This window comes from Astyanax mexicanus, chromosome 2, assembly GCF_023375975.1.
Source record: "Astyanax mexicanus isolate ESR-SI-001 chromosome 2, AstMex3_surface, whole genome shotgun sequence".
Classification (NCBI taxonomy): domain Eukaryota; kingdom Metazoa; phylum Chordata; class Actinopteri; order Characiformes; family Acestrorhamphidae; genus Astyanax; species Astyanax mexicanus.
This window is the reverse complement of record NC_064409.1, coordinates 35,847,895-35,903,813: the sequence shown is the minus strand read 5'-3', so window position 1 is coordinate 35,903,813 and position 55,919 is coordinate 35,847,895. Positions and strand designations below refer to the sequence as shown.

Here is a 55,919-nt window from a genome sequence, read left to right as displayed (position 1 = left end):
GTACTTTCCCACATGTTCAGTGCAATTTTATATTCTCATCAGAGAGGTCTCTAAATCCTCAAAACTTACAGACTGTCACTTTACTGAAATGACTATTTGTAGCCCCATTCCAAGTGTTTCTAAGTACCAGACTTGAAAAGGAAGTCATATCAGACTGTTACAAGGCCATTCTCTGTAAAGCTGTTTACAATCAAAGGCTGCGGAAACAGCTTAATTAGGGGGAGGAAGGAGATATGGCTCCACTCTTTACATTCTGACTGATGAGTCATGGGTGTGTGAGGAGCTGTTTAGTGCAGGAGAAAGAGGCCAGGCTTTATGGATGGAGAGCCAGGATAGAGTGTGAAAGAGAGAGAGAGGGGGAATGTGAAACAGTACAGTAGATGTTGGACTCCTCTCTGCTTCTACTGTCTGTGTTTTCACAGCTGATAGGAATGGTTCAATTATGGGAGAAGCAAAGGAAGTGGCTGCCGGCCAAGAGGCAAAACATTGTGACCAGCGGTAGTGTGAATCCTTCTATTGAGAATTTGACTGAGATAAAGTTTGTCTAAGACCCTATCCTTCTTCTTCACAATTTGATTTGACCAAATAACTCTAAAAAATATAGATATTGGAAAAGAATCTGGAAGTGTTTGCCAGAATTAAGATTCTAAGAATTCAGCTTGGGTTACTATGATCCAATAATGAAATAAAGGGTTTTTGGTTGAGTAACCATGCCTCGTTAAATATAATAATGTAAGATGACAATGATAAGACAAGCTACACTCATTCCTATCTTACACCCCGGTAACAGTCTATTTTCACGCCTTGCACCCGCGCCGGTAAAATAGTGTTTAGGAATAAATCTACACTGATTGGGTGTGGTGGTCTAAAAATGAGGAGTGTTTAGGTAAATTTCTGGCGTGTTTCTATCTTAGTGGCGGGATACATATGTGCGCCACTAACTGATTAAAACCCTGACAACAGTCAACAGTCAGCAGCACAATCCTATCTTGTGCATACTGTGCGCACTCAGCGTGTGTACACTACTGTTTGTTAAACACACAAATAAACACACTTCAGTGTGTAAATACACCTTTTACATCAACAATAAACAGAATAAAGAATAAAATAACATTGCTGTTCCCTTAATTGAGCTGCTGGCGCACCTTCACAGCATAGACACGCAGGTCAGTTTCCTCTGCTGAGAAGCACAAAAGAACTGCCCAGTTAAGGCATTGTTGCGCCAAAGTCAGAGCACACCTGGCTCCTAAAGGGAATGACGACTGGCAAACTGATTGGTTTATTTCATGTTACGCCCAAAACAAACTCATGATTAATTATGAGAATTAGTTCATGTTTTTTGCACGTTTCGTGCTACGTAAGGCATATTTTTGTGCCCTCACGATACCAAAGACACACTGACCTGTCCAAATTAAATGTCATGCGCAATTGACCGGTGTGCAATAGATCGCTTAAATAGGGCCCAAGCAGTTCTCTATGAAGAGATCCAGTGTACATAACAATAGCTTTGAAGATCCTGTTTATAACCACCTTTCTAATTGGATCCCTATTGAGAGCAGACAAACAAAAAGAGTATAGAGATGTTTTCTTTGATTGTGAACAAAGTTTCTGTCTCTCTCAAGTTTGTTAGGACTAAAGGCTCAAGGCATCACAAAGTCACAGGAAATTTGAAAAATTGCATAAAGCCAGCCTTGTTGTGGGAAGACTCCCTGTGCTTTCCCGAGGGTTGCCCTGTGAACAACTCTTGTAAGGGCGATCAAAAACAGATTTAAATTCAACTTTAATCTGATCATATGTGTTTCACTGTACTTAAGATGATAGAGCAGTAGGGATCTGCCAGTAAGGCTTTGAATTGCAAAAGATCTTCAAGCTTTATCTGAGCTGGGATTGCTGAAAAATGGACATAAACTGGAAAGCCATCCAATTTTTCAGGCTTACTAATGGCGAAAGTAACTGATAATACTCACAGGTTCTACAATAACTGCTGTAGCAGCGTACCAATCACCTTAACAATGTAAGCTAGCTATTTCTGTTGTTCATTTCCCAATGGACTGAGCCAGGGAAAACAAAAAATTTGTGGAAGTTCACTTAACAGCTGAGATAATCTCCTTGAAATCTATTGTCTGCATAGTGGCAAAGTATTCTGTGGCAATATGTCAAGACCTAGACACTCACAGAATTAAAATAAACTAGCAGCTTTATTAAAAAATTAGGTAGTAAAAATCAGGTTTTTATCCCTTTTTCTCCCCAATTTGGATCACTAGTTTCCCCACTCACTCCTTAGTCCTCCCATCACTAGCAAAGCTCTCAACACAAGGAGGATAAAGACTAGCGCATGCCTCCTCTGATACTTGTAAATTCAGTCACCACTTCTAAACAGGCACTAATGCAGCATCAATGGGAATGGCACTTGGAGGAAAGCGCAGTGACCCAGCTCTGATGCATCAGCTAACAGATGCTTGTGCTAACTGAAATTACATTAGGATTGATGTGGGGAAAGAGTGCCATCTACCCACCCTTGAGAGAGTAGGGCCAACTAGGCTCTCTCGGACTCCGGCTGCTGATGGCAAACAGCATCGCCTAGGATTTAAAACAGTGATCCTCTGATAATAGTGGCCGAACCAGTCTGCTGTACCAGTGGAGACCCTTCAGTAATGTTTCAATATTGTTGTTTATGCTTTAAAATACTAATTGTCTCATCATTTACAGTTAAATGATTTACATTAATAGGATACATGATGAACTGTAAAGGTCTTTTCTATTACAAGCTGTTACTCCCTTATGTCTAGTACACTTGTGGGGGCTAATGTCAAAACAAAACTTCATTATTAATGAACGCCTTTCCCCCACTCCTCTCCCTACTGTCTCTAATTTACAGGCCCTTGTCAAAAAGTGACTAATATTTAAAACCTTGTGGGTGTGTTTAGTTCATGGATGTCAGCGTTGCTGTCTGTGCTCTGAGTGAGTTGGTCAATCATATTTCAAACGTCTGACAGGGTTAAACCATAGCTCTGGCACCACATCAAAAATGTGATGTTCCACAGGCTGATACCACATAAACATCAACTATGCAAACTGCAAAACATTCAACAAAGTGCCTTTATTCTGTACCGAATAAAATTGTACGGACGGCAAACAAAAATCAATGCTTGAAGTCTTTCCAATACAACGCAGCTTTAATTTGAAAAAGGTTTTTAACTTTGACCAATTTTTATGGAAACCCCATTGAAACAATAGTGAAAGGAGATGGTGTTTTTGCTTGACTTTGATAAGAGGAGGAAGTTATTGTGTGTGTGTGTGTTCATGTTTGCACACATATTATGGACACAAAAGAAACAGATGTTTATCTAAAACATTGTATAATGTAATAGGGTTCAGCTTCTGTTCAAAGATGTAGCGTCTACTCATGTCTTTAATTGCCCCAGCATACACCAATCAAGCATAATTAAATGAAGACCTCCTTGTTTTTACACCCGTTATTCATTCATCACCTCCACTGAGCATCGGGAGAACTTTATAGTTCTCTAATTACAGTATTATTTGGGTGGTGTGTCATTCTCAGCATTGCAGCGACACTGACATGATAGTGATGTTTTAGTGTGTGTTATGCTGGTATGTGTGGATTAGGCACAGTAGTGCTGCTGGTGGTTTTAAACACTGTGTTATCATTCACTGTCCATTTTATTACCCACTCCTACTAAGCTGATCCACCTTGTGGACGTAAACTAAGTCAGAGACAGAAGCTCTAAATCTGTTGCTGCACAGTTAGTCATCCTCTAGTCCTTCATCAGTTTTAAAACAATAGGGCTCACGGGATGGTTCCCATGAGATGCTGTCTAAAGAACGCTGCCTAAAGTTGGTAGACTATAAACACCAGCAACACTGCTATGTCTGGTCCACTTGTACCAGCACACAGTACACATCATGTCAGTGTCACTAAGCTTGACAAATTTCCACAGTTCAATAGAGACCAAAATTGTAAGTCTTTGGTGTAAACCCTACTGTCGGCCCATGTCTTGTAACATCTGGACCATTGCCAAAGTTAGTCCGTGTTATAATTCTCTTAGTGTCCATCAGATCTTGTTTAGTAATTAGGAAGAACTACTGGTCTATTTGTGCTCTCTGTCTCTGTCTCTCTCTCTCTCTCTCTGTGTCTCTCTGTTCTAATAAACTTGTTCAATGGGACTATGGCCTGGCCTCTATGTCATGGTGAGCACAGAATTGCAGACACGTGCAGATACTGATAAAACAATACGTTTATTATAAAAATAAACAGATGTAAGACGTGGTTGATACAGAAAATGGGTAATCACCAGAAACCAGAGCAATGTAGACAAAACCATACCATAAACGAGAGACAGTCCAGAGTTCATACACGAGATATCCAATGTCAGAGGTAATCCAAGAGGCAGTAGTGAAAACACAGTCCAGGTAATACACAAGCAATCCAGTATCAGAGGCAAAGGTAATAATCGGCGTCGAGAAAACAAAAGCAAGGTCATACACAAGATAAACTGAGACAAGAGATAAAGTAACGCTTTGTAAAGAGGAGAACCTACAATACGCGGTGTGGGTGTTTGTGTGGAGTGCTCTTATATAGTGCCAGTAATCAGTATTCGGGACTTCCTGGAGGAAGCAGGTGAGGTGTCACGTGACCAGGTGAGTGCGTGATGTCAGCGGGTGGTGCATTCTGGGTAGTGTAGTTGTTGACCTGAGAACCTCCGTTAGAGCTGAGTGTGGAAGGGACAGAGGAGCTAACAGCACCAGACGTGACACTCTATACTAATACTATATGATATTTGACGATTATGTGACAGAAAATGGATTCCAAAGGACAAGATGTGACTGTTAGACTGAAAGAACAATTTCAGATTATGAATGGGTCTTTATAGAGTAAGATAAAGTAAGATTACACCAGGGTGTGTTTTCGTTTCAAGCTGATGAGCAAAGTAATTTCATCTTGACTCATTCCCATTTGGTGGATCGTGTCTGGAATGGCAGTTAATCATCTTTTGAAAAAAAATACAAGCAGACAGAGAGGTCACATGTGGTGATTTAATTAATAAATAGCATACATGGCCACATAAATCACAATGTTCAAATAAATCACAGACAATTTTATGGAACAGAGGAGTGTTTATTTCCATGAGGGAAGTTTTTTTCGCACATGCTAGAGTAACTAATGTATTCCACCTCCAGCTGGGTCGCTTCGGTCTGTGTTGGTTCAGGGGTGGCTTAGTTTGGGAGAAGAATCATATTTCACTTATTCATGCAGATACAGTATTTACAGTTGTTATGATAGTGCATTGTTCATGAAAAGATCATTAATTCTTTTCCTTGTGTGAACATTATGTGTGTATGGGGGGGGGCTTGCTTTATTATTTTAAACTCTCAAGAAGTAATTTCTTCCAGGAGATCACATAAAGGTAGAGTCATGACATTGCAGGATTTAAGACCTTATTTCTTGGCAAGCAGAACATGTGGCCAGTTGCTGTTGAGAGTCAGACTCTACAGTGAAATAGAGACCAGACCCTGCTGTGAAATTCATGATGGCTGATTTGTGGAGCCTAACTTTGATTTCCACTGAGTCACATGATGTAACCACCTATGCATGTCTCCCACTGACTTTACATAAAGAAGTGTGAGGACAAAAATGAACAGGGTTACAATGGAACTGGAGTGAAAACAACTCAGAGTTGAGTGTTGGAAAGGCTGCCCATCTGTTATCACACACACACACACACACACACACACACACACACACACACACACACACACACACACACACACACACACACACACACACACACACATGTATACATTGACATGCCTGTCCTACCCTTTCTGTGGGCCCCTGTCTCACACATTCTGACCTTATGGCCGTGTATGTCTGCAGTGGCAGCAGAATGAAATTAGTTGATGACAAGCATGAAAACATACAGTGACAGTGAAACAGTGGAGAATCAACTTGCTCTCCTTTTCCCAGGACTACATTAGCAAACTACCCAAGTATTTCCTGCTCAAGTATGAATCAGATTCGAATTACACACATTCTTATGTTTGCCTTGTTTGCCTTGTCCTAGAAACAATCAGCAATGCTTTCTATGAATATCCTGCCTAGACAAATCAATGTACACGATCCTAACACATTATAAAGTCATTATAAAGCAATCATTATCATGAATAATCTATTCCCATGAAGAACATCATGAGAAAGTGGGAATTTAATAAAGGCATGTTATAATACATTTCTAATGACTAAAAGGTGTTATTATATTCAAATATAATTAATGAGTGGTTAAAAGTATTTCTAACATGGCTCAGTGGCCTTTATTAGTAGGCAGCTTTGTTAGTGGTGTAGTGCACATAATACAAGGTGAGCTGTGTTTCTTGCTATTGAAATATAACATATTACAAACATACCATAGCTTATGATGCATTAAGATCACAAATCATAAAGCATATTAAACAAAGCTAAAAGGTATCATGAATTTTGATTTATATTTATAGCCATGTTTATAATTCCCTGCAACAACAAATTGATTAAAATCTTTTTTTTTTAATAGTTGGTAACTAATTTAATAATAATCGATTTGTTGGGTAAACATTATTATACACATACGTACAGTTGATACCCCCTAGTGTATGGCAGTAAGACAATCAAAGTTGTGAATCTAAAGCAAGCTGCATGCATGTTGAAGCCACGGGTGACGGAGATTCAAGGTAAGTTTGTGTTAATTAGATTTTTTCTCTCACTCAATGTTTCAAAAACATGCCAGAGTAGTTAAACAAGATGTGTCTCATTTTTACTAAATTTATATCTCACTTACTGTCACGTTCTTATCCTGCTTTTGCGTGTCTCTGGTCTGTCCCTATGATTATCTACCCTCCTCTGCACAGGCCCTGTGTTTATCCCATGTCTCCGCCCCTGTTGCTCAACTGTTTGTTTGTAGCTCCGCCCGCTTGTTACTCTGACCCAGGTGTTTCCTATTTCCTGTCACCTTCTGTGTGTATAAATAGTCCTCCTTGTTCCTCTGTTATTCGTCCATGGTTGTTTGTGTTTTAGATGTGCTATACTTGGGTTGGACTTAGACAGGAAAGTAAATCCAAACAGAAGTTTATAACAACTGTTTTAGAGCACTGTATTATATGTAGGTTATTTAAACATATTTGGACTGAAAATTGGAACTAAATTATTTTTTATATAAATATATATTTTAAAGACGTATACTATTTTTACTACTACTACTGCTGCTGCTACTACTACTACTACTATACTACTAAAATAATAACTAATGTAATAAGAATATTAAAATTATTATATAATTTCTAATTTTATTAATAAAAAGGAAATAAAAAGGAAATGATTATTATTGAGAATAATAATAGCAATATAAATAATAAAAAAAACCACAAAAATAACAAATAACAAAATAACAATAATAATACATTGTATTTGTACGGTGCGTTTCAGTAACCCACAAAAACAATACAGTACTCAAACATAAAGTAACATTCAACACGAATCAAAGAACTATAGTCGCAAAAACACCAACAATACTATATCAAGGGAAAAATATATAAAGAAATAAAAGCCAGAACATTCATAAAAGAGTTAATTAGTTCTCCTGTCCTAAAGGTCTGTGTGTGTCGTGTTTATAGGCCCGGGTTAGTGGTTTGGTTAAGTGAAGGGAGTTGCCTGCTTTCTGTTGTAAACTGTGGGTGACATTAATGAGCCACCAGTGCAACGTGGCACTCTGTTACAGCACTGACCCTCGCCACTTACCAGCACTGCGGTTACACAGAGAGCACACAAAAGATCTATAAAAGAACGTCCCCATAGAAACGACACATTCATAGCTTTATAACAGTGCTTAATGCCAATTAATACCAATTGAGGTATCAAGTCTGGAATATCTTAACCAGGCAGGCTAGATGTACTGTACACATTACATCACTGCTTAACCTCATTTCACCTAATTATCATATCTCACACTCAGGATCAGATTTGTTCCCGCTGAAGTACAAAGTAATTTCTAACAGCAATAAGTACAGATTTGTACCATTTAAAAAGACAAAAGTTACTGCACTAATAAACAATATATATTTTAATTGCACATTTTTTATTTAAAAGTTTTAGTTTAGTCATGTTTATTTCGGTTGAAAACACATATACATACACATAAACAGAAATGTTTTCTGTTAATAAGCATATCAACAACACAAATATGAACCGAAAAGGTATAGGCTGAAGCTTTGGCTTATTTTTGCCTATCCTTTTTACATTATCTCACATTCTATATTCCATTATTTTGCAAATCAAAAACATAAAATGAGTCAAAAAAAAAAAAAAAAAAAAAAAAGCCACACATTCCATATTTAATCACTGTTCATGTTTATAGGAGTTTACTACTTTTCTCTTGTAAGTTTTTTTAAATTTGCTGAGTGAACTACACATTTTCAATTCATTGTTAAAACCATTCCACAAAGTGACCCCCCTGACTGATACACATCTATTTTTTATATTTGTTCTTGCTCTTATTTTTTTAAACATACTTGTTGCTCTCAGCTCATACTTATTCTCTCTCAATTCAAATAGCTTCTGAATACAGTCAGGAAGCGAATTGTTTTGCACTCTATACATTATCTGTGCAATGTGTAAGTCAACTAGATCAGTGAATTTTAGAGCCGATAAATTAATAAATAATTTGTTTGTTGATTCATAGAAGTCTGCTTGGTTAATAATTCGTATTGCTTTTTTCTGTAGCATGAAAATTTGATGCGTGTTAGTTTTATATACATTTCCCCATACTTCCACACAATAGGTCATGTATGGAACTATGAAAGAACAGTACAGTATAAATAATGATTTTTGATTCAAAATATGTTTGGTTTTATACAGTATTGCAATGGTTTTAGAGATTTTAGTTTTTACATTATTAATATGTGGTTTCCAACATAATTTATGATCAATTATCACACCCAGAAATTTATTTTCATATACTCTTTCAATTTCAACATCATCTATCCTAAGTTTAGCTTCATTTCTGATTTTTCTGTTACCAAATATTATAAACTTTGTTTTACCTAAATTCAACGATAGCTTATTGATATCAAACCATCTCTTTAAAGTACTCAATTCTCTTTATAGCCATACAATATTGGATCATCAAATTCTTTACACATATTCAGTTGATGATAATGTTTTAAAATCGTTACAATCTTTACTGGCACAAAAAACATGGGTACAAAAAAAGGACTTTCACTGAAAGGTACTTTTTTGTACCTTAATATAAGGTACAGCCCCAGCGACAAGCTTTGTACTCTTTTAAGTACAAATCTGTACTTATATTTCTTAGTGTGCATGCATGGTACAGACAGAGAGACTTTCTCCTTTAGCTCCTCAATATCTACTCCTAGTTTTACTAGTGTGTGCATGTCCACTTTAGGCAGAATAAAGGATCAGCATCAGGAGTTTTTGTGTTCTACTATCTTTTCTATCATTTTTCTTTCATTCTATAAAAGACATTTGTAGCCTTTGTTGTTGGATGCACTATGATAGGCAATTTGGTTGCTTGTTTAATATGATTTTAACAAAATAGAAATGTACTGATTTTTAGCCTTGGTAGGCCAGGCTTCTTCTTCTTTGCATGTTACAGCTTTAACTGGATTGCACCACAAACTGTGTTCACAGACAATGATTTATAGAAGTGTTCCTGAGGCCATGCAGTGATTTCCAGTATAGGCAATTTTTAATGCAGTGCCACCTGAAGGCCCAAAGATCACCAACATCCAATGCTGACCATCAGCCATGTACATTTATATACAGTACATTTCCAAAGTTTTCCCAGTTTTAGATGGAGGAACATTTTTCTTACAATTTTAAGATTGGTGAACATCTGTCCATCTTCTCTTCTGAGAGACTCTGAATATGTAATAAACCCAAAAATGTGAATTAGTTGCCAATTGCTGTTTTCTATTAGTACCACTTACTTTTCCAGGCTTTTCAAGTTTTTTTTAGATGTTTTGCTGCCATCAAGTCCAAGTTCGATACATGTTTAAAATGTCTTACTTTCAACAAGTGATTTAAGTTTGATGTTCAAATTTTACATCTTGAGTGCTGGAATTATGAGGCTACCGTTGTTAACATACCAGTCAACACTAAAATATTTTTTTCCTAATATATGCCTAAAAGTCACACCAATGTCCTCCTTAAGCCCTATACAGACGGGATTAGTTTCTCAGCCGGTCCTGGGGTAATTTTCTCTTTTATGGGGGGTCCTCTGTGATTTTATTCCTGTCTGGAACGACCATGTGTTTTTCTCAGATGTTCTCTGAGACCTACTGTTTTTCACTAAACTCCGTGGTCATAAGGTACTTTTAGTCCCGTCCAGACACACGTCTGAGTTTCGTCACCTCGCGTTTAATAAAATAGTTCTGTATTCCCTGCCATGCACCATAATTGCACTTTGCGTGCACATTTCCACGTACCCAACGTGAGTGGAAATGGAGGAGCTACTGAATACAATATCATGTGACTAATATATATATATATATATATATATATATATATATATATATATATATATATATATATATATATATACAGTGTGCAGCAGGGACTTGACACTCAACTCCTTTCTTTAAGTTACACCTGCTGTTTTCAACTGGTTACAGGCCTCTGATTTTGTTCCAATTCAATGTCTTTCTTCTTTGAGAAAGACATACAATTATATGCAATAACCGTAAAAGCCTGGTGTATAAAATACAGCATCAAAGAGGAACTTTGTCAGTGTATCAATTTTATCCTTCAGTAACACATAAAGCTTTCAATCTGTGTACTAAAGGAGCCTGTCTTTCGCATGTGCTGCCTTGATTAAAACACTCTAATGAGAAACAGATTTGATTATGATTGCTACATCACAGGAAGTCTAGTTAACACAATACGGTTTCCAATTAGCTTCCTGTGAATGTTAGCATGTTGGTACCAGAAACTGGGCTCATCATCAGGAATGGAAAGATTAAAAATATGCATGTTAAAGAGATGGACATTTCTCATTTTTGTTAAAAAAAAAAGGTTTTGTAAGTATCATTGTATATTCCTTGTAACACTTTAAAAGAAAACTCCATGCCCCTAGGTTCTGCCTGTAATACCACGGACAGTAATTTAGAAGCACTTCCCTGTACCCAGTAAAAAGAACGGAAAAAGACACTTTAAAAGATAAAAGTCAATGACTACATTTAGGGCCGTTTCAAGGCATTTGGTTAGCATATTGGAAGAAGTAACTATTAACAGCTTAGTGAGAGAAATTCACTCTACCTTCATCAGTGCAGGCATCCATAGTAAGTGGGCTTAGAAATTTAAGCACAGCACCTTAAGGGAGAAAAAAATAGATATTGTGAGAGTTAACATTAGCACATTTTCTCTGATGTTTAGAAGGAATCCAGCTGCTTTCACAACTATCAATGATAAAAAATACCCCAAGCTAATGTTTATGTTTAGTAAACAGACTTACTACTTGTAGCTTAACATAGCAGATTTAAGCATTTTCCTGTTAAAGAATTAAATAGACACACCTGATGCTTTAAAGACAGTGAATAGCTGGACGTGCATGTACACTACTAGACATGAATGTTACAGTCTGATTATATAATACACAGAATTATTGTGGTTAATTCATACGTCCATTTGGTAGATTTGATTATTACGGTAGAATAGTAAGCATAGCAGAGAATCTATTCTACCTGTCATGTCATTAAATACGAAAAACAGTGAATCTGGATCAGATCTGTTTTTGGTTTTCGTGCTATAACGTCTTATATTGGCACTGCTGTGCTGCGGCCGTAGATAACACGTTATAGCACGAACCTTGGATGTATTATTGTGATTATACCACAGTTCCATCATCGCTGTTTATTAAAAGATTTTGAGTTAAAGAAGACAAGAAATTTGTTTGGTTATAAACACTAAAATAGTTCCATTACTTCTCTATTTGTGGCTGCGCTGTTTGAATTGTAAGCGCTGCATCGTTGCTAGGTTACCTGTATGTAGCGGAGTAATACATGGAGAGCATAGGTTACAGTGCATTACCGGCTGATAATGTCACTCTGTATAATGTCACTATTATAACTGCTGTATAATATAACATATTAAAGTGCGTAGCCATAATATCAGCCTGTTCAACTAACCGTTACTAGCACTGACTGCCAGGCAGGTATCTAATATTAACATTACCAATATATTTTGTACAAGACACGTAGCCTAATTTATCCAATGTAAATGATCATTTACCTCCTTTCTCTTCTTTCTTGTCTGGATTCCTGGATGATAACTCTGCTTATGAATTTCATATTTTTCTCGTTGCAGGTATTACAAACCTGACTGGCTACTAGTGGGAGGAGTGACATGCATTTGAGTCTCCTGGTATAACTTGTGTCAAAGCTTCCACATACAGCATATGGAGCCAAATCTGAAAACAAGATTTTCTTTAATACTGAACTAATGCATGCTGTGACTAAACAATGTAAGCCTGATGGTTGGTTATTTCTTCATTACTGTATTAATTCTGAGTTCCCTATGATCCTTTTCAGAATTCTTTTGGCTATTCTGGTCTTTCTAACTATGCTTCCAATCTTGGTGTAAACGTTTGGTTCTGTGTACTGAGTGCAGGTTCCAAGTATGGAGCTCTATTCTGGGAGAAAGATACACAAACACCATGCACTACTATTCCAGTCAGTTAGAGACTATGCAGTGAAAAAACAACAATGTCTGAAACATGTGGAGCTTTTGGATAGGCATACAATAGCTAAACAGGCTTGCTGTTAAGTACTCCTTTAGCACGGTCTAAAAACTAAAATTGCTATTAAAGATAATTAGGTCATTATCGGCTCCAGCTGTGTAAACTTACTGAGGTAAAAAAGTAATCTTACAAAAACTATAGAGTTTAGCATGACCAAAAAGAACATATTTTTCCACTTTACTTTTACAGTGCGACCTGAAATAACAGGGCTGATACTAAGATTGGTATTTAGAAACCACTGAAACGGAATATATGTAGAGGTTCCTAGTAGTGATAGTCAGATCTGATATCCAGTCCTTATATTAGATCAGTGCATTATGGAGTCCAAACAACGGATGTATTTTCAAAAGCCTCAAAATGTTTTTTTTTCTTCTAAAAGTAGCTAAACTTCAAAGATAATTTAATGACATGTTATTTCCCCTCATTATGTCTGACTGTGAACTCAAAATAATTGCTCCAAAGTTGTTGGAGATTATTGCCATCTATTGGTATGTCCTACCACCTGTTGTTGACATTTGGTTTGTCTTCTCGGTGAGCTAGCTTGGTATGCTAGGAGCTAACATTAGCTGAGTTAACTATGGATATAAGATTGTCTTTTAAGAGGAGTCAATCACAGCTTTCAGCCACAGAAAGAGATTTGACTGATAAACTACAGAAAGATTATTCAGGTGAGTCAACAGTGAGTGGGTGATGTGGTTAGCATTATTAAATGTTAGCTAAAATCAAAATTCTTGCAACAGAGCTCGGGGCTGGGTTGCAGCAATTTTGCATTTTGCAATCCCTTCTGGTTTAGGTTTGTGTGTAAAGTCTCTACTAAGTCATTAGTTAACATTAGTTAGTTGCAAACTATCATTTTACTAACTCCGGTTGCACCAGAAGCACATGTGTAAAATACATTGTTCAATGCTCCTATGAAGATATATTTTTGTTGGTTTATTATACACCTGCTCCAGGTTAGGTGTAAATTTTTACAAGCTATTTGCTTGTACGTATATACTAGTTTGTATGGTGCAACCTGTTTTAATGCATAAATTTAAATTTAGTAAACACTTACATTACAACTAGACTATGTTTGAACTTAAACACAACTGGCTACATATTCATTTACATTTTCTGGTTTGTTTGCAAAATAATTCCACGTGTTCCTGTGTAGCCTTTTAGTCTTCAGTATTAAATGTACAATGTAAAAAAAAAAACATAAAAAGAAAGAAAACACATTAAATGAGAAGGGGTGTGTCCAAACTATTGACTGGTACTGTTTAACTGTTGTGGAAATCATGCCCCTGGCTAAACCTAGGATTAATTAAATGCCTTATATGCAGTGTATTACACCACATAGTACTCTGAGCTGTTTACCAGTAGTTCCTTGGACCAGAGGGCAGTGCCACCTACAGCATTTTTGATTACTGGCCTGTTTTTAGTTTTTTTTTTTCTTCTGTGGCATGGTTTAGTTGAGTTCTCTTTGGTGGTTTGGTCTTAGTTCTTTTTATGGTACTGTCGTAGGTTTGATTCTTCTGTGGTACAAGCTAATAAAAATAGACAACAAAGAAATCAACTAAACCGATTTATTCTGATCGTGGTGTATTCCCTAGCCCAGTTCCTATCTACACAGAAATGTCCCTCAGATGTTTGGATGTGGACTCCCTTGTTCACATTAAGTGTAATACAGTACTGTGCAATATGAGTGAGTGCACATCTGCACACTACAGGCAAGGCAAGATCACAGCCTGCCCCACAATCCACTCTGTTCCAGCCTGCCCTCCAGAGCAGCTGCCTGCTTTTAATCAGCAGTGAGACAGGCATCACACTGAGACAGGCTCATTGGCGGGTCACCTTTGAGGAAGAAAATGGAAACACTCCAGTCTGAGTAATACACCCTGCCCCCCACCTCTCCAAAATCTTTTGTTAGGAGGAGAAAAATAGCCATGTCCTAATTTCTGAGTAATTATATTACTTCTTAATAAAGGCAAATTTGATTTGTTTCTTATATTAGCTATTACATAAAGAGACAGTTGGCTGGCTTAATATGACTTAGAAAAAAGCCCACCTCATTAAACTGTAAAAAAAACAACAACCTATAGAATCTACTCAGTAAATATGAGGTAACAATTTGCATTCAGTTTGTTTGAGTAGATTTCACCCCATGTACTGACTAAAGATTACCTAGATGTCACACACTAAGAGAAGTAAGGTAAAACCTACCTAACAATCCTCAATACTATTTACTTAAAAAAAAGTGGAGTAACATTAACATGATGGTTACTTCTTTATCTACTTCATATTTATTAGTTACGTATTATATATTATATTTTAATATAACTAGCTCACCACTACTTACTCAGAGAAGTTTAAATTTACTTTGTCCAGTTATTTAATTTAGCTAATGCTATTTTAGCAACATCTACCCTGTTATACTCACTAAAACATGCACCAGCCTTCCTCTAGACACTGTGTTTTATAATCGACAAGTAGAACTCACCTCAAACACAAACATTGAGTCAAGAGCCTGATATGTTCAACACTGAAAGCGCTAGGTTAGCTAGTTAGCTAATTAGTGTTAGTTATATGCAAACCATGCACATGTCAAAGACAACATGTAATGAACTAACTAGCTTGTTTGAAGTAACCAAAGTTTTTACCATGAACCTGTACACATGCTAGCTAGCACTACATTTTATGATTAAGGCTGATTAGCACTTACCAGGTAATGCTAGCTATCGAACCAAGGTAGGGTTAGCTAAATTTGCTAACACAGAGGGATTAGCACTGGCTACATGTGTTAATAATTGGCCTGCTACCAGAGTCTGCTTGTGCCAGAAGGGTAAAGTCCTCATTATACGGGAGCACACCGACTACAAAAATTAATATAGAACTTATATACTTACATACATCAACTTTTGTGCTCATACACAGCAACATGTTAACTAACTTCAAAACAGCAGCTCAACGGGAGACATGTAGCAGCTCGGCTCCACTATAAGTGCGCAGGGGACCAATAGTTTTTGAGTACCATTTTTTTTTAGCAGTATTAACATTAACAAGTTACCCGCTAACTACGCTAGCTTTTTTGCTGTTCAGAGGTATTATCGGACTGTAGTCTGCGTGTTTACCAGGTTTGTTAAAACAACAAGCTACGTTGGACGAATCGCTAGCTAATATCACCCTGATTTACTGGAACACTCAGGGTCCCCCAATGTAGCACTTTTGTGCGGGCTAGCGCTAGTGGTTAGCTGCTAATGCTAATGCTGTGCCTACAGTCAGATACACTTAAAGTACACCTAAAGCACAACAGAGACACACAAATTTCAAGGCAGTTTTTAAGTTTTTAACTACCAACAATTGTGCCAATACAAATCTTTAGTTCAGATAATTCATATTTCATGTGTATAAAAACTTCTAATATTTTGTTGCACCAACTTAAAAAATCACTTTTTGTTTTATTTGTCCTAATTTAATTCCATGCAATGTGTAGGATCAGGATAAGTTGTTTCAATTACACATTTTACATTAATGAAATTCATGAAGTGGCTCCAACAGTATATAATATTGATTGATAATTTAAGTGAGCAACTGGAAAATGTGTAATGATTATTACATATCTGTATTTATTCTCATAAAAGCTTGCAGTAATGCAAGCTTAAACACACTGTGTGTTTATCGAAAATATGTTTTGATATATGTTTATCACAAAAAATGAGCCAATGCCAATGAGTTTGAGTCAGAAAATTTTTTTTTTAGTATCATTTGATGAAAAATTAAAACGGGTCCCACAGATCCAAACACCACACAAGGGTTAAAAATGAAAACCTAAAAAAAGCAGGATTTTTATTGAAGAAGTGAAACACTAAAATCAGCATGTAATTGACTGAAACTGGAGAATAGTGCTTTCATGCTCAAGCTAACTTTAGGCTGCCTCCACACTACACAGTACTTCCTTTCACCAACATGAGATTAGTGGAGGAATTTTCCGGTCTTTGAAGATTTGTCCTCATGACCTCCCTGCAGCCACCTCAGGGGAGAAGAAAAATTTCCCATCAATATGTCCATCACTGCTCTAAATAACAAAACATAAAGTGCCACAGTATGCCCTGTTCTCCAAATCTGGGAAAATAGCACCTATTTAGCTTGTTAAAACCTCATTTATAATCCTGTCATGATCCACATATGGTCTAATGAAAGATTAGCTAAGATTAGCTACTAATCTTACTGATCATTTCATAATAATTGTGTGAATGTTTGTATCTCGTTGGCATGATCAAAAGTAGGGTTTAGTTAGGTTATGTAAATTCACTCTGAGCCAAAATTCTGTCTGCACATTAATGCCTGACTAATGACATCATGTATTATAGAGCCAAATATGATGAAACAGAGACTTCCTCTCCAATTTTACTGGGCTGCAGCCATAATACAAACCTACTGGGCATTCTCAGACTTGTTACAGTAATTATGGATCAACTGCAAGACAGCAGTTATCCAGGAATGCAGCACTGACCTGATTTTGGAATATTTCCATGTTCCATTCTAAGCAGCTGCAAATAACTATCGATGTAGTCAGTCAAGATTGATTACTGTACAAGGCCGGCACCCTGGCTAACAGCTGCTAAATCACGTTATTTGATTCTGTTGAGGAGCATCAGGATTTGAGGAATCAGCTCCATGCAAACTCTCCACTGGTGTCCCACGAGGCTTAGTATTAGAACAATTGGTCTTGCTCTCTCTAGGGTTGATAGATGGTGTTCTGTCCTCTCATCACTTGCCTTATGATGTCGGTCAACACAGGCGTCTGTTAGTGGATGCATCAGTGCTGGGGATCTGCTGCTTTCTTCTGAGCACATTGGCTGCCCAGTGATGCTGCACCAGCGACAGTTCATTAAGATGTGTTGTAGGAGGCATGTATTAGTTTTTACCAGAGGTGGAAAAAGTACTGAATATTTTGTAATTAAGTAAAAGTACCTTTACTTTGCTAAAATTCTACTCAAGTAAAAGTAAAAGTACCCATCTAAAAATCTACTCGAGTAAAAGTAAAAAAGTACTCAATTTAAAAATTTACTGTGAGTAAAAGTTACATAATTACTTTAAATTATTTGATGTAAAAAAGTACAAATCATAAATTAAATCTTTTAAATTAATTATTATTCCGAATAATAATTTGGACCTTTCAGACAGTATTTGTTCAGACCACCCCATAAAACATTTTCAAGAACAAGTGGCATAGGTTTCTATGATCCATTTTTTTTCTTTACTGTTAAAAGGTTATGGTCGTATAGGTGACTATAAACCGTATTTTTATAGTTTTACAAGTACATTATTATTTTTGAACTTGCCATTGCTATGCTTGAACTGTTATTTACATGTTGTTTCTTTTAACATTCAAGCAGATTGTGTAATGTTCCCAGTAAAAACTTAAGGAATTATCATTAAAAACATGAAAACATACAAAAAAACTGTTAGTCTGTTTACTGCAGTGCCGTAAAGAAGCACATATCGAAGGGTAGCATAACTCGACAGAACACCGCTTCCCCCGAGTTGCGCGCACAGACCCCAGCTGATCTATACAGCGTCTCTCCTGCTAACTGTAATAAACACTGCTGGGAAAAGTTCAGCTGCGCTGCCATGGAGAAAAAAAAAACATTTTTTTAATTCAGACAATTTGGTTTTTTTCCCAGCATTTCATTTTTTACTCAGTAACTGGGATTTTTCCAATGTAGTGAATTAAATTACTTGTGTCAAAATGTACTTGAGTAAAAGTAAAATTACCTATTTTATAAACTACTTTAAAAATTACAAATGACTCATAAAATCTACTCAATTACAGTAATATGAGTAAATGTAATTCATTACTTTCCACCTACTTTTTACCTCCCTAGTTTTAATACATTACTAGTGATGGTAATTTTATTATGATGAAAGGCAATTGGCTATTCGAATTGGGTGGAGAATGTGGTAAAATTGGAAAACATAGTTTTCTATGTTAGCCTAACACTGCAACCAACTGAGCCACCTGTTTATTTAACAGTAACATTCGAGGAATGGTATATTTAAGATATTTCCCAGGAATTTACTGCGAGACTAAACACCATGCACATAAATCTCCCACATGCAGAAACTTACTAAATGTCACAGAATAGAATGTAAAAAGTAAAATTTTAAATCTACTCAATAAATTTGAAGCAACATGTTGCGCTCACTTAATTTGGGTAGAGTTTACTCCATATTTTAAATAAATTTTATCTAAATTGAACAGATGAGACAACACTAAATAATCTTTCCTATTGGCCCCTGACCTTTATGCTCATAATGGGCATGTCCCCCCACCCTAACTAACCATCAGTGTGGACTCCTGCTTGTCTTAGTTAAAATTTCCCTAATTGTTGACTGCCTGGCAACAGTGTTGTAGGCCATGAGCACAAGTTACCATTTTCTTTACTGCAAAGTCTGATTTTATTCTGGCTTTATTCTGCAGTAACTTTGCAGCATCTCTGCTGCTGTTTTTTTACTGTTCACTTACAGTAAAGCTCTTTATAGTGTATGGCTAGATATATTTTTACAGTACTTTATTGGCATCTAAAGATGCCATATATTTGATCCACTATTTTAATGCATAATTATGGTATAATGTATTTCTTGTGCTAAGACTTACACTAAAAAGCTGTAAAACTTTGTAATTACAGTAAATGGCTATTTTTATTATATAATAACTTGCTGTTATCATTCTCCACAGTGAATGACTGTAATTTCACAACCCCTTTTTGCCTTATTTTGACAATAAAGTACTGTAGCACTTACAGGATTTTTTTTACAGTGTCTGTAGTACCTGTATCTAGGTATGACCATTGATTTGGGCAAGGGTAACTTTAGCTTATTTGCAAAAGTTAAGGATGTTAGTGCTGGATGACTAAGTCTGCTAATTAACATGAACAATATCAGTATGTTACTGATAAAGAAAACAAATTATTCTGTAGTGCAGAATGTTAAGGCCATGTTGTGTGATGAGAACCATCAGTGACCCAACAGGGGGATATTTTTCATTTGTTGGGGAAATATTGGCACTGTGGATTTGGTTGCATCACATGTGTCTGCTTTTGTTGTATTGGTTTCAGTAGTGTTTACATCTGTTTCCACTTAATTATACAAATCTTGTTATTCTGGGTTTGTAGCATGGATTTGGCATTGTTCTTTGTTTTATTGCTTGTTTGTGAAGTTTGCTTTCATTTGTAGCTGGATAATGTCAGTAAGAACTTTGTATGCAATTAAGACATGACTTCAGCTGTGGTAATGCTTTTGTTAAAATGGCTGGGATTTCAGACAGTATGTAGCAAAGTATTTCATTCTGACACATGTAATGAGAGCATAAAGCTCAGGATGTCAGTTTATATATACACTAGGTAAATAATGCATGCATTAAAGTAAATTGTTAAACTGACCTGCCATTTTAGGGACCACAAGTAGCTGTTCAGTTGGATACTTAACAAAAAAACGTAGACATTTAATATAAAACTTACATATACATTGTATATAAAAAGTGTTGTAGATTTGCTTATGAGCAGTTGCTACATATGTAACCAAAACAGGAAATTGCTCACAAATTATATTAATACAAGTGAGAAAGAAGTTTCAGCGGTGTGAGACAGTAGGTCAGAAGAGGCATTGTAAAGCAAAGCAGCATTATTAGAGAACAAGCTTGACCCTATAAGCTCCCATGGCAGTTAGGAAGTATGATACCAAGGGCTTTGAACCACCGCTAAAGGAAACTCTGTCATGTCAAAGGACACTGCCCAAAGGACGATTTTGGTGGTCTCAGTCTCAGTCCAGCAGTGACAGTGAGGTGTTTAAAAACTCTAGCAGCACTGCTGTGTCTGATGTACTTATACCAGCACAACACAGATACCACACTGAAATTAGTTTTTAAGGTGGGGTGCCTGTAAAAACACATAAAACCTAAAATCGTGTAGAGTGTATGGGGCAAATCAGATTTACCCTTTACCAGAGTCATGGAGTCTGCTAAGGCAAAAAAGGACCTGTTTATTATCCAATAATAGACATGTAAAACATGCTGGCATGGACAGGCAGAGCTGCCAGGAAAAGTTGTTCACTTGCCTTTATTGAGGATGTGACTGCACACAAAAACACATGTAACTATTCAGTATCTAAACAGTTTTTTAAATAACTGAAGGAATACATTCCTTTGTAGCAGAAAAAAATTCAAACATGCTGGGAAAGGTATACTAAGGTTTCCATTAACACAAGGTGCAGTAATGCACACAGACAAAATTGTTGGTGCCCCTCGGTTAATGAACGAAATGAACAAATAATAATTAAAAATGCTATAAAAAAATAAACAAATGCTTCAACAGAGTTATTAAAAAAAATAAACTCATGAAATGCCTGGACAGAAATTATGGTACCATTAACTTAATATTTTGTTGCACAACCTTAAATTGGTCATTAAATTTGTTCTGATCTTCATTGAAGTCACAACAATAGACCAACACAGTCTGCTTAAACTAATACCACATAAACACTTATATGTTTGCATGGTTTTATTGAATACAACATGTTACCATTCACAGTGAGACGGGAAAAGTATGTGAACCTCTAGACTAATGACTTTTCTAAGAGCTAATTGAATCCAGGAGTCAGCCAACCTGAAGTCCAGTCAATCTGATTAGATTGAATGTGTTGGTTAAAGCTGCCCTGCACTATTAAAAAAAACACACATCAGTTTTGAGTTTGCTGTTCTTAAGAAGCATTGCTTGATGTGAATCATGCCTCACACAAAAGAGCTCTCAAAAGACCTACGTTCAAAAATTGTTGACTTGCATGAAGCTGGAAAGAGTTACAAAAGTATCTCTAAAAGCCTTGATGTTCACGTGTCCACGGTAAGACAGACGGTCTTCAAATGGAGAAAGTTCAGCACTGTTGCTACTCTCTCTAGGCGTAGTCGTCCTGTAAAGATGACTGCAAGAGCACAACGCAGGGTCTTTTCTGGCAGATGCTAACATTTTTGACTAATCTACAATAAGGAAAACAATAAAGAAGAATAAAGTTAAGGGGAGGACACTACGGAGAAAGGCACTGCTGTTCAAAAAAAAAAAACACTCCTGCACGTTTCAAGTATGCAAAAGAGCATATGTTCCTGAGCACTGAATGTTCCACAGCAGTACTGGTAAATATACTGTGGACATATTTGCCCAAAATTTAGTTGTTTGGAGGGAACACACAATGCTATGTGTGGAGAAAAAAAGGCACAGCACACCATCATCAAAACATAATCCCAACTGTGAAATATGGTGGAGGAGGCATCATGGTTTGGAGCTGCTTTGCTGCCTCAGGGTCTGGACGGATTGCCGTCATCAACCGAAAAATTAATTCCCAAGTTTACCAAGACATTTTGCAGGAAAACTTAAGACCATCTGTCCTCCAACTGAAGCTCAATAGAGGATAGATAATGCAACAGGACAACGACCCAAAACATAGAAATAAATCAACAACCGAGTGGCTTTAACAGAAGAAAATACGCCTTCTGGAGAGTCCTGACCTCAACCCAATTGAGATGCTGTGGCCTCATGACCTCAAGAAAGAGATTCACACCAGATATCCCAATAATATTGCTGAACTAAAACAGTTTTGTGAAGAGGAATGGTCCAAAACTCCTCCTGACTGTTGTACAGGTCTGATCTGCAACTACAGGAAATGTTTGGTTGAGGTTATTGCTGCTGAAGGAGGGTCAACCAATTATTAAATCCAAAGGTTCACATACATTTCCCCCCCTGCTGCACTGTGAATGTTTACATGTTGTGTTCAATAAAACCATGCAAACATATATATTTTTTTTGTGTGGTATGAGTTTAAGCAGACTGTGTTTGTCTACTGTTGGGATTTAGATGAAGATCAGAACACATGTAATGACCAATTTATGCAGAAATCCAAGTGATCCCAAAGGGTTCACATACTTTTTCTTGCAACTGTAGGCTTGAATAAAAGCAGATATTGTGCACTTTAACCTCTTAGCTGTTGTCAAATCCAGTGTGCAGGAGCTCAGATACAAAACAACACACCTATTACTGTCTACAGCTTGAGCTTTAGGTTTATCTTTTAAGATAAGGGAAGACTTATGAATAAATATAAATAAAATATTAACAGAAACAAGTCGGATGTGATGCTGAAAAATAGTAGGATGTTGTGACAAATTATGTTACACAACAAGTAAACAACTGCCAGATTCAAATGTCAAAACATGAGAGTGGGGATGCAAGGTTTGTGTATGATACATTTTAATTGCTTTTGCTTTCATTCATGTTTAAACATTTATGCTCGGAGCTAGAGAGTGGAGCTGTTCCTTTTTTGGCGCAGTTAGTGACAGTTACAAATAGCTTTTGGAAACACTCTAACTGAAGAGATCCCATAGCAAGGCAAGTTTTTCTTTGTGTGTGTGTGTGTGTGTGTGTGTGTGTGTTTCATGGGAGACCAGAGCAGACTGAAAGGGAGTTTATTAGTGGGCATAATCTGACCATTCTGTCAGGACCTACTGACTCAAGGACGCTGCATTTCTCACCACCTTAGACTTAAAAGCACAGAGACTAGTCATTTTATCTGTTGGCAGGAATGGTATTTATGCTGCTATGTTAATTAGGAACACTCTTTTTTTACTCTTGCTGAAGATTATTCAAATTCTTGTTGTAAAACCATTTTTTTGGTGTAGAAGGATGTTTTTGTCATTTCAGTTATATGGACTTGGTTCAAATGTGAAATGAAAACCTGAACCTACAACAAACATTTCATTTTAAGAAACATTGATCTTTTCCTATTCAAATCTAACTTGAAGAGGCTTCGAGCACTGCAACTATGATCAGGATATCGCCAGTTCGAATTCTGTTTATGTAGCATGCCATTCGCTACCGGACCCCTGAGAGAGCACAAATAAAAGATTGCGGTGAAAATGGGATATTTTTTTTATCTAACTTGAGCAGTCTCTTTCTGAAGGTAGATAATGTACTTTGACATCAATCATAGCACAAGCGACTTGTAGATCCTGTGATGATCTTTTAGGATTGTTGGATTGATATAATTCAGTCCTGCTCTTGGGCTTAACTTGCTAGGACAGCCTGACTTGGCCATGTTGGTAGTTGTTTTATTTAAGCTCTTTGGGTCTGGGCATGGTGATCCACTAAAACTTTACAATTAAGATCAAATCAAACTAATGTCTGTGGTTTTAAGACAGAATCCTCCAGTGATCTCTCTAACTATTTTCTAATAATTTACAGCTGATGTGCTGCATCTAACTCTAATTTAGACATTTTAAGTGACAATAAACGTAAGAGTATTCTATTCTTTTTGTTAATTACATAATCATATGATTAGTAAAATACATTTCTTCAGTAAAATACATATGTTTATATTACCCCTATATAACCTCTATATCTCAATTTTGTTAAAATGATGATTTTAGGGTCATGGGGTGCCATAATTTTGTCACATGATGTCCATAAAATGTCTGTATTCAAAACCATTGTGTGTGCTATATATACCACACCTATGAATTTATTATATGGTGTTGATACATTTATGGAAAATACGTCAAACTCTGAAAAACTCTGAACAGTTAACATTACTAAAATAATACTGAACAGTTCTCCGAGGCATCATCACCTGAGTACTAATCATTGTCACCTTTGTGTAATCATTCCTGTTTTTATACCTGGTTGTGAAGTATTGCATCTCCTTTCATTGCATACTTTTCTTTCATTATTTTATATGCCTTGCATAATTGTCTGTTTAGTTCTTGGCTTTGTCTTTCTTTTGGTTTATTTGTTGGTTTGGTTTGTTTTTTAGTGGGTTTTGTGACACTCTCATTGCTTATGTTTGTGTTGTGTGTCCTAGTTATGTTAGTGTTTTTGCTAATATTTAGCGTTGTTACCACCTGAGAGCTCTTTTGCACTTAATTCCCTTTTGCCTTTTATATCTTTAAGCATCTGATCTGTTCCTCATACATCCTTTTATCTGATAAATTACAAACACACCAACCCAATAATAATAGTGGGTTGACACTGAGGGAAATGTGTGATTAATACACACAAAAATGAATACAATGTTTCTTTTATGGTCCAAAACAAAGTGTCTTCTGGGTGAATGTTGGGAAATGTCTTACGAATTGCTAAATTCACAAATGATGCTGCCAGGGAAATTTAAGAAGTTAACCAAAAGCAGCTTGAGCACGTTCTGCATTAATCTGTTTATCTAACTAAAGTCAGTGGTACATTTTACCCTAAACTTTAAGTTAAGTTTACTTTAGTTGTCACTTTATTGACCTGCAGTATTTTCAAAGTGGAGACAACATAAACATTTAAACTAAGTTAATTCAGTCTGAGTCACGTAAAGTCAGTAAAACAAGGCTTATCTTTAACCTAAGCTAATTAACACACTTGCACACAGTTCAGAGGGACCCAGTAGGCTAGTCTGGAGGCGGGCCAGTTTATTCCTCTGCTGAATATGAGGGTTAGCCTGCCTGCACTGAGGAGTCGTTCTGTAATTTAAAACCTGACTGCTGGAAGCCCCTCACATACACACGTATATACACACACTCACACATACACACTCAGGCAGAACTGAGCGAGCAGGCTTTGTTCCAGCATCGAGCACTACGCGGGGAGAGCCCTGGATACTCTGACTGGATGACGCCCTGACCGAGCTTCCCTGTGACTAGGTCCTTGTGCATGTTTGTGTGTAAGAGTATGTGTGTGTGTGTGTGTGTGTGTGTGTGCATGGGAATGTGTGTATATCTAATGCATGGGGGGTTGTCTCCAGCACTGCTATTGGACAGGGAGTTACAGTACTCTCTCCACACTCTGCACACTCTGCTGTTTGCTGTAATGCCGGAGTGTACAATGACTCTTGCATGCATGCTGTCTGCAATGCAAGTTTAGGACAGACGGACCACCTCTGCTGGAATATGGGCATGTTCAGAGGGTTTATTTAAGAAGCGTGGGCTCGCTTAAAGCGTTAATGTGTTTGGTGGCTCTCCAGCACTGTGCTTCAGACAAGTAATAAGGAACAGCCTCAGGTAATCACTCTGAAATCTATGTTAAATGGTCTCTGCTGTGTTCACACACTTGGAGGGAGAAGACAGATTCTACAGTTAGCCTACTGTTAGTTCTGTGTGAGTGTGGTGTGTTCATTTACAAATTGTTACTGTGCCTTGGCATTAATGCAGTGCACTCAATAGAGTGGCTTCAGTAAGATGGTGTTAACTGATTTGAATTGAACTGATGAGAGTTATAGTGAATTGAATGGATCTGTGTAGAATCAGACTATGTGTGGATTAGGTAGAGGTTTTTTTTACAGGGATTCCTGTAAAACAGCCTGAGTTTTCTTTGATTCTTTTCTGGTGGTGTGTATGTGTGTGTGTGGAGGGAGTTGACATGTCCGCTAATCTTCTGAATGAGACCTAACACTTATTTAAATAGTGAAAATAGTAATTCTTCTTATGTCATCGTAGCTTTTTTTAGTCTTAATCCAATAAAATGTCCTGATAAATGAAAAGAGCGCTTGTATGACCCTCTTTGTGTTCCTTGCAGGAAAGCTCAAATGGTTTTAATTAAGCACTGGAGGCTACGTGTGCTCTCTCTCTCTCTCTCTCTCTCTCTCTCTCTCTCTCTCTCTACTCTTTCTCCTCATTCTTTGTCTGTCTCAGTCCTTCCCACTCTCTCTCTCTCCGGATTTTGCTGATGGTTGTATTTGGTCATGCTTGTCCACTCGGGGGTGTAGCTGGGGTGTGTGGGAGACTGCAGGAAAGAAGAAAAAGATGAAATCTTAACTCCAAAAAAATGGATCTTAAGAAAGCCAGTTTAGATTGCTTCAACTATTGTTTCACATGTGTCTAAAATAAAAGAATTAGTGTTGCACCGATACGATACTGTATCTGTATTATTGGCGATACTGGCACTTAAACACAGAATTGTTTCAGCAATTAAGAGTACCAAAATATTCTGAAGCAGTTACTGATGCACATGAATGCCACTAGGTGACGCCTGACTTGAGATTTTCAGCAGTGCAGTTATTTAAAGTGTGAGTCATTTTTGGTAAGAATGTGTAGTTGCACCAAGCATGTATAAGAGTACTTTTAAAACATGCATTGTGGTACCATCTTCCTTCAGAGTAGAAGAATCTAGTGATTTTATCAAGAACATGGATCACTAACTGTATAATAAAATAAATCATAATAATGACATTTAAAATACAAATAGCATGTTTAAATAAATAAGCAAAAGTAACATATTTGCTTGAGAAAAAGATGAATGTTCTGTGGGAACAGAACTCTTGCGCTAAGCAATTTTTACAGCTCAAACTAAAATCATCAACTACTTATCTGTATAACATTGTGAAATTTTGGAAATGTATCTTATTAAAAATAAAATACAATACAATGTAAATCCACTAAATTCTTTAAACATTAAATTATATATGGACCACAATTTTAAGTCATATTAAACTAGAAAATCAAGGTAGCATATTTTTCAGACTGTAAGACGCACATAAAATCCGCTGCTAACCGTGCCAGTCTAGTATTGCTATCCGGGACTGGCTAAGCGCTGCTAACCGTGGCAGGCTAGTATTGCTATCCGGGATTGGCTAAGTGCTGCTAACCACGCCAGGCTAGCACTGCTATCTGGGACTGGCTAAGCGCTGCTAACCACGCCAGGCTAGTATTGCTATCCGGGACTGGCTAAGCGCTGCTAACCACGCCAGGCTAGTATTGCTATCCGGGACTGGCTAAGCGCTGCTAACCGCGCCAGGCTAGTATTGCTATCCGGGACTGGCTAAGCGCTGCTAACAGCCACAGGCTAGTATTGCCATCAGGGACTGGCTAAGCGATTGCTAACTGCCGCTAGCGCTCACTTGTGGACTTAATACTCAAATTCTAAGCTTACTGTAAATAAACAGAAGCGCTTTACTCACCCAAATAAACAGTTACAGGAGAGAAATCTGTCATCTAGCACTCATTTAAGTTTGAAAGAAAAAGTGTTTTTTTTAAGAATTCAGTTTTCTTTACTTAGCTCCCCCCCCTGTGGTGGGAAGTAATGTAATGGGAAATTTGGAAGAAAAAAAACTGCCTTGTATGGTTGCATATAGACCAGAGTTTAAAATATATATTTCCTATAAAAATTATTATTTAGAGAAATTGGCACCTCTAAGGTCTTGAAAACACTGTTAATATTATTCATTATGTAGGTTTTTTGTCAGGAACAGAAATGGTGTTCCCAGGTCAGTTTGATCCGGTGCATGTTTAATTATCCAAAAGATGTCTGAAATAAAAAAAATCCTAACAAGCAGTGCGAATATTTCATAGTGCAATGATGTTCCTTGCCTCTAACAGGTAATGGTTCAATTAGGATAATTCATTCATTTTTCATAAAAAAATACAAGAACAAACTTTTTGTCATGTTTCTTTATTTTTTTTTGAAAGACCAACATATCAAACATAATAGTTTTAAATAACATTGAACATAAGCAATTTTTGTTTTATATTTGACCCGTAACATAACAGGGGGATCCAGCAATAATACTGTCAGAATTTGAATGAATGGGATGGTAAATATAGGAAAATTGGTTTGTATATAGACCAGAGTTTGGAGCCCTATAGAACATAAAAATTAAGGGGTTATCACACTAAGTTAGTGAGTATCTTATTCTCATGTGTTCAAAGTAGCCATTTTCAGTGAATACTGTACCAAGTAAGTGAAAGTCAAACCTAGGTACAAAAAAATTACATTTGGTTTTGCATAAAAAAGATTTTGGAGATCTATAAATCCAGCAAATTAAACTGTTATCAAATGACACCATTACGTTTTTAAATGCTAGTGCCAACCCTGAACCTACCAAACTCCCTGTTTTTAGCATGACTATATTAGACATGGCAGAAATGGCCAAGAAGCCTACTAATGCCATTTCTTGGAGTATTACACTTAGGAATACTACTGCTTTTAAATTAAAATAAAAAAATACTAAGGACTGCTTTAACCAGTAAATACACTTCTAAAATGCGTATTATATCTTATTTAGGATACAGAACACTGCCTTACCAAAATGAATCCTACAAAAATGGACTATTTAAATAGTTAAGTCAGTATCAGTACTTGGTATTGACAGATAACATCTATTACAGTAGGGGAAAAAGTGGTATTGGTGCATCCCCAAGTTTAACTTAAAACTTAACTTTTCCTTCTCTTTCCTTTTTCACTGCACCATGAACGCTTACTTTGTCCTGCACTGCTTCTTGCAGAAATTCTTCAAGCACCTGTCTTATTAAAGTAAGCAGAGGCTTAAGTGGACGGCACAAGGGCTGTGCTGTCCTGGCTGAAATGTGCTACTGCTTCAATCCTGTTGATGCCTGAAGCTTTTTCAGCAAAGTTTATGTAACTCGTAACATGCTAACCCCCCTTGCTTTAACACAGAAGGACTTTATAGACAGCAAATCTCCAACAGAGAGAGTCTCTGCTCGTTCATTCGCCCCTCCAGACTGCACTTTGACCAGCCCATAAGAGCACTGCGGCGTTCTTTTATCTTTTAGACTAGAGAGTGTGCAGTTACAACACTAAGTATATAACCTGAGGTCATATTATCAAGCGTTTTGGAGTTTAGTCGCTGATCTGAGGTCAAGGCCTATAGGGTCACAATGCTTCTTAGAATAGGAAGAGTGCTGATCTAGGATCTGCTCCAGTCAGTTGAATCCCTGTAAATAGTGAATAAGAGAGGGATTGGATCCTAGATCAGCACTACTACTCTGAGGGGCTGTATAAATAAGGGCCCATAAAACAGTGACTCGAAAACCTTAAGAACTCAGAACACTCAGATGTTTCTCATTTTGTTTTCACTGTATGCGTTTTGAATTGGATTGAAGCAAAAAATCTGGAATGAGAAACCACTTAAAAGTATCTCCTATGAAAAGTATAATCTGACCCCACAGATCAGTATTATTACTGGATTAAGCTTGAAAAAGTCATGGTGTACTTGCAAGTGCTCAATCACCAAAAGCACTCTTAGCACTTTCTCACCATTACTTGCGTTTTAAGCACTCTCTGCAAATCCATTCCCCCATATACAACTGTTAGCTTCACCTGTGAAAATAGCTATAAAGAAACATTACTCTGTTCTCAGCGATGTGTTATCTATCACTGCAGTCAGCGTGCTCTGCCAAGAGCTGTGTCAAACTCTTGGCAATGGTACAGACTTGTAAAATCAGCACTTGTAAAATCCATTTCTGTAATTTACTGATCTGTGATATAGCTGTGTATGGTTAAATCGTTTCTGTATTTTGATAAACCTGTAGGCAATGATAATCTGGAATGGAATGAATTAGTAAGAGAGCGAGAGAGAATAAACGAGAAGCTACTGTGAGAGAAGTGGAGTGAGGGGAGGAGTTGTTACATAACCGGGTTTACAGTGGGGGCCAGCCAGATTGCTAGCAGTAGAGTTTTGTTTGAGCAGAGTTTGTGGACTTATTTTGAAAATATTACTTTTAAATTAGATTAGTTGACTAATCTGAAATCTCTACTATGTAAGTTATCTTGCAGTGACTTTGTTGGTCTCCTGCAGAGCTGGTGTGTCTCAGTGTTTCCTACTATTGCTGTCATATATTCAAAATGGCAAGAGATGCACAAAAAATATTTTTGGTCTGAAACCAAAAACAAGGCTTTCATTCCTTTTTCATTCATTTAAATAACTTACTTCTTTTTTAAACAGCCTAATAGTAGATTTGTCTTGCACAATACATTTACCCCTTCAGTGCAATTCTAATCATGAATTCACTGAAATTCAGTGCTATTCCATTCCTAAATGTACCTCAGGAGTGCTACATGAGTTACATGAAAATTACACATTAGTTATTGATTAGTAAACTGATACCAAGTGTGATAAGTAATGGTCAACACTTTATTTCAAAAATGCTTTTTTGTCATTTTCAACTTCCATATTTTTTTTTGGTCATCAAATACAGCATCACCAGGCAGCCACTGCACACAAACGTGTTCACCTGTTTCTATAATTACTCGCCTGCCAACATGCTTATGTGGGGCTCACACTGGTGAAATGTGGGCTATGTGGGTTCCGTGGGCTTTGAGTGGGTTTGTACGTGTGCTGTTGCTGGGACCCGGTTTGGCTTCCAAAATGGACACCTTTGTTACACCACACCTTGGGTCCTGTGTACACCCCCTGTGCAGTGTACAACCCAGATGGAGCACATATTTCTTAGACATTCCACCCTGCAGAAGCTCATTGTTGTAAAGATTAGGTATAGTATGAATCTCACCCAAAGATAATACTGATAGGTCTGGCGATTAAGACATACCAACTAGGATGGAAGTTTCACTCACATAGAACACTGATAGGTCTACTGATTACAAGAAGCGCCATATCAGCTTTCTGTGTAACAGCCCTATTTCCAGAATATTTTACATGGTTTGCAGGCCACCATCAATATGCATGAAAAAGTGATGTCTGCCACCAATGACCCTTGTGGCCATCCATATGTCCATATTTTACCTGTTTGTACAGCTACCTGTCCTGTTTGTTAGCCCAGATACAAAATATGGCAGAGTACTCCAATTGCATAATGGGCATTTTGTCTGGCAATTCTGGTTCTAACCATTGATTTCTGCTTTGAATTACCCCTTTGCTTTGGTTGCTTGACTGTTTGCAGTGGCGATTGCTCTAAGATTGCAAGGGAAGCTCAGCTTCCCCTAAAATGTAAAAAAATAAGTGATTAAATATATACTATTGTGTGTACATGTCACTGAATTAAATATGCGCTACAGCGCGCTGAACTTAGTTCAGAATCAGCTTCTTATCACTGGTAACGCCGCGGCTTTCCTCTCACTCATTCCCGCAGCTTCACAGCGCTGCTTTAAACAGTGCGGACGCTGAGCGTCCACAGACTTCAATAGCGGAGCAAAGCGTGCGGCGAAACGAGACGAGTCATTGGATAATTGCTGGGCTTTGTCCCGCCCATCGGACGCTCAGCGTCTCTGGGGGTCTATGTGGCAGTGGGCTGGCCTCGGCCGGCCCGGACGCTCAGCTTCTGCATGATGATTGGATGATCTGTCTGAGGCGGAGTCCCTTTTTGATTGACAGCGAAATGAGCGAATCAGCGATCTTTTAGTGTAAAAATCGTGATGGGAGTATTTTCATTCTGTTCTGAGTTGAACCTGAGACTTTCCTAATCCTTATAGCGGCATTTTCTTTATTAAAAACAACGAGCGACAAATCAAGCTTCTATTTCTGGTGCTTTTCTGTAGCTGCTTGTGTTTGGAGACTGAATTCTATCACTCTTTCTGACTTCTATCACTCTTTCTGACTTCTATCACTCTTTTCTATCGCAGTTTCCGTCCAGCGGGTGCTGCTCAGCCCCTCCACCGTCACAAAGCACTCACAGACGGACACACTTCACACTAGCCTCTCGCCAGTGCAAGCTGCACATAATGTCAGACAGTTTTAATGTTGTGGACGGATTTTGGCGAAGCCATTTCATAGTCTTCCTTACGAAGAAAAACTTAGAGTTAAACAGCAGGGCAGATCACCTGCTCAGATTAATTTAGTGCAAAAAGTGGGGAAAATTAACAGGTATTTTCAGCTGTTCTGGTATGATAAAGTAAGCTGGCTGACTGGAAGTGCAGGATGTACAAATAAAATGTACTGTTGTCCATGCCTCTTGATGAAACCATCTCAGGACATAAATAAACAGGGGCCAGTAGTAAGTATTGTGTTATCATTAAAAATAATTTAAATAATTTAAATCAATAAAGGGATTATTAAAGGAAATTAAAACTGTCCAAAAAGGAACTAAATTTACCTGCATTTTTTCCTTTACCAACTTTAAAGATTTTGCGTAATGTTTTTTTTACTGATCATTTTATGTTTATTCATGTCATAGCATTATGTAATTTATGTAATTGTTCAATGTAAAGAATGGGTACCTTTTTGTTGTGTAGTGAAAACTTGAAAAAATTGCCTTTTGTTAACAAAAAAAAAATCTCAGGGAGAGTAGAATTTACTTATAAATAAAATGACATATGTTAAGATGTAGGCTGAAATTGAGCTTCCCCTCCTTGCAAGACCAGCATCCGCCACTGACTGTTTGTTAGTCCTTATGGTTTTGACTTGGATTGTGAATTGGTTTCAGTTTTCTTTTTTTTGCCCATGTCTGTTTTTTAGTTGCCTTGGTCTTGGTGCTGTTGTTAACAATTTGCACCATTGTTACATACTTTTTCATATTAATCTTCTTCATAAACATCTATTTGCTGCAGCCCAAGAGGACATTCATTGTATAGAGCATACCCACAGATCCAAGGCAAAGCCCTCATCCTGCTCTGCCTCAGCTCCAGACAGCGTGTCCACATCCCTCCATGTGTTCCTCATATGCCATTATGTTTACACTGGCACTGCCGGACCCCAGCACCAACCTCAAGCCGGCTCCTCACAGAGCACAGCCTGCCCTGAACGGCCCCTGAGCCCCACAGCTTCTGAGTTCATCGGAATGCCTGTTTGGGTTAGGGTGGTTTACAATAGACCGAGGTGCAGACTGAAATGGTCTGGCATCGAGACTCACCTTCCACACAAACACGCTGGTGAGGAGCTGGCGTTTTGTTAAGCCTGAACTGAGATTTACTTCATTTCATGCTTTATTCTTCCTGCGCAGTCATAGCGTGCTTAGCTGTCCACAGACATGACAATAGGCTTCATCGTGTAGGTGATAAATCTCTATGCATGATAAAACCCCTGCTGGATTTTGTTTGGATGGGTGGAAAAATGTGCTTCACACCACTGATGCGCTTTCAACGTTGAGAGTTGATGTGACTTCAGATGAATACAGTTAGCCAACGGAGGCCATGGCTTGGCAGACATGTGTAACCATGCCTGCTGCCTAACATCACACAAGGGGCTTATGATTCACAGCATTGCAGGCCAGAGCAAAACAGCAGCATGTGCAAGACGGCCCAACTGCCATTTCAGCAGAAATCTCTGAGTCACTGTTTGACACATTGTTTCTTATTAGTGTATTATATCAAAAATAGATGCCACCTCAGCCCACAGTGGAAATATTTATTGAGAGGCTGTGGACTGAATAAAGTAGTAATAATAATAAAATGAGATTTTTACAAGTTGTAGTTTTATAATCACCAGAGACAACAATTTTCCAGTCTTTTGAAGCCTATTATTGGCTACTGTTTTAAGAGTTTTCTACAGGATTGATTAATTGTTTTACTATATTTTCAGAATGATTTCTTCACAGTTGATCAGGAATCTTGTTTCACTACAATGAGCATGTTATATTACATCACACACTATTTTAGGTCTATGTTTACAGCATATTTTAGGACCATGTTTACATAAGAGTTTTACACAGAAACTCTGCCTCACAGGTGAGGCTGTAAACAGTTCTTGTCCCTTATTTATCACAGATGTTTATGAAATAATCCTGACAAATTCCTCCCAGCATCTGCTTTCCTTGCTATGTCAAATTTTAAAACATGAAGTTTAAGAAGACTTATTTGTGTACTTCTCCAAAAATGGGCTTATAACGTGCTTGTTTGTGTTTAGGGACTGCAGCTGTACTCGTGCACTCTGGTGACTGAGGTGAGCGCTCCAGATTCCAGACTGTGAGGTTTCTCCAGACATTTGGTTTGATTGAGCTTTCACCATGCGAGTCCTCACCGCCCTGCTGCTGCTACTGCTTCTGGCGCATGGCGGTGCTGAGGCGCGAAGGGAAGGCCGGGGAAGAAGGGAAAGGACACGGGGCCGGAGGAAAGCAAACACTGTCAAGCGCTTTACGGCCAGTTGCAAGGAGTACACGGAGGGCGGTGAGAAGTATCTGGACTGCCAGGACCGCCGCTTGACTGCCGTCCTGCTCGGATGGCCAGAGGACATCGAACATCTTCTGCTGGCACGGAACAGGATTCAGGCACTGCAGGACAACACCTTCAGCCACTTCAGAAACCTGCGCAGTCTGGATCTACAGCAGAATGAGATTTCTCTCATTGAGGAGGGAGCTTTCAGCGGCTTGAGCAAGCTTACGACACTTCTGCTGCAACATAACCAACTGCAGGTGCTCACAGAGGCCATGCTCATCCCCATGCCGAGGCTCACATATCTGCGTCTTCACGATAACCCCTGGAAGTGCGGATGTCAGCTGGACAGCCTGGTGCGCTTCCTGCAGGTTCCCAGCAATCGTTATATGGGAACCTACGCCAAGTGTGTTGAGCCCACAGGGCAGAGGGGCCAGAAACTGAAAACACTGGATGCAAAGTTCCTGTGCTCAGACCCTATGGAGGTTCAGCACATTCTCCCACAGCCACCAGGGATACAAAAGCAACCTGACGCAACATCACTGTGTCACACTTACGTCTTTCCCAAGCCGCTGCTGGACTGCAAGGGCAGAGGTGAGATTTTTTTTTACTCTTTAAATAATAAGAATATGTAGTCATATATTTTCGATTAAATTTCATCATGCTTAATAATCTAGCTTAATAGTCTAGTCTAGTGAGTAGTCTAGTTTATTCTAATATCTATTTTAACAGTCAACTATTCTGATGACTATTTCTGACATTCCCTCAATCACTGGCTCTTATGAGCATGGCTCCTGTTCCAATATGCTTTTTTCCTCACCTGCTCAGGTCTGCACACTTGTTAATGTAACCCTGTTGTCCAATTTCTTCCTTAACATAACACAAATTCCCTTTATAAATTACAAATCTCGAATATAAAGCGTAACATAAATGTACAAATGCAATTGTGTGAACTGAGTGACTGAGCACCTTTTCCCCTTCTCCCATTGTGTTTCTGTTCCCAGTGTTGTGTAATACAGTTACAAATTATTAATCTTTGTGAGCTGGGTAGCTAGCTAGCAGTTACTTAACAGTTTAAATCCCACTCTTTCTCTCAATCTCTCACAAGACCTCACAGTTTGATCAATGGCTGCATTTTGAAACTCTGCTTTTGCAAAGGCTGTTGGTGCAACTACTCAGATGGGGGTTTGTGACATGCTAAACTGAGCCAGATCTTTTTATTACCAACATAGCCCACAAAAACTGACAGGGTTGTCGTAATTCACAGTTTGTGCGGTGTGGGGCACTTTACTCAAATATATCCAAAATGAATTTCAAATGCATTGTGTTTGCTCAAGCAATTAAAAAAAAAAGAAAGGTTTTTCAGAATGTGTTCCATGTAGAAAAACATCAGTCTTGTCTTTAATGCAGCTACAGCACTGTGCCACTCTTTCGAGACAGTCTAAAGTAGTAAAATATACATACTTATTGTTCTTAATGTTGTGGTGATTCTGATTTTCTCATCTTGACAGCATAAATTATATACTGCAGTGCACTACGAAAGTAAAGGAGACCATATTTAATTGAACATCCTTCACATCCTCCTGACTGGACATTCCCTGATTTACAATTTTCACAAGCAAGTACATGGCAAGAGTCACTCTAAGAGCAGAAAGACATCTGAACATCTGGAAACAGACAGTTGGCAGTCCAGTAAGGCATTATAATGAAATAGAAGTTTCTTGGGAAATGAATAGAGCTATGTTTTCCAGATCATACATCTGCTCTTCCCTTCAGGGGCTACATAAATGCCACATTCAGCCTGATATCAAGGCACTGCGAGTTGCAGTACTTTTTTTCCCCACATTTTACACAAACTCAAGCCCCGGATATCAGTAACAAAGCAGAAGCTGAGTCCACATAAAGCCCCCTTCTGTTTCTGTGCATAATCTCATTCAATCACTGCATATTTTAATGTATTTATGGTACTCAGTGGAGGAAGCAAGCCTGCTTTGATCACAAGAAAGGCGTTTAGTGAAAAGACTGCTGTCACAGACAGTGAAACACATCATTCAGCTTTCTGCCTGGCAACAATATTGTATTTTGTGTGTGCTGCTCACTATACTGTAGTGTCTCTCATTGTAGAAGACAGTGACATCAGCTCTCCATCTCCAGAGTTTCTTAAAATACCAGCTCCACTCTCCCAAGAAACATCCTAAACCGCTCCTCTGGGAATAGTGAAGCAATATGTTTCATTTTTAAATTGTTTCATTGTCTGTGTACAAAGTGCAACGTGAAAAATTGGCAGCTTTTATTGTTATTATTAATGGTGGCTCAAGGATGTGGGTTCAATACCTGGATTTGGCAACTATATTACATTTGTGCTAACTATATTACTGTCTGACTTTGCTCTATAGTGTGTACCGCATTTTTCACACTAGAAGGTGCACTTAAATTCCTTTAATTTTCCCAAAAATCGTCAGTGCACCTTACAATCCGGAGCACCTTATGTATGAATTTTACTAGTCAGGTATTAGGAAGCAGTAAGAAGACGGGAGCAGTATTAGCATTAGCCGCTAACCGCACTATGCGCTAGCTCTTATGCCGTTCAGAGGTGAGTATATCGGACTGTTTCTTGCACGTTTACAGTGTTAAAACAAGCTACATGGGACAAACTGTTAGCTAATATCTCCCTGGGTTACCAGAACACTCAAACTTAGCCACTAACTGCGGCTAGCCTTAGTGGAAATCTGAAAATGTAGGCTTTCTGTAAAAAAACAGAAGCGCTTTACTCACCCAAATAAACAAAAATGTCTGGAGGAATCTGTGTAGATTAACATCCAGCAATCGTTTGACTTTAAAAGAAAATGTTCTGTTCTAAATGACAATATTTTTATTTGGAATTTGGGAGAAATGTTGTCCATAGTTTATAGAATAAAACAAAAGTGTTCATTTTACTCAAACATATACCTTTAAATAGCAAAATCCGAGCAACTGATTCAGAAACTGAAGTGGTCTCTTAATTTTTTCCAGAGTTGTATATACTAAACAGACCAGGTGTATACAATCAGAAGCTGGGAGAGCAGGAACACCGTAGCATCACGTCAAGAAAGTCTGATGGGAGTGCATGCTGGGAATTGAAGTCTTTGTTGTGTCCAGAGCAGGCGGACTGACAGCATCAGGACTAACATAATAAGTTTAGATGTCCGCATCCAAAAGTATTTAACTGTGATCCACTATTCCATATTCCAATGCTGGAAGTCATTATACCAATTAGAATTTACCAGTATGCTGCGGGGATGTTTTTGGACTCACACCGTATATGAATCACAATGTACAATTATTAATAACTGCTAGCAGCTTTAAGCAAAACAGTCCAAAATGTCCATGGTGTTGCATCATTTCTTTAAAGACATATACATCTGGTTGTGATGGTTACAAACTAACTTTCTGCATTGAGTTTGTAATGGGCATGCAGAGAGATATATTGCATCCAGGCTTGTTTGTGTTGAACTGGGCCAACTTGGGTAGTAGGGGCTTATGTTCTAAGTTGAATGTATTACAGAAGAATCTGGGCTTTCTCAGTCCCAGTCAGAAACGGTGAGTCAGCAGGAGTGGAGGGAAACTGCTGTGAAATTCTCTTGTGCCGTGATGTCATCTTGCTCTGGGATATAATGGATAACAGGCTAGGGATTTTCTTTGTCAGCAGAAAAGTGAAAACACTGTGCAGAAATCTTGGAAGAGTTACAACAACAAATAGAAGGGCGATAGCTCTGCGTTAGTCATTCCATTTGATGGGTAATGTTTTGTACACTTTCGCACACATCGTCTAAAAGCCCTTCAGACATGGTGTGAAAAATGAAAACCATGCTATAGGACAAGTCAGACTCGGTGAGGATCCTATACATTAGAGCTGTACATTATTATGATCATGGCAGCAGGAACCTTTAGGAGATAGGAGAGACCTGACCCTTTTAAACACTTTCCAAATTGTTTTTGTAAAGTTTTCTTGGCTAGAGGTACTAGGAAATTTAGTGTTGTGATGATGTATCTATTAAAACACAAGAGAATGAACACACTTCAACTCATTTTGTTTATTTACACAAAGGTCTTACAATGAAGTGAAGAATATGAGGTAACAGAATGAAGAACAACAGAATGGATGTATGACTGAATGACTGCATGCATAAGGAAAAAGATGGAATAGTTGTAGAGAATGGATGTAGTTGTAGAAGTTGGATGCATAAAAAACAGGGGTTTTTCACCAAATTTTGATTTCTGAACTCTTAAATCTTTATGAATATGAACTTGTTTTATTAGCATTATTTCAGGTCTGAAAGCTCTGCAACTCTTTTGTTATTTCAGCCATTTCTCATTTTCTTCTAATAAATGCTCTAAATTACAAAATTTTATTTGGAATTTGGAAGAAATGTTTTCCGTTGTTTATAGAATTAAAGAACAATGTTAATTTTACTCAAACATATACTAGTAAATAGCAAAATCAGAGAAACTGATTCAGAAACTGAAGTGGTCTCTTAATTTTTTCCAGAGCTCTATATTTGACGGTGGCAAGTAAGGAATTATAATTAGTTGGTTACTGTACTTAATTTTTTAGTAGTGTCTGTATTTTACTTGAATATTTCTATCTCTATATAATCAGTTTTTTTTACTCACTACATTTTTTAAAACAGGCTTGTTACATAAGTGAATCTTAATTTGCTTTGGTTTGTGTGAATCATCGTTGTTCTGGTAAACTGTATTATTACTGCAAGTCTCTTAAAAGACCTTAACTAACTGGATTGTAACGCTGTGTTGAAGGACGGGACGAGGAGAGCGGACGCTAATGCAAGTAATATTTATTGAAAAAACAGAAAACAAAACATAAACCAAACAGAAACTCAGACACATGGAGACCAACTAACAGGCGGGATTAACACAGCCATGACAGACGTATACACGCACAAGAACCGACAAAAACACTACTGACAGAGACGCTTAAATACACACACAAGGCGGGAAAGAGAACAGGTAACACCTGGGGACTGACTAACGAGGGGCGGAGCTACAAATGGACACAGGTGAGTGGAAAAACACTGGCAGAACACAGGGGCACGGGTAACGTGGGACAACACAGGCACGAGGACAGACAGGAAACAGGGCCAGGCGTGACAGAAACCTCCCCCTAAACGCGCAGCTCCCGAGGCGCGTAAAAACAAACCCCGGGGGCTGGCGGCAGGGAGAGGCCGGGGAAAACAGGAGACCGAACGGGAGACTGGACAGGGAACTGGACAGGAGACTGAGACTGGACGGGGAACTGGACAGGAGACTGAGACTGGACGGGGAACTGGACAGGAGACTGAGACTGGACGGGGAACTGGACCGGAGACTGAGACTGGACGGGGAACTGGACAGGAGACTGAGACTGGACGGGGAACTGGACGGGTGACGGAGACTGGACGGGGAACTGGACAGGAGACTGAGACTGGACGGGGAACTGGACATGAGACGGAGACTGGACATGAGACAGAGACTGGACGGGGAACTGGACAGGAGACTGGACTGGAGACTGAGACTGGACATGAGACGGAGACTGGACGGGACCGGACATGGGAACAGGGACGAGGACATTGACAGGGACGGACACAAACACGGTGACTGGGACAGGAACAGTTAAACCACAGGGGACAGGAACAGGAACGAACACAGATATGGGGACCAGGACAGGGAGAGACAAGGGAACAAAAAACATAGGTGGGTGCCCAGGACTGGCAAAAGTCTGTGGGGATAGCCTGGGCACATAACTGGGGGCAAAGTCAGGAGGCCTAGGAGCAGGCCTGGAAATACGGGGCCTGGGCCCAAACATAGTTCTAGGAGCTGGAACTGGCGTGGGTGTGGTGACGGGTGCAGCTTGGGCAGGCGCGGCGGCGGGTGCAGCTTGGGCAGGCGCAGCTTGGGCAGGCGCGGCGGCGGGTGCAGCTTGGGCAGGCGCGGCGGCGGGTGCAGCTTGGGCAGGCGCGGCGGCGGGTGCAGCTGGCGTCGGAGCTGGAGCGATAGGCACCGCTGGCACAGGAACATTGGCGGTGGGCACCGCTGGCACAGACACTGGAGCGGTAGGCACCGCTGGCACAGACACAGGAGCGGTAGGCACCGCTGGCACTGGTACGGAGACTTGGGCAGCTGGCACTGGTACGGAGACTTGGGCAGCTGGCACTGGTACGGAGACTTGGGCAGCTGGCACTGGTACGGAGACTGGAACAGCTGGAGCAGACACGGAGGCTTGAGCAGCTTCAGCAGAGACTGAGGCTTGAGCAGCTTCAGCAGACACGGCAGGAGTCCGGGGGCGTGGCTCAGCAGCCGAAGACACCTCGGAGATGGGCGTGGCCGCCGAGAGAATTTCGGAGCTGGGTGTGTGCAGATCCAGCGGAGCAGCAGCAGGGCTTGAGACTGCGGGTGGAGCAAAAACCCGGACCGGATTTTTACTCTCTCCGGCTGAGTCCAGCGCGTGGAAAGTCTCTGCTCGCGGCTGGCTCACCGGGTTGGAGGTCCTGTAGCGCGGTTTGGCAGCAACCGCGGGGAACACGGAGCGCGGTTTCACAGCCGCCGCGGAAGTCACAGAGTGCGCCTTTGCCGCGGGAGAGGAGAGTGTCTTGGCCGCGGGATTCTCGGAGCGCGGATGAGCCACGGGAGTCACAGAGCGTGGCTTCTCAGCCGCCAGGGAATACGGCCACGGAGTACGGGCTGGTGCGGGGTAGAGCTCCTCCTCCTCCTCGGAGCTACTGGGAGCACATCCCAGGAAGTCCCACGGGCTGCGCGTCCTCTGCCTCGGGCACTCATGGCTCGACCCGAGGCTCACTGCACCGATCCTTAGCGCCCCCCTAAGAAAATCCTCCCTCCGGAAGGATTCTTCTTCCGGCAGGCAGGAACTCTGAGCACGCTGCGAGCGCCGCCGCCTCCCCCCTCTCCTCCGGCGCCGGGAAGTGGAGGAGTCTTCAGTCCCATACTCCTCCTGAGCGCCGCGAGAGAATGGAGTGGGTCGGATCGCCAGCCTGGATCCATAAAACGGATTACTTACAGCGTCCATGGTTTTTTGGTCGGTTCTTCTGTAACGCTGTGTTGAAGGACGGGACGAGGAGAGCGGACGCTAATGCAAGTAATATTTATTGAAAAAACAGAAAACAAAACATAAACCAAACAGAAACTCAGACACATGGAGACCAACTAACAGGCGGGATTAACACAGCCATGACAGACGTATACACGCACAAGAACCGACAAAAACACTACTGACAGAGACGCTTAAATACACACACAAGGCGGGAAAGAGAACAGGTAACACCTGGGGACTGACTAACGAGGGGCGGAGCTACAAATGGACACAGGTGAGTGGAAAAACACTGGCAGAACACAGGGGCACGGGTAACGTGGGACAACACAGGCACGAGGACAGACAGGAAACAGGGCCAGGCGTGACATGGATACTGTTTCAGTTTCAGTAGTTGCTGTACAGAAAAGTGTCAGAAACAGGCTTATGTTTACCTGTAACTCAATTAATCAACAAATATTTTAAAATGTAAAGAAATACTTTTACTTTAAATACGTTTAGTAGCTTGTACTTTTATATTTTTTTAACGTGTAAATCATACTTTTACCGAAGTATTTTTTATCTATAGTATTTTAACTTTAAAATAAGTATGGGACTTGTGTACTTCTGCCACCTCTGGGCACTTTTCTGTATATGGCAATATGCGCATTGCTGCAGTTTCTCTGGAAGTGAGTCTCAAAATGTTGGGAAAACCCAAACAGTTTGCCTAATCTACACCTGTTAGCTAAGAGTGAGAAACTATGGAGTGTGTAACACTGCTGGTTCTGATAATGTTCGGTCATTAGGCAGGTGTTCTGGTGAGGTCATGAGAAGAAGATCTGTCTGAATCTTTTATACCCGTCACTGATTCTGCAGCCCACGTGGTCACGTCCTGATGATGTTGCCTTACACTGCCTTATGGCTAACGACTCACATGAGCCACTAAAGCTCCAAGCTGCCTTAAAGCTTTTAACAGTTCTTTCAATGGTGTAATAAATAAACAAGACCAAAAACGGATTGCTGGATCCCACTCAAGTTTACAGGCTATGTCTGAGGAGACACAACGCCAAGACTACTCATAAAATAAACAAAGGGAGATTTCCATTGCCACTGATTGCTGCCTCTTTTGTGCTGAGCACTTAGTTTCAGTTGTCTATTCCATACACACTGGACAACACAGATAATCGATTTTTTTTTAGCTCCATTATCAGTAAGTGTTACAAGAATGAGTTTGAGCTTTTAGGGACCACCAACGTTGACCACAGTGTACAGAGCTTTCCACAATTACTGTGGCAGATGTTTCCATCTATGGCTGGCCTGCTGGAAATCATTTTAAGAAACAAAAGTGCCATGAAAGTCCATGGGAAACCTTCTGCCACACAATATTTTCTTAACTCTAAAGCAATTCTTTTAGCCAGTGCAAAAAAAAGTACACCCAGGCTTTTTGTTTGCTGTAACACAATCAAATCCCAGATCTACTCCTCTTTAAGATATAAAACCTGCAAATTAAATAAACAATGCCTCTTTGTTTTCCAGAGCTGAAGACTATTCCAACTGACATCCCAGCAAGCATTGTGAAAATGGACCTGTCCTTTAACAGCATCACACAGCTGATGCCTAAAGAGTTTGTTGCTGTTAAAGACCTGAAGCTCCTAAACCTCAGCAGCAACGGTCTGGAGCGCATTGACACAGGTAATGTAGTGAAATATACACTGGCTGAATCAGCTAAAACAATGAAATCACAGAGAGGTCATTTGACTGGGCGACATACACTGCCTGACCAAAAAAATAAGTTGCCACCTGGATTTAAGTAAGTAAATGATGTGGGGTTGCTGCTGCAGTTGATCAGGTCTAGGTTCAGCAACAGTATGTGCTGAAAGAATGAGGTCAGCTGACTACCTGAATATACTGAATATAGACCAGGTTATTCCATCAATTAATTTTTTTCTTCCCTGATGAACACGGCCATATTCCAAGATGATAATTTCAGGATTCATGGGGCTGGAATTGTGAAAGATTGTTTTAGGGAGCATGAGATCATCATTTTCACACATGGATTGTTCACCACAGAGTCCAGATCTTAACCCCATTAAGAATCTTTGGGATGTGCTGGAGAAGACTTTGTGCAGCGGTCAGACTCTACCATCATCAATGCTGCAAGATCTGGATTAAACACTGGATTAAAATAAGTCTTATGACATTGCAGAAGTGTATTGAAACAATGCCATAGCGAATGTGTGCTGCAATTATGTGTAATAATGTGTAATTACCTCTATTACACAGTGTGCAATAGAGTCCAGTGAGGTAGTAGGGTTTTTAGTGCTTTCCATTTTCTGGGGTAAGTGGGGTAAGAGTGTGTGTGCATGTACAGAAAAAACATCAGTTCAGTCTCTGCAGTTGAGGAGTCTGATGGCTTGGGGGTAGAAGCTGTTGCAGAATCTGGTTGCTTTGCGGATGCTGCGGGTGGTGTAAATGTCCGTGATGGAGGGGAGAAAGACGCCGATGATCCTCTCAGCTGTCCTCACAATACGCTGGAGGGTCTTGCGGTCAGAGTGCAGGTCCCAAACCAGGCAGTGATGCAGCTGCTCAGGATGCTCTCAATGGTCCCTCTATAGAAGAGTGTGAAGACGGGTGGAGGGAGACGGCCTTTCTCAGCTTCCGGAGGAAGTAGAGACGCTGCTGGGCTTTCTTGGCTGTAGAGCTGGTGTTCAGGGTCCAGGTGAGGTTATCTGCTAAGTGGACACCAAGGAACTTGGTGCTCTTAACAATCTCCACAGAGGACCCGTCAATGTTAAGTGGAGAGTGGGTGTGTTGTGCTCTCCTGAAGTCAACAACCATTTCCTTTGTCTTGTCCACATTCAGGTGAAGGTTGTTGACTGTACACCAGCCTGTCAGCCGCTGCACCTCCTCTCTGTATGCTGACTCGTCGCCTTTGGTAATGAGACCCAGCACGGTTGTATCATCGGCGAACTTGATAAAGCTGTTAGAACTGTGTTTTGCAGCACAGTCATGAGTCAGCAGGGTGAACAGCAGAGGACTCAGGACACTGCCCTGGGGGGCCCCAGTGTTCAGTGTGATGGTGCTGGAGGTGCTGCCCCCGAACCGGACTGACTGGGGTCTCCCCGTCAGAAAGTCCAGGATCCAGTTGCAGAGGGGGGTGTTGAGGCCGAGCGAGCTTAGCTTCCTGATGAGGTTCTGTGGGATGATGGTGTTGAATGCTAAACTGAAGTCTATAAACAGCATTCTGACGTAAGTGTCCTTCTTCTCCAGGTGGGTGAGGGAGAGATGAAGGGTGGTGGTGATGGCATCGTCCGTGGAGCGATTGGGACGATACGCAAACTGCAGGGGGTCCAGTGAAGAGGGCAGTTGTGTCTTGATGTTCCTCATGACTAGCCTCTCGAAGCACTTCATGATGATGGGTGTAAGTGCAACGGGACGGTAGTCATTGAGGCAGGACACTGTGGACTTCTTCGGCACGGGGACGATGGTGGTGGACTTGAGGCACGTTGGGACAGTGGCGCTGCACAGGGAGATGTTGAAGATGTCCATGAGGACATCTGTCAGCTGGTCTGCGCACTCCCTGAGCACTCTGCCGGGGATGTTGTCTGGTCCTGCAGCTTTCCGTGGGTTGACTCTGCGCAGAGTGTTCCTCACGTCCACTGCAGTCAGGCACAACACCTGCTCGTCCGGCTTGGGCATGGTCTTTCTCACCAACGTGTTGTTTTGTGCCTCAAACCGTGCATAAAAGTTATCAGGGCATCAGGGAGGGAGGCATCACGTTCACAGGACGGTGGCATTGTCCTGTAGTTGGTGATTGCCTGGATGCCCTGCCACATGCGCCGTGCGTCACCCGTGTCCTTGAAGTGGCTGTGGATTCTCTGGGCGTGTGCGCGCTTTGCCTCTCTGATGGCTCGTGACAGGTCGGCTCTCGCTTTCCTCAGGGCCACCTTGTCACCCACTCTGAAGGCGGAGTCGCGGGTCCTCAGCAGCGCACATACCTCAGCAGTCATCCAAGGCTTCTGGTTTCGGCGTGTGGTGATGGTCTTGGAGACAGTGACATCATCAATACACTTGCTGATGTAGACAGTGACTGATGCTGCATACTCCTCCAAATCAACAGAATCGCCTTCAGTAGCAGCCTCCCTAAACATGTCCCATGCAGTGCACTCAAAACAGTCCTGAAGGGCAGAGATGGAGCTTGCCGGCCAGGTTTTCACCTGCTTCTGAACTGGTCTGGAGCGTCTGATGAGTGGTGTGTATGTTGGAGTCAGCCAAACACACATGTGGTCCGAGAAAGCGAGGTGGGGGAGGGGCTCCGCCCAGTACGCGCTGGGGATGTTTGTGTAAACAAGATCCAGCGCGCTCGCTCCTCTCGTTGCAAAGTCCACATGTTGATGGAATTTAGGGAGCACTGACTTGAGATTTGCGTGGTTGAAATCTCCGGCGATAATAAACAGTCCGTCTGGGTGTTTGTTCTGCAGATCGCTGATAGTCCGATAGAGTTCACACAGAGCCTCTTTAGCATTAGCACCAATGCTAGCGCTGGGTGGGATGTAAACAGCCGCTATTAGCACGGCGGAGAACTCCCGTACTAAATAAAAAGGTCTGCACTTGACTATCAGGAACTCCACCAGCGGAGAGCAGTGTTTGGCGACAGTCACAGCGTTGTTACACCATTCCGTGTTGATGTAAACACACACACCTCCACCGCGGGTCTTCCCGGATAGAGCCGCGGTCCTATCCGCTCTGAACGCGGTTAGCCCGGCTAGCTGAATGGCGCTGTCCGGAATGTTGTCGTTCAGCCACGATTCCACAAAAACCAAAACACAGCAGTCTCTGAACTCACGCTGGGTAGTTCGCTGGAGTCGGATGTAGTCCAGTTTATTGTCGAGGGAACAGACGTTTGCCAGAAAGAGCGATGGTATAGCCGGCCGGCTAGGACTAGCCTTTAGCCTCACGCGGATCCCGGCTCTCTTTCCGCGCTTCCGCTTTCGCTCGCACCGCTTGCGATGGCACTTCCGCTGGGCTCCGGCGTCAGGAAACACCGCGGGCTGGCGGCCTGGGTCTCTTAGCAGGCTAAGCTCAAGTAGCATCTGCAGAACCTCGTCCGGTAGCGTGTTTTCTGGCTGATTTCTCCACTGTAGCAGGGTCTGGCGGTGGTAGAACATGTGCACGGGTGTTCCGATGCACATATTTGCAGGAAATAAACGGAAAAAACGACAAATAGTAACACAAAAGCACCATTTAACGGACCCGGAGCGGCCGCTGCGTGTTAACGCGCCGCCATCTTGGGTGGGATCTGTTGATTTCTAGTTCACCTTATTCATAATTGCGAAGAATGGCTTAAGTGCTATTCTAATGGGATTACCCTTAAACATTGCGTATGATGCGTATGTTGTGTGAAATAGAGATAGGAGTGGCTACTCGATTTATAGAGTGTCTTCAGACCACAAACTCTGCTTAGAAGCACATATGTCCAAATACATTGCAATGTCACATGACAGTTCAATTTCAACTAACATTTTTATGTTGTTCATATTCTGAAACTACATTATTAGATTTTTATGTGATATTTCTTTTTAAATACTTCTAAACTTTACAATTATACAACTCTCATCTACCACACAAAAACTAGTGGTGAGTGGTTTCAGAATAGACTTGTTACAGGATTGGCATAATCTCCAATGTTCAATGCAGCATTTTCTACTGATATTAGTTGATGCGAAACATGTATTTTTGAGTGTTTAGTAAGTGACATAAAAAAATCCCGGAAGGAATCAACCAACAAAAATGAAACTTGGTGGGCAGCCAGAATGGCTATGGGTCTTTTCCTGGGAATAAACATATTATCTATCTTTTAATTTAACACTGCAATTCGACACTTCTTTTTGCAACAATTTATTTGATAATAATAATAATGTATATAATATTCTGTGTCACTTTCACTGGCCATCACACTGGGCCTGGTTTCTTTAAACATCTTACAGGTAATATAATCTTAACTGGTTAAGTGTGATATTTGCCTCACTGTTTAATAAATGTGATAAATCATATTGTTCTGCACTTTGGAAACCATTTAAATCATTTAAGCTGTTTGTGTATGTCAGGGTTTTTTTTAATGAAAAGGGATGTTGTCATGGATTCTTTCATATCACATTTCAAAAGAGAGAGGTGGCCATCATGTATTATGTATGCAATACTTAAAATGACGTGTTAAGTGACACACAGAAAAAAAAACATGCCTGACAAGCTAAAAGCACCACACTGGATCAGTCCAGTGCAGCATTATTAGCCTTTTGCAATCAAAAAACCCATAAACCTTCACACTTATTATTTTACACTGTTAAACTGGACTTGTTAAAGCCGGAGGTGCTGTAAAATTGCAGGCCTTGTGCATGTTCTTGCTGAGCAGACATTTCTCCTCTCAGCTGCAGATTTTGAGAGAGTGAGACGGCCTCATTAAGCTCTTTTTAACAAGGTCCTCAGAGACTGACAGTAATGCTTTCATTAAAATCAAAAGCTTCTCATCATTAGGTTGAGACCGACTCGTGTAAACAACAAAAGTAAACAGCAAATTTGTCTTAGTGCAGTGAGATTTAGATGTACATTTCTTAATCAAAAGAAGCAGAAAGCAAAACAACCATTAACAAACAGATAAAATTAAAATCCAGGCCTTCCAAAACTGCTCTAACTTGGGCAATCTGATTTTCCTTTCTGAACAGATAGACTGGGTGTGTAGGTCGTTGGACCCCTGAGGGACATGATGGACAGATATGACTAGATAGCGGCCCTTTTGAAAAATCTTTCAACTTCTTTACTTAGGAAATAAAATTAAGACATCTATATTAATACTGAGAAGACCATTCATAATATAAAATAAACCATTTCAGCCAAGATGTCCACTCAGGACATTAGCCATTTCATAGCCATTCAGGCTAAAGATAAACATGCTGAAACATATATTAAAATAAGAAAGAGCAACCATTTATTGTAAAGAAATGATCTTTGGTATTTTAACGATAATAAACCAAGCATTGCTGGTTAAGGCAAAATAATAGCACGGGGCACACACTGAGGGTCAGAGTTTTTAACAGTGTGTTAGCAAACACAGACTGTGACTGTTTAATGGGATACAAAAGGTTGGGAAATAGTCATGTAGTCAATTAATTATGATTGATTTTGATTCATAAGTAAATGGTGAACAGGGATTATGCTTAGTCCTATACTAACATTTTCTTTCAATGACTATTTTTGGTTGACCCCCATCTAAAGCAGTTAAATTTCCACAGAGAATTTAAAATAAAACATGCTTATGTTATTTTGTATTCAAAAATGTAGTTTATTCACTTTTTTTTAATTTATGACTGCATGGCCACAATGTTTTAGGCAATGTTTTAGTTAGTCAGTTACAATTAAAGTTATCTTTTTTGTGTAATTTCATATATGTTTTATGCTTCCCCAAAATATGGAAATACAAATACTGGACACTGGTCTTTGATGGTTAAGGTAGTTAAAAAAACAGTCAGCTATTGACCAGCAAAAATGGCTTTTATTTTGGTCATGTCCAAACATACCCTATGCTAACCTCCCAGATAGCAAAAATGACTTGTTCCGGATCCGGCGCAAACCATCCAAATGTTCTGGCCCGGTGTCCTTTTGCACGGTGGGCCAATACTGGTACAGATTTGTTTTGCAGACATGGGCCAAATCTGACCCAGCAATGGGCCAGATCTCAGCGATTTCTTTACTCATATGGCCCACATCCAGAGCCTCATTTCACATCTGGATCAGTTCTGGACCGGAGACGTACAACTCTGGCCCAGATCGGTATCGGTATCTCCTCCAGCCTGCATCTATATGCCCACTGGCCTGGATCTGCATCTTCTAAAATTATTAATATTATAAAATATTTTTTTATAGATCAATTATTGGAATCTTATCACAAACCGGACCCGGACTGTAGCCGGGCCACATCCACTAAACAGACATGAATGTTATGCGGATCTGCCGGAGGAAAAACGGTTCCGGATTGGAGCTGTCTGCTGTCTGGGCTGTTGTGTAGACAAACATTCCTGTCTTAAAAATACACAGACTCACATAATTAAAACAGTATATTAGATATACGGATAAAGATATGACTTGAGTTCTTAAGTAATACATCAAACAAAACATGAAATTAGTATAGTAGGTCTAAATGCACAAAATGTACACAACAAATTTGTCAGCATTAAATCCGCACTGTTGCAATTCTGCATATTGGTATATCATTATATTAAATCAATAGAAGAGAGCCATTAATGTGACCTGCATTACTTTTGACCAACATTACTCATCTTTATAATTCAGCCAAACAAGCATAGAAACACTATTGGATCATCTGTGGTGAGAAATCTCACAGGATGCAGCAAAAGATTTAAAGACTTGTTTACGCTTTTCAGACCTTGGCGTTATCACGGAGTCAAAAGCCAGTGTTGTTTTAACAGTTGTGCGGCTTCCATTGGTTTAGCTGTGTAACTGCTGTCAGTCGCACATTAGAGGGCTCATTTCTATAAATCATGTTGAAAATGAGACATTTTATCATTTATTATATGCAAGTTATAGCTGTATGACATTCTAGCATAGATATCAGCAGCTGATTAACAACAACCCTATTTGATTAATTAATCCTAACTGAGTCCCTCTCTGTTTCTACAGCTGCCTTTGCAGGCCTCCTCTACCTGCGAGAGCTGGACCTCTCCAACAACAGTCTGCACTACTTCAACTACGGCGTCTTGGAAGACCTGTATTACCTCCGGATGCTGTCGCTGGGGGGAAACCCCTGGATCTGTGACTACAATATTCACTACCTGATTTACTGGCTGAAGCACCATCCAGCAGTGGACTACACAGGGCTGGTGTGCAGCGAGCCTGAGGAGTTCCGGGGCTGGCCCGTGGAGAACTATGTCAAAACCTACAATGCAGAATGTCCCAAAGACAAACAGTTGGGCCAGCAGATGGGTACAGGCACCACCTCGCAGGAGCTCATTGCAGAGACTGACGAGGAGCCAAATCTGCTGCCCAGCCCACTGCGGAAAAAGCCTGATAAATTTGAGATCTTCCGTCTGAGTTAAAGAGAGGACTCTCCTGGAGGGATTTCTGCTCTTTTCTGATGAACCCTTACTCTCTGCCATATAACAAGTTTAATTCATGCATTTCAAATCAACAAAGGAAAACCTTTGAAGAAGTGTCCAACTCCAAAACATGTTACTTTAAAACCCTTACCCTCACATACATATCATCGCTTTCCAATGTAAAACAAGTATCTCCATTTTTGTGGAATTTTATATTACTACATCATTTGAACTTACACTGTGTAAAACAAATCTTGATGAACGGACCAACAGAAATTCTCAAAAATTACCTGAAAAAAACTCTTTTTACATTGACTTCAGTTGAAAGTTACGTAGGTTTTATCTCTCTCCTGAGAAGTTGCCATTTTGGAGATACTTGTTTTTCATTGGACAGTGTCGATATGCAGTGCTTATCTAGAGCAGTGTTTCTCAACCAGGGTGCCGCGGCACCCTGGGGTGCCGTCTGGCTTCATCGGGGGTGCCGTCAAAATATTGCGCCTCACGTGCATATTTACTTTCCAGAGTCAGCTCGTGTCGGGGTGTGTCCCAATTCACAGGCAGCACTAATCGCGCTAATTGTGACGCGCTATTTTATTTCATATTCCGCCAGCAACACCCCTCGTTCTCACCTGAAGTACTGCGCCAGCACCAACCCCCCCATATATTTAAAGGGTGACGTGATAGAAAAAAGGTTGAGAAACGCTGATCTAGAGTAATCTACAGTTAACTTATGGACGCTTTTTGATTTTTTTACTTTTCTAAGCAGTGATGTTATTGTGTGGACCTTCTGTGTGCAAGGCAATGAAGATATATTCTATTCAATCAATCCATTTCAGTGGTGATTTGTTTAATTCATCCAAAATGTACTGGACTCTGGCCCTACAGGACCAGAATTAAACATTCCTGCTTTAGATCCTCTATATCACAGTTACAGAAGTAACACTTTTCTTAATTTTCTACCAATTGTTCTGTAAAAAAATCTATCATAATTAATAAAAGTTGATTTTTATTCTACCTCTGGATTTCTGATGGTTCAGTGGATACTTTTGTAATCATTTAAGGTTTGGATTCAATGTTTTGTTTTCAAAAAAAAAATAACTTGTTAAGAGTCACATTTACACAAGAGTGAATGATATTAAGATGTTAAAAGTATGTACATTAACTGTTGTCACCCTCAAATACCTTAAAACACACTTTTTATTCAAATATGATAATATAAAAATAATTTTGTTATTTTGTGCTGGATGGTCGTAGTTTGTAAAAATAATAAAACAAATGTAGCCTTGCTCATTGTTTTGAAACAGCAGTAGCAGCTTAGCTTTTAAGCAACCTGAGGTGCGCTTGAAGTAGGCTGTGGAAACACACTACTGAGAACATAAATTAAAGCTCATTTTCACTTTTGTCCACTAGAAAAAAAAATCTATAAATTGGCCTTTATTTAGGTAGAGTTTTTTACTCAGATTGTGAGTAAAAATATGCTCAATAAAATTGAACAGCTCTGACAACATAAAGTCACACTTTGCAGTAAAATATAATAGTAACATGATCTTATGACCTACATTACTGTGGCCAGGCAGTCATCCATTATAGAAATATAACTGAATACCCAAAGGAAAGTAGCCTTCATGGGCAAGACTAAACTGACAGTGAGTGAGAGTTGGAGAGGACATGACAAATGAATTATGCCTGGACCCAATAGAAAAGATGCAATAAGTACTAAAAAATGTTGAAATGTACAAAAAAAAAACTCTTCAGAAACTATTAATTTACATTTAACTTATAACTACATTATAACTGCCAGTGATGAACAGTTTTTAAAGAAAAATAACAAAGTGCAAAAAGTAAAACAGCTCTTCACACTACCAGTTTCTCTTACTAAGCAAATTTCAGTTAGTTACTTTACATTTTAAGAGACACTATAAGGAACTTCTAATTCAGCAGGTCTTGCCGCTGGGTGGTGCTGGTGGTTGGGTGGTAACTAAGTTAAGTAAAGCTAAACTAAATAAACAAAACTGTAATAAAAGTCAAACAAGCTGGATGTTAATCTACACAGATTTCTTTCCTAAAAACTGTTTATTTGGGTAAAAAATTTGTTCCCATCTGAACGTGGAAATAGCGCGCACAATTAGCGGGTAATGCTAATGCTACTCAGGCTGTGCTAGCCAGGGTTAGGAGCAGGCTACAGGCAGATAATAATTACCTGTGAATGGGGAAATGCCAGTTAGCGGCTAATGCTAATGCTACTTCAGCCCCAGTGCTGGAGAACTAAACTGAAACTCCTGTATAATGCTGTAATTCAGTGGAGTGGCTTTACTGCTTCTTACAACCTGACTGGTCAAATTCATACATAAGATGCACTGGATTAAGATGCACTGACAAAAAATACGATAATGAAAATGAAAGATTTTAAGTGCGCACTATAGTGCAAAAAATACGATAATTAGGAAATTCTTACATGGTGTTCTGTATTTAATTGAAACTGTACTTTTCTGAATGTACTGTAAAATTACATTAATTTTGAAACTTTCTGTACCTGACGGTTGTAATGTTGAGCAGTGTAGTCTGTGTTAGCATTGTGGCTCCAAACCTGCCAAGGCCAGCTGTAGCATTGAAGCTAACCTATTTAATGTCTTTTAAGCCCAGCTACTAGCATCACGGCTGACACACTCTGAACATTCTGAGCCGGCTGCTGTCATTGGTTTCAGCCCGAGTGTTAGCCTACAGAATGACAACAAAACATCAGTGTGACTCGTCTGTAAGTTTTAGTTTAATTCTCTTTCATGCTCCTGATTCCCAGCATAACTGCATGTAATCTGGAGCATTAATTTAAAAGTGCAATGATGCGCAAAACCATACATTTACACATGTGCTAGAAGACTTCTTTGATGTGTGTTCCATCTCATAGCAGTGAGTAAGTGTAATATCCTGCGGGATGGTCTTCTCTTGAAGGGGTTGAGCTGGTGAACTAGGTCCATATACTAAACATATGCAGATGGGTGGAGCTGAGGTTGGGGGCCTGGGGGATAGAGTCTGAGCCAGCAGATCTTCATCCTGGACTGAACTGAACCAGATGCAGACTGCTCTTTTAGCAGAAATCTCACAGAGTCACTGCTCACAGCTCTATACATTTCTACAGGCTGTGAGATCCTGGTCTGGACTGTACTTATATGAGCTCTCTGGAGACAGACCATTTTTCGTCAGAAAACCACACAGTGCTTAAATACATGTTATTACTTTTCGTTACTTAATAAAAAATGAAAAATGAGAACTTTTGAAGTCCAATTTTCTTTGCCTGTGAAAATATGACTGCTCTGGCTGTCTACTATTTTCTTTGAACCAGACTCAAAAAGACTTTCATATGATTTGTTTTACACTCTTTCCAATACTGGCAGTATTTACTGCCATTAATAAATGAAAGGAGAGGCTTTCAATTAGCTATAACTCATTTACTAAACTGTGGACCAGGTTCTACTGTAAGAAATACCTCCATTATGTTTGCTTTGTTTTGACTACAGAGCGCCAAAGACTGAACAAAGCCTGGAAACAGAAATTCAGCAACATTTTCCAGAGACTTATTAGACACAGGGAGGATGATTCACGAAATGACGGGAAAAGATTTTCTTCAGGCAGGTCATACGAGTAAGCTAAACAAAAGGCAACATGAAACCTATAACGGAACAGGGAGTCTTTGAAAAGTAGGCTACTACTTTAAAATTATTTACAAAAAAACAAAGTACAATCATACGATCAAGTATGTCACAATCATTTAGACAAAATTAATTATATGTTGCATATAGTAAAAAAAAATGGTGCTGTAGGCATATATCTGGAAGCTCACAATGCCAATCATTCCTCTCAACCCAACTAAAACACTACCAAAAATAACTTTCCCAAAATGCAACATGAGAATTCAAAAACATGGCCAAAATGGCACAAATGCCAAAGACAAGAGTCTTCTGCCAAGATCTACAATCCTGTTCTGTATTATTGAAAGAACCAGTCTGGAAGCTCGACAATGTCCATATATGTCCGGACAGGAAACTTTCAACAGTTTTTCACTTCAAGGTAGATTATATACACCCAAACTATGCACAATTGTCTCACTCATTTATTCATTTATTCATTTACTCACGTTCTTTATCCACCAACCAATGATACTAAACACTGGTCCGCAAGACACTCTGCCTTCCAAATACCTTCATCTTCCTAAAGTAATTGCCAAATTATTAATCTATTCTTGATGCTGTGTTGCCACCTGTGATCAGGTCTCCTACACCCTCAGTGGATCAGATCATTTGACTCTATCACTTTAGGATAATGGCCTGTGTCCGTGACTTTAAGTCACATTAAAATGTGTAGCAGGACAGAAACCTTCACTGAACTAATTTCCCGATTCAGAGCTCATTTTTGGTAGATGATATGATATTTGACTATAATATGAAGTTTATTTCTAAGTAATAAAGGCTACAAGCTATAAATATTGCATACCTGTTTAATCGTATTATTGTGTTTTAGTCTGCATTTGTCTGGTTGGTTCTACTGCTCTATTGTATTTTAAACTATTCTCTAAAACCATTGATCATTTTTAAATAGCCATAAAAACCTGTCTTATGTTTTTGTATTTCCTGAAAACGTGAAAACTGAGTTTTTCCTGAAAAACTTGGAAACATCAAAGTTACGCAGAGCAAGAGGCTTCCAGTACAGGGATTGTTGAAGTACAGGGAGGGATAGATAAGTGTGAAAATGATTTAATTTTACTTTAAACGTATACCATAAAATATGTTTATGTTTATTTGTTTATAAAATATGTTTATATACCATAAAATATTAAATTCCATAAAATAGCAAAATCAGAGAAACTGGTCTCTTATTATTTACCAGAGCTGTACACACACACACACACACACACACACACATATATATACACACACACACAAAATGAAATTTCAAAACATTTTTCATTCCAAACATTGTTTACTTGGAGCTATATAGTTATATGCACAGTTTTTCAAGAAATTTCAAGTCCATTTAATAGCTTTTTCATTTTATTTTAATCCCACTATTTTATTTATTTATTTTATTTGGTTGTTTGCTTTTTAGTTGTATTTTAGTA

General features: G+C 39.5%; 1 protein-coding gene across 2 annotated transcripts; it reads left to right on the top strand.

The window, feature by feature from the left end:
• The first annotated feature begins 25,376 nt into the window (after positions 1-25,376).
• Positions 25,377-51,820, top strand: lrrc17 (leucine rich repeat containing 17). Of its 2 annotated transcripts, none has more exons than XM_007245002.4 (4): positions 25,377-25,503; positions 34,392-35,230; positions 43,233-43,388; positions 50,391-51,820. In XM_007245002.4, the coding sequence occupies exons 2-4, from the start codon at positions 34,492-34,494 to the stop codon at positions 50,804-50,806; spliced, it is 1,311 nt and encodes a 436-aa protein (XP_007245064.3). In that variant the 5' UTR covers positions 25,377-25,503; positions 34,392-34,491; the 3' UTR covers positions 50,807-51,820. The 2 variants fall into 2 exon arrangements, with proteins under 2 accessions (XP_007245064.3, XP_007245063.3); XM_007245001.4 differs by lacking the exon at positions 25,377-25,503 and adding an exon at positions 25,585-25,860.
• Positions 51,821-55,919: the final 4,099 nt, after the last annotated feature.

Bases quoted from the DNA above. Each gene is read 5' to 3' on its own strand.
- lrrc17 (XM_007245002.4), top strand. From the start codon at position 34,492: ATGCGAGTCCTCACCGCCCTGCTGCTGCTACTGCTTCTGGCGCATGGC. The intron at 35,231-43,232 runs GTGAGATTTTTT...TTTGTTTTCCAG, and splicing joins GCTGGACTGCAAGGGCAGAG to AGCTGAAGACTATTCCAACT. The intron at 43,389-50,390 runs GTAATGTAGTGA...CTGTTTCTACAG, and splicing joins TCTGGAGCGCATTGACACAG to CTGCCTTTGCAGGCCTCCTC.